The sequence below is a fragment of the Rousettus aegyptiacus genome, unplaced genomic scaffold (assembly GCF_014176215.1).
Source record: "Rousettus aegyptiacus isolate mRouAeg1 unplaced genomic scaffold, mRouAeg1.p scaffold_m13_p_13, whole genome shotgun sequence".
NCBI classification, from domain to species: Eukaryota; Metazoa; Chordata; class Mammalia; order Chiroptera; family Pteropodidae; genus Rousettus; species Rousettus aegyptiacus.
In genome coordinates, this window is record NW_023416288.1 from 20,104,888 (window position 1) to 20,176,976 (window position 72,089).

Sequence of the window (72,089 nt, forward strand, 5' to 3'; positions counted from 1 at the left end):
AGCACATAAGGGCCATCGGAGCTGTCCTGCATTGGGCCGAAATGGCAAGTCTTCTTACCCCTGCCTGGATCAGTCACTGGATGTGGACAAATCTGAGAAGGGTGTCGCCTCCATCAAGATGGCTCTCAGAATCTGCAGTGGATCTTCAGGAGCTAAGAACTGAAGACTCTGCTGATGGCCATCTCGATGTTGGGCAACAGCACATCCTGGAAAGAGGCTCTTGGTAGTGTAGCTTCATGTCTGCCATAATTCATTGGTAAGGCTCTTTAAGAATTTCTAATTAAGGCATCTATTAATGAAGGTGGAAATTTGGCAGAGAGATCTAGCAATAGACTTCTGTAAAGCTAACTATGTAAAGCTAAAGTATTCCATGTATACATATAGTTTAGTATAGAGGTAGCTCAAAAAACAAGGTGTTTTCATTCAAACTAGGGGTTAGAAAACTAAGATAATTTTTTAAAGTACAACAAAATATTCAGATAAAAAATATTCTCCCAAATATGAAAAAGTTACAAAACTATCAAGAAAAGATCTCCTAGTCAATGGACGCTGCTTGGTTGTACAAGAAAAAAAAATCACACAAAAAAAATATCGTATTGACTGACTCTGAAGATGGTTAACTTGGTGCCATAGAAATGCCCTTATCTTTTTCAGCTGCACCCAGCTCATCAATAAGCTGCCACTCCCAACCCTGCATGAAGGCATGACCACACAGCACCCATGTATGTGTATGTAAGGCAGCAACAAAGATTCTGTGTCATATAATCCATTGTGTCATTTGGCCCCAGTGTTCATATTTAAAGAAGAATCAGATTTGACCAAAATTGTATCAAGCACTAGTCCCAGGACTCCTCACACACTGCCTCCTTTCATGACACCAGCACTCTGTGTAGTAAATAGTATTTTTATATTCAGTTTTCAGATGAGACAATCAAAGATGAAAGAAGTCTAGAAATTACAATGAAAAATTATAATTTCTGGTGAATAGAAGATTCAATTTGAACACAGGTATTACTCCAAATTCATCTTTCTTCCCATTATGCATCTGATCCATCGTCCTAACACTGTCCATCAGTACAACTGTGTGTTTTCTTTAGCCCTCCAGTTTCATGAAATATTAATGTTTCCCAAAAAAGTTTCTGTGGTCAAACAAATTTTGAAATCACTAAGCTAAACAAAATTAAACAGAGCTTTTTTAAACACAGGAAATCTCAGAACATGTTCATGGTAATGTGCATTGTGAATCTATAAACAGCTCAAAGGCAGAGGTTTCTAAAACTAACTTGACCACAAAAATCTTTTTTTCCTATAGGCAACTTGCAAAACTGAGACTCCACAGAACAAATGATGGGAAACTCTGCAACATAAGACTTGATACAATCCTCCTTCAGCCAGTTGTCAGAAAGTCCTCTTTGGCCTGGCATGCTACACTATCAGCAGGTTGATAAGACAGGTTTTCATCAGTGATGGGGAACAGGTTCCAGCTCTCCAGGGAGAGAGAGAGACACCTCACCAATGGGTTCTTCATTTGATTCAGCTGTATCAAGCCAATGCTAGGAGACACAGCCATTTGGGGAGACTGAGTTTGTTTTTGTTTTTTTTTTTTTTCTGGCAGCTTTGACATAAAAGAATAGATTTAAAGTTATGAAGAAAAACAAGTTATAAATAACAACATTGTAGGGGTGTTCTATCTCTGAAAAGTATTGCTGAGAATTCCATGGAGAACTACTAACTTCAAAATGAAAAAAGCAAATGGAAGAACTTACACACACACACACACACACACACACACACACACACACACACACACACGGACTCAGAGCTACAGACAAGACTCAATATTCTCACCATGTAAAATCTGGCCTGACAGCTACAGCCATTTTGAAATATGTAAATTTTTCTTTTTTTATTCTTTAGGCAGTGACCTTGGGGTGTGACGGGGGTGGCTACAAGGTTAGCTTCATCTATGCAATTTGATAGCAACTGCTTCCCAGAGTTGGTCTGGCAGTAAATTTGCCTGCGGTGTGTTCAAGTGTGAGGATCTGGGATTCATGTTTCCATTTGACTGTTGCCTTTGGACTTCTGTGCCTCTGTGTTACTAGGACTGAAAGAAAAGCAGTTACTCATGGAGAAAAATAAAAGGTGGGTGGGTTGAATAACAACAAAGTCAGGAATCTAAGATGCCACAGTCGCCAAGTCCTCCAGAAGAACAGCTTCAAACAGCACATGGGTGGCAAGTGAGTTTTATTAGTATTGCCATAAATTTCCTAAACCTCATAGGAAATGTCACCTCTGTGGCCAGAGTGGTAATAAATTAAGAATCAAGAGAACTTAAAATTCCACTTTGGAAAAGGTGTTAGGCTCTTCCTTTAAGATTTCTATTTAAAACAATTATATATATATATCTACGATTTTCCATATTTCATTAAAATGGCAGACATTTTTCAAAAACAACCCATAATTACTTAAAATAAGTACAAGACAATAATTACAAGACAATAATTGAGGAGGTCTTTCTGGACCATCAAATGTAATTCGTATTAGGCGGACTTGAAAGCAAAAACATGGACACGTTCAAGAACCAGGTTATAATGGAAGTCAGGGTTTATGCTCATGGGTAACAACATTTGTGATCATCAAGACTGAAAAAGAAGCTTTCACCTACAGGGCTGATGAAGAACAGGATGACAAAAGAGTTTTAAGATGCAAAAAATATGCATCAAAAGTTTGTTACCAAACTTGAATTTGAGGAAGAAGCTGAAATTTTTTTTATCCAGGGACTTAGAAGCACAGCAGTTGGGCCTCATGTTTGAATATTGAATGTATTTCCACTTTTTATTTTATTTCATATTTTTTTCCATCTCTTTTTATTCCATTTTTTTTCATGGGTTTTAGACAGCATGTAAAATGGAGATAATAAAGTTGTCCAATAAGACAGAATGTCTCTTAATCTGTAGGTCTGGTTTAAATGCAATTGAATCATGAAGAATTTTGAGGGAAAATGCACACTCAAGTCAAGTAAACTTTTTACATTAAAATAATATTTGTTGCTTCATTGTTTACTGGCCATTTACATTTTTTAGGGAGTGCATTGCTTGCTCATTGCTCATTTGTTATATGAAAGTGTTTCTATTTTTCTTATTGACTTTTATGAGCTAATTCTATATTAAGGATAAAAATTCTTTGCATTCTACATAAATTGCACGTATTTTGGTAAACTAGTTTGGGCATGTTTGGGATATAATGTGATATCTTCTCTTTTTACTAAAAATAAAGAGAAATCACAGAAAAATAATCACCAACCCAAAAAGAAGAAGAAATATTTTATATTTTACTGACCATTTGAAGATATATGCTGCATAAATAATCCAATCCATTATCTGGGTTATTTTAATCTTTGTGATGACCATATATTAATTTTTTAAACTTTGAAAGCATAATAGATTTTGTGTATGAAACTATTAAAAATACCAAGTCAAATTTAAGCTACTTTAGAAAAACTTTCTTTTCCATCTTCAGTTGTGTTTCCTAAAAGAAGAAAGTATATTTTTCCCCTTTATACTCAAATTGTAGAGATGTGAAATGAACAGCTACTTTTATGAATTAAACTTAAACTGAAAACATATGCTCAAGCATGCATTGAAAAGAGAGTCTGTGAACAAAATAAAAACGCTTCCTGTTTTCTTCTTTTATTTCCACTCTTTGTAGTTCTGACAGGACCATTTGTGTTGACACACAAGCATGATCTGGGTGGATTTTCTAGCAGTTACACAACCATGGTTTTGGAGACTCCTTAATTCTAATAACAGCAATGATAGAAAAGTCTAAGATGCCAACTATGGGGCTGCATGCTTTCTGTGCATTACCTGATTTAATGAAACAACCCTATGAAGATGAGTACTGTGATTAGCTCCATTTTACATTTGAACAAATGGAGCCACCAAAGGTTTAAATAGTCTTTTGATCAAAGTCACATAACTAGTAAATGGCAAAGCCTGATTCATACCCAGCCTCATTGGCTCCAGACTTAGGGGCTGACCACTACAGTACACTACCTCTCAAAATGCAGAACAAAACAATGAAAGGAGTTATTATCATGTTTGGCTATTTAACACTGGAGGCAGATTCCTAATGGAAAAAAGGGAGGAAATCTGATTGCTCCTAAATTTGATTTATTTAAAAAATTCTGCACCTAAGTATCAGGGAATACAGAGATGATTATCTAGCCCCTGAGTTCAGGTTGTTATAGAGGAGACAGATATACAAATGAATAAATGCAATTGATTTTGCCAAGCAGGACAGCTTCACATAGGAGGTAACATTTTGGCTAAAGGTGGAAAGAGATGTAAGGAAATTTGTCACATAGGGATTTCCAACCTCCCCATTCTTCTGTTCCCCATTTGATTCTCCATACTGCCATAGGTTCAAAGTACACATCTCAGAGATAGGCTCTGACTCTGGGCAGGACCACATAACGGCTCCCTTCAACCAAATTGAGTGCTGGGCTCAAAGTCAAATTTGATGTTTGCTGTTGGTGCTAGCATCTGCTACGTGTATAAGATGTTGCTAAATCTCTCTAGTCTCAGTTCCTGGCCTTTGGTTTCCCAAACTACCTACCTTTCAATCTCTTAACTAGAGTCCACCATTCCTACTGCCTGAGTATTCCTCCCTCCCAGCTTGGCTCATCCCAAGCTTGACTCCTTTGCCTGATCATAGCTGCTTCAACTGAATTCTCTTTTGCGGCTTCTGATAGACTGAATCCAACAACCTCCCACCCATCTTCGCCTCCCTGGCCCACCTGGTCTGTCATCGACCATCCAAATCCCAGTATGACATTTCATCCTCATGTCCGTTCTCCCCTTGCCTAATTAATCTACATTTAAGCAGCTTCCACAAGTTATACTTTTTTCTTTAGTCCTCAAGAGTCAGTTTAGGCAAAGTAAAATAAAAATAGGATTTTTTCATCTAAATGAGGATCAGTGTTTAGAAATATTATCTTTGTACATGAAAAAAAAATCTATATTTATTTAATTACTGATGTAAGAGAAAGTGGCAAAAATAACCTCTGCATCCTACAAAATATGTAAGTGAGACGGGAATGAGCAAGAATGCCACATTCCAGTGCTTTCGACATTGTGCCCTTCAACTACTGGGGCTGACATAGCCCAGGTGAAGAATGCACATGTTAAAAACATAAAAGCAAATTTTAAAAATATAAAAGATATAAGTTGGGGTTATTTATAAATTGGGCCAATTTATAAATTGGGCTGTAGCTGCGACTATAAAAATATACTGTCTACTGTACAGAATTATGATTATATACCCTAAAGAAATACTGTCATTAAGCCCTGAAAAATATGAAACATCTGTTATTCATCTCCACAGAGACAAGAAATATAAATGGCAGCAAGAAAATTTAAGTTGGATGCATGGAAGAATAGTGAGAGTGGTTAAACCAAAGAGCAGGTTCGGGCAGCCTTTCTATCTCACCAATGGCAGGGACATTTTTTCTTACATGACTTTAGAAATGCCACTTATAGACTTACGGAGATAATTCTAAATTGAGGGTAGCTTAATACTTTTAGGGGTGTACTTCTGATGGAAATGTCCAAGGCATACAGAGACCCATGCTTAAGAATAGGTACTACAGAGATGAATGAATGTCGCAAAACTAAATCTCAAACATCTTTCATTTTGTGAGCCTCTGCAACATTTTTCTCATGACTTGATGCCACCCTTTCAGATTTTGGTTCAGGTTATTTCCCCCCTAAGCAAAAGAAGGATTAAAATCTAGGGTAAGGAGAACCACTTCTTACAACTCCAAATGTATTCTGAGCAGGGTAGCTGCTCCCAGCTTCACCTCTCATTGGCGAAATCAAACTGAAGGAATTGCAAATCCTTTAGGGCCACCTCTAGTGGGTTTTTTCAGTTGGCTGAAAAACCTCAAAGGTAAAAAAAAATTAATTAGGAATTTAACATTGGCTTCTAAAAAGAAGTCACAATATCTAGGTTTCAAACAGGGGAGAAGTTGAGCTACTCACAAAAGAGTTTCCTGCTGAAAATTCTTTAGTGGCAAGAAGTGTGTCTCACTAATTGGGGTGATGGCCAAGAGGAAGTCAATGGACAGCCCTTTGCCCAGGGTGGCTGCCTCTACTAGGAACGGCAATATGCCCTTTTTGTGTACTCTGAAAGGTACCCAGTGGGGAGGCCTGAGGAGCAACTGGCTGCCTTTGTGGAGAGGGCAGGTCTGCACAAACCACGGGCCAGCAGGGCTAAGCAGACACCTGCTGACAGGGCCTTTCTTCCTTATAAACTAGTCCAGGGGATTCCATTAGAGAAAGTGCTGCTTCAAGCAACCCGTGGCCACCTTTAATGATTTCCAGGGAAGGAAATGAGTCTCCCAAATCAATTATGACACTCAATTAGGTTATTTAGGCTGATGAATTCCAAGTGAAATCAGAGGATGCTACGTGTGATTCGATGGCCTGCAACTCAGCTTCAGGGCCCAGGGACTGCCATGTTAGTATTTTGCTAATATTCCCTTTATACCTTTGGAGTACAAGGCTTTCTCCTAGCCCAGTCCTGGGCACAGAGTGAGCAACTAGTGAAAAATGGCTGAGTATAAATCTCAATGCCTCTCTGGATTTGTTCAGTATCTAAGCACTCACTTCGGTGATTAGGAATGCTTGATGTATGCATTTGACATAATGAAAAAATGCTAAACATCTCTAATGCACAGACTTTTCAATTCTTTACTGATTCAAATGGTTAATCACACAGATGTTTTTCAGTAGTAAAAATTTCAAAATAATTTGTTTTTATATGAATACCTGCCCTCTGAGAAAGAGTGTAGGTAAAAAGAAACAAAGATTAAATCCATAATAGGAACTATGCAAATCCTAGCAGACAGGCCCCAGAACTTGTCTCCGTATTAGAAGGTGATCCACAAATAAGAGCAGAGTCTGTGTGTGCAAGTGTTGTTAAAGAGACCAGCTTGTCATCAAGCTCTCTTTCCATGACACACAACATGAAGAGTTCCCTGTAGTCCTGTAGCTCCCCGACCCCCTCCCTGGTCCTGATACCATGTCCACCACCACAGGCCTTACAACTTCAGGGGTGCTACGATTGGTGAAAAACACCCAGAAAAGGGCATGGCAAGTGACTAAATCCACCCTGAGTCTTGCTCCCCACACCACGCTCTCTGCTCACTAAATCAAGCATCCCATATCTACCTGGAGGGAGGAGTCTTTTCTAGTTTGCACAAAGGCACCATACCATCTAGCAGAGGCCCCGTAGTTGTGCCTCGTTGCATTACTGTAGCTGTCTCTGACCTACTTCTAACAACATAGCAACTTCATTGAAAGTGCTTGATAGATGTCCATACCTGCAGAGCTTTACCACAGCAAACCCCAGAAAGAGATAAAAAGAAAATGTGAAAAAAGTCAACATCCAAAATAAAGGCTCAGAATTTTCCAGAATTGTGGAAACATGAGTTCTCAGACAAAGGAAGCACTACATATGCCAAGAAAAATAAGTAAAAAGAAATCCACACCTGATACATTTTAGTGAAACTGCAGAAAACCAACAACAAAGGGAAAATCTTAAAAGCAACAAGAAAAAATGATCCACGAATTACAGTTAGACTCTCCATTGCAATAAGGGAAGCCAGAAAAGAGTGAAATAGTATTTTCAAAGTGCTGCCAGAAAATAACTGCCAACTTACATTCTCAGCACAACTGTGTTTCAATCACAAAGGCAAAACAAAGACATTTGGGAAAACAAATGTTGAAATCATTATGAAAAGATCTTTACGAAAGAAACTACCAAAGGTGGTTATCAAGAAGAGGGAAAATGAGCCTAAGAAGGAAAATTCGAGAGACACAAGGAGAAATGTTTAAACTTGGAAGTGAATCTAGTAACATTGTTTGTATAAAATAGTGATAGTTTTTAATTTAATGGCTTAAAAAAAGAAACACTCAAGATGGGAGAGAGAATTTGATTAGAATTAAAATATATTAATGATCTGTGTATTCTTCCAAAGAGAGACTAAGGCATTGATTACTGACTTTGTTAAATTTACTTCCAAATTTCAAGGGTAATCACTAAAACAAGACAAGTAAAACTAACAACTCTCAAACCAAAAGAGGGAAGAAAATAGAATTCAAAAAATACAAACAAAATATGATCCATCAAACCCCCAAAGGCAAAAAGATAAATGGAAGAAGCATAGAAAATATAAACCAAATAGAAAGGAAGATGTAAGATGGTTAAAAAAAAAAAAAAAAAAAAGCCCAAATTTATCAGTAAGTATAATTGTATTAAACTTACCAGTTAAAAATAAGAGTATCAGACTAGATGAAAAATAAAACCCAACTGTATGTTGTTTATAAGCGCTATACCAGAAACATACCTAAGAACACAGAACAGTAGAAAATAGAAGGATAGGAAAAGGAAAACTACCTATCTTTCACCATGCAAATACTAACCAAAATAGGGTTGGAACAACTATAATAATAGCACATGAGATAGACTTTGAGACCAAAAAACACGTTTTTATGGATAGAGTGTCCCAACACAATGATAAAAGTTTCAACTCCCCAGGAAGATATAACAATTCTAAAATTGCATATAACTAATAAAATAGCATCAAATGATATAAATCAAAAGTTGATAGAAAATGGACAAATCCTTTCTCATAGTGGGAGATTTTGACACACCTTTCTCAATTCTTAATAGGTCAAAGAGATTTAAAAAAAAAAACTAGTAGAAATATAGTGGCATTTTGTTGTGCAATCATTTTATTTTTTTAAATGAGAAATATAAATAACTGCCACTCTGCACATAAAGACTTGATCTAATCCTAGTAAAAAGCAAAGGAACCTTATGCTTTATTTAAGCTTTGTAGTGGTGGTATGTATAATTTCCAGTAGGCATTTTGAAAATTGTAAATTGTTTAGAGACCTTTTACATTACTAACTCAATTTCATACACTGTTCTAGTGAAACCCACACACTTTAAATATATTAACATTGAAGATTTGAACAACACAATTCATAAATTTGATTTAATGAACATATAAAGAAATCTGTATCCAATAACTTAAGAATACATATTCTTCTGAAGAACTCATGAAATATTTATGACAACTGACCAAATGTAGGCCATAGAGCAATTCTCAAGAAGTTTCTAACAAATGATATCTGACCACAACAGAATTAAATTTAATATCAATATATAAAAGTCAATTACATGTCTATACAGAAATAGAAAAATGTAATTACCAAAAAAAATTATTCTATTTCATTTGAAATAGAAGAAGAAGAACCTAGGAAAAAATAATACTAGCATCAAATATTCACATGTTTCTTATTATTTCCCAGAACTATTTCTATTTGCTTTACATAATAATTCATTTGCTATTTACAATAGCCTCTTGAAGTGAGCAGAATTATTACCCCCATTTTAAAGATGAAGAAACAGAGGCACAGAGAGGTTGCATAAGTTTACACAGCTGATAAATGGCAGAATTCAAACCAGCCAGTTGGGTACCAGATTCCACACTCTTGGCCCCTATTCTTCACTACTTCTCTAAAGGCACGAAAGATCTTTCTGGGGAAACCCATAAAGCTTTATTGAGAGATCCAGATGTAATAAATCAGTGGATATACCATATTTTTGATTAGAAAGAACATAGATCATTAAGATATAAATTCTCCCCCAAAATTGTTGCCTAAATTCAATGTAATTTCAGTAAAATCTCAACGAGTTGCTTTTAGGAATTCAACAAACTGTTTCTAACCTTTACATGACAAGAACAAATAGTCAATAGACTTATATTCTGTAGTAATTAGAATGATGTGGTACTAGCACAGAAATAGATAAATTTAACCCAAGGAACCGAACTTAATTTCTGTTACCACCTTTATGCTACTGCCTATTCTGGCTAGACAGAGCTTTCAACCTGTGGACCAAATTCTTCCTCAAAGTATCAAATGATTTTGGTGAATAATTTTTACCTTTATCCTCAAACGTGGTCAGACAAAAAATTTCTGCAATTCTAATAAAGTCTATTGATATAATTAGTGTCACCAGTTGTAATTTAGAAGAATATGGAACTCCAAGACTTGTATACAGAGGGGGCCATATAATTGTTTGGCCAAATCAGGAGAACTCTATTTATAATTAAATTATACCTGTCAAACTAGAATGGATAGTCAGTCTATTTTTACTTCATTCTGTGCTCTTTTAATAACCAGTTTGAACAAATTGGTTCAAACTTATCACTTATGCCAAGTATTTCTAGGCCAACTGATATCTTTAAAAATTATTGGTCAGAGTAATTTAAGGATCATAATATATGTCTTTCTATAATAAGTCCACCTTGACTATTAAACTAAGTAGTCAACACCCACAGTTGAGCAGTGGGTACAGAATAGTATTAGAGATAATCATTCTGCCTATAAAGCCTGGGCAGTGGGATTGGAGTCTTGAGTTCATATTCTTTCTCTGTCCCATGAATCCTTGTGACTTTTGGAAAGCCAATTAACCCCTCTGAATTTAAATTTCCGCATTTGTAGAATATAAAAAATAAAACCTATATTTCTGGGCTGTAGTAAAGAATGGACAAGATAACAAATATAAAAAGCTAGTATAACTCCCAGCCCATAGTAGGTGCTCAATAAAGAGTAAATGTAGTGTAGTTATTATTGATAGTAATGTAATGATTGTTATTACCTGGTACCACTGGTTCCAAAGGAATGAGTGTTGCTTTACTCTTTTAAAAATAACTTGAGTGTTTCCATTAAAACCCATTCTTTGAGTGTTAATCCCAAAGGTGTACAGCCCAACCCCAGTGATGCCTGAGGCTCGCCTTCTAGAACTTCAGCATGATACCCACAGTCAAAACCTACTTCTGCTATGCTCTGCCTCCTGGATACACTGAGTGTTTGCTCAATGCAAAGCCCTTACCCATCCATCCAGATCCCTGCAGATCACTCACTTCAGGGTTGTTCCAGATCAATGTGTAGCCCCAAGAAGTATGCTCTCTCAGTCTCCAGATCTCCATTCTTCTCCTCTCTGGCCCATCTTATATCCATGGAATATATCTATGGCAACCAACATTATGACTTCTGTCACATAAAAAGTATAACATTTGTTCATTCATTTGTTCATCATAAACTTAATACAATTGGTTTAAAAATTTGGGCTCCAGGGTGAGGCAAACCTTCCCAGTTTCCTAAGGGGACCCCAGCCTAACCTCAAGCCACAAACATGGTAGAGCCAGAACTCTCATTTATTCCAATTGTTGCATAATCGACATAGATAAAGAGGCATAATTCCCTTGAAAGATTCTCAAGGTCCTCCTTAAAGTGTGTTTCCCTCACTATTGTGGTTCTAAACTATGGCCACAGCCTCAAGACCAAATTACAGCCTTTGGCGGCCGTTTTCAGTTTGGTGGTTACGGCAATGATTTTGGAGTCACGAATCCTGGAGATTCAGCCAACTATTCCCTGGGTAACCACAAGCAAGTAAGCTGCCCTCGTCTCAGTTTTTCTATCAGTCAAATGGGGGAATTTTTCCTTTCTTCCAGTTACCTCAAAGGCATATATTATGACAATTAATTACCCCAAAGTCACAGTAAACATGGAACTTTCCACACGGTAACAAAGCTATTGTCAGTTTTTCCCTTCAAAGTATAATTTAAAGGATACTTTAGTTTTTGGATGTCTGCATGTTATAGCTGGAGGTTCATTGAGGGGTATTTTTCTCTAGAGTTACTGAGCCACATACTCAATTGCTTTAGTGTGTTGACAGAGGCTGTAGCATCTTTCGAAACATTAAACCAAAAAGCCTGCATTCAGCTCAAGAGAACAGCAATGCTAAATCATGCTAGTGGCTTTCTTTAATCTCAAACACCCAGGCTTCTCCCTAATATAAGTATCTGACACCATTTGAAAAATATCCTAAAGCATATCCTTTGATATTCACAGGTAAATAAGGTCTGGTGAAAATTCCCACCTCTGCTTCCTGTCCTTGTGCAACATGAGTATACTTCTTTATTTGCCATGTTTCTATTACTTTTAGTTCTAAAGGAATCCTTTTTCCACACTCCATATTTTAATATTTTAACACTGATAAATTTTATTAGCCCTTTGCATACAACCATTAATAGACCTATGAAGGTGAGAATCCACCTACAAATATTACTTTCAGAGTAGCTTTGAGAAATAACTTTAAGCTTGAGTTCCCATAGTTGATAAAAAGCTGGAGGTGGGAAAAAATACCGTAGATGATAGAGGCTCTGTTCATCCCTCTGGCAGCAAAATCAAAGCTGTGATGGAAACAAGGAGTGGCACAAGGAAAAAATCACCTGGTGTTTTGATGAACAAGCCACACAACTATGAAGAAATCCAAGAAATCACACTGCAGTGGCAGAAGGTAGGATGGGGCAAGGACGTGGGGCTGCCTGGGCGCGAGCGGCTCAGTGAGATGGAGGCTGCATCAGCAGCAGACGTTTCTTAAAGGAGTCTCATTGGCGAGCAAATTTTTGCAGTGACAGATCTGCTCACTCTGAGCATGTGTCGATTTGGCTGCATGCAGGGGACACTGGAGACTTACAGGAAGACACTGTCGGAGTGAGGGCTGAGGCAGGACTCACTCTGTACAGAAGTGCCGGGGTTATCCATTGTTTCTTGTTGAGCCCACCCCTCTCCTAGTGCGTGGACACAGTGCCACCATAGCTATGACATCATCAAACTGGAAAACAGAGGTCACTCTGCCCAGAGGACTCTCTGAAACCCCCACTCCTCCCCCAATTCGTGGCTCCACCCAAGCCACATCCAGGTGTATCCTCAGTGAGTCACGTGCTCCTTGCTGAGCAGCGCCTAGACTCATACTGGAGCCAGCTGGCCTCGGTTTCTGGTCTGGCCTTTTGAGGCAACTGTAAGCACAGCATCTATGGATTACTTGAATCTTAACAGGTGGCCCCAGCGGGGTAGAGGCTTGGGCTAAATTTGGCCTGCAGCTGAATCCCTCTCAGGACTGTGCCACGGGACATCTACTTCACAAATTCACACTAATAAGACTAGGAGACTTAGGAGCTTTTCTTAGTACATAAAAACAGACAGAAAGGCAGCCAAAATGTGAAGACAAAGAAGCAGAAATCACATGAGAGAAGAGAACAGAGATCCAGATAGAATGGAGTCAAGTAACCTAACTGATGCAGAGTTCAAAACACTGGTTATAAAGATGTTCGATGAACTTTTGGGAAGTGTAGATAAATTCAGTGAGATCTTCAACAAAGAGATGAAAAACATAAAAATGAAAATGGAAATTGTGAAAGGGAACCAGTCTGAAATGAAGAACACATTATCTGAGAAGTATATTAAATGAAATAAACAAAGGAATAAACAAAGTGAATAAAGAAAAGGATCACATGCCCTGTCTAGAGGATGGGAAAGCCAAGGACACTCAATCAGAATGGCAAGAGATAAGATGTCAAGACTATAAAAATAATTTAAGGAGCATATGAGACACTATTAAGGGTCTAAATATCCATCTGATCGACATACCTGAAGAAAATCAAGATGTTGAACAGCTGTTTGAAGAAAGAATGATGGAAAACTTCCTGATGAAGGAAATGGACATAAAACCCCAGGAAGCTCAGATAATCCCAAAAAACATGAATCCAAAGAGGCCCACACCAAGACATATCATAATTAAAATGTCAAAGGTTAAATACAAAGAAAGAATATTAGAAGCAGCAAGAGAAAAACAGATAGTTACCTATAAGGAAGCACCCATAAGACTGGCAGCTGATTTCTCAAAAGAAACTATGCAGGACAGAAGGGTTTCGCACAAAATATTCGACATGATGAAGACCCAAGATCTACAACCAAGAATATTTTATCCAGCAAAGTTATCATTTAGAATTGAAGGACAGATAAAGAGCTTCCTAGACAAAAAGCTAAAGGAATTTATCACCACCAAGCCAGTATTACAGGAAACATTGGAGGGATTTCTTTAAGAAGAAACAACATGTATCAAAAACAGGAATAAAGAATGGTAATAACTACATTCCTGTCAATAAGTACCTAAATGGAAAAAAATTAAGTGATCCAACTAAAAGATAGAATGGCTAAAAGTATAAGAAAACAATACCCCTACATATGCTGCCTACAAGAGACTTCAGATTAAAAGACACACACAGATTAAAAGAAAGGGATGGAAAAAGAGATTGCTTTGATGAACCTGGAAAGTCAGACAGAGAAAGATAAACACTAAATAATTTCAATTATATGTGGAATATAAGGAATAAAAAGAACAAACTAATCAAAAACAGAGTCACAAATATAGTGGACAATCTGATGACAGACAGAAGGGAGGAGGGTTTGGGGAGCTGGGAGAATGGGGTGAAGGGTTAAAGAAGTACAAATTAGTAACTGAGAGATGGTTTTGGGGATGGGGAGCATGACATAGGGAATGCAGTTAGCATTAATACATTGACTAGGTGGAGGGTCAGGGAAGGAGGGGGAGCAATTAGGGGGATTGTTTTAAAAACTATATAAATGTCTAAGACAATATACTGTATACTTGAAGCTAATTAAAATAAATATTTTTAACAAGTGTAGCCCTTGAGAAAATAAATTATACAGTTAGCAAATCGGTTATTTTTAAAAGAACTTAAACTATATTACTATTTTTTCCTCTTTAGTATTTTTCATGCATATCACTTCTAAATAAGAATGTAAATTTTGATAATTTCATGGAATATTAAAATGTAACATAATGGAGATTATGAATACATTCTATTTTGTTTTCTAGAATGGTTAGTTGACCCCTGAAATAGAAAACTCATCACACTCATTCTCTCCTGGTGTAAATAAATAAAAAATTATAGTACTGGGGATTTTAGCTAATTATAGTCCACAACTTTAGTGTGTTTCATTATTAAGGCTTAACTATATATATATATATATATATATATATATATATATATATATAGTTAAGTATATATACACATATATGTGTGTCTTAAAAGGATTCAAAAAAGTTCTGTATTACATAAGCATTAGATATGGGAGATTAATTCACTCTAAACTGGGATGGTGTAGTGGAAAGATAATTCATCAATTTGAAATTCAGCTTTCCGGGTTCTGATTCAAGTGTCATATTGATTCTGCCACTGACTCTCTTCAGGACTTTGGGTAAATCCATTCATATTTTGGAGATCTAGTTTCCTGGTAGTTGTGAGTTGAATTTTGTCTCCCCCCCACCATGCAAAACTAAAAAAGATATATTGAAACCATAACCCTCAGTACCCCAGAATGTCACCTTACTTGGAAACAGGGCCCTAGAAAATGTGATAAGTTAAGATGAGGTCATACTGGAGTAGGTTGGGAACCTGATCCAGAATGACTGGTGTCATTTTAATAAGTCATTCGAGACAGAGTCACATAGGAAGGACACCCTGTGACAATGAAGACAGAGACTGGACTTCTGTAATTTCAGCCAAGAAATGCTAAAGATTACCTGCAAATGCCTAAAAGCTGGGAAGAGGCAAGGAAGGATTCCCCTAGCAGTGGTTCCCAAACTTTTTGGCACCAGGGACCAGTGCTCCTATAAGAATCTAACACCTGATGGTTTGAGGCGGTGATGCTAGCACTGGGGAGCAACTGCAAATACAGATGAAGCTTCACTCACTTGCCTGCCCCTCACCTCCTGCTGTGTGGCCTGTGCTGTGTGGCCTGGTTCCTAACAGGCCTCAGCCGGCTCGTGGCCTGGGGTTTTGTGCACCCCTGCCCTACAGGTTTGAGAAGGAGCAGAGCCCTGCCACACTTTGGAAACTTCCAGCCTGCAGAACTGTTAGACAATAAATTCCTGTTATTGTGAGCCACCCAATTTGTAATACGTTTGTTAAGGCAGCCCTAGGAAACTAAAACACAATCTTTAAATTGAGAGGACTGGACTCTGAAAGCTTCATTCATAAATACATTTTTATTATTCAAAGTCAGGTGTCAACACACTTTCTATAAAAGGCTAGTTAATAAATAATTTAGACCTTGCAGGTAATGCAACCCATCACTAATATTCAACTCTGCTAATAAAAAGCTGTCACAGACAATATGGAAATAAATGAGTATGGCTGTGTTCCAATAAAACTTTATTTGTGGACACTGAAGTTTGAATTTTAAATAATTTTCCTATGTCACAAAATATTATTCTTTAAAAAAATAAATCCCCACCATTAAAAAATATGCAAACCATTCTTAGCTCCCGGGCCACACCAAAACAGACGGGGCTGGATCTGGTCTGCAGGCTGCAGTCTGCTGAACCCTGTTCCCAGTTGTTGATATAAGTTTGACTGATGAGATAGACAACAGGAAAGAAAAGCAACATGCAGCCTTTTACCCAAGACACATGAGCTAAGCAGTCTGACTTTCTGCAGATGATAATTGTATTCATGGAGCTATGTCTCTCTATAATAAAAAACATTTTTATAAAACCACTGGAGAATCACATTTGAAAATGCTTAATAGAGCAAGTAGTTTTTGTTGTTGTTTTGTTGTTGTTGTTGTTGTTGTTTGTTTGTTTTTAATGCCATTGTATTACTTTATCTCTTTACTGGTCAAAGTTAGTTTAACAGTAGACCAAATATTAATAATAAAAACTATCATCCTTTATTGAACACTTACAGAGTGCCAAGCACTCTACTAAATGCTTTATACAATTATTTCATTAATCCTAAAATAACCCCATAGATTACATAGTCATATATTGTGTTTACAGATGAGGCTTAGAAACATTAAGTAATGTGCCTCAGGCCACACAGCTAGTACCTGAGCCAGGAATAAATCAGGTGATTCTGACTCCACGGTTCATAATTAAGCCACTTTATATACCGTTGTTAATTTCTTGCTATGCTTAATTTCAAATGTTTCATTTCTAAATATATATTATAGTTTATCATAAATTATAATTTTTATTAATTAGTGTCAAGATCTGCAATTTTATTAATAATAACCAATTTAAATCAAATATATAATTCACAATAATAAAGAATAGAAGGAAAATGTACTTCATTCTACTCATTAAATTAGATCATATATAATATTTGATTTCTTTACCACAAATACTGGCATTACATGAGCAAATGACCCAGCCTTAATCTGAAACTACTTAGCTCTGCAGAAAACACAGAGTACAATGTATAACCAGATACTATTTTATAATATACTCTTTTCTTACCACCCAAATGAAAGAGGTGGGAGAGAACTAACAAACTACCCTGTTGATAGTGTACGTGATTGAATTCCTCATTCAAGTGTATTGACAGATGGCAGAAAAGAGAAGAAAGGATAGAGATGCCAGGGAGATGGAGGATGGTGTAATCAAATACAAAACCATCTGGATCCTGTCCCTTTGTGGCCTAGTGTTTGGGTTTAAGTTAAACCTTTTGTATCATCACCTGACAGATCACAGGATGAATTTCTAACCCGAAGCATTCTGTCGGCAAGCACAGAGCAGCAAAGTATTCTTTGAGAAAATTATGCACTTCATCTAGAGAAAGGTTAAGTCAACGAAATTATTAAAATGGTAGAACAGGATATGAAGGCTTAACCTCCAAGGATGCCATCATACCTGGCACACAGAGAGCATATAATATGCCCATTATAAAATATCCACAGAGTACAAATCCAGCAATCTGCTTTGTGTTACTTTCTAATAAACGTCAGTGAAGAATATGTTTATAACTTGAAATTTGGGCAGGGAGGGGGGAATCCAGTAGCTTGCTACATGGAAATACATTCTCCTTGTCGATTCCAAGAAAATGTCAAATCAGTACAACTGCTCCAAGACTCTCGGTCTTCACTTCTGCATTGATTAAGCTGCATGCGCTATGTTTTTGGCATAACGAGCTGCATTCATGGTGGGTTGACATCCAATGGCTCAATAAAATAGCAGGCCCCACAGATTTCAGTGAATGCAATATTCACAGCTACTCTGCAGTTGAACAAATTAAGACAGAATAAGCAACTTTATTCAAAACAAGTTAGAAATAGAAGTCAGCAATGAGATTCAAGACCAGCTTCAGTTCTACTTACCTTCTCCGGGGATGGCGGGACTACAGAGCTTAATTTTGATTCCATTGTGTCAATGGTGGCTATCTAGAATCAGTTCTCACTTCCAAAGCTACAACAGAATTATGGAACTCTCACTACATCTTATTGGAAACCAGCTTTTGCCATTTAATTTGCCTCAAATGACACTTATTACAGACTTTACTAGATCTAGAGGTAAAAAGGTTGACTAAAGATAGACCTCGCCCATGAAAACCTGAGATCTAATGACCGGGTCAGGGGATCCTCAAAGCAGACAGTTTCAATTAAATAAAGCTAAAGGATAAGAGAAAGGTACTGAGTGAATGGGAAGCTGGAGGAGGGGCACTAAGTCCTAACTGGGAGTCCTGAAAGGCTTCTAGGAGGGAATAATGCCTAAAATGCATCCCGAAGGGTAATGAGGATTTAGCCAATTGAAGAAAGGAGGAAAGGGCATCTCAATCTGTGGAAACTTTATTGGCAAAACCAAGAGGAAGGAAAGATCATGGAATAGTCCAGAGAACATGCTCCCAGGAGAGAGAAACTACTAACCTGAAATATCCAGTTCATGGCCTTCCTAAACAGAAAAAAAAATTGCCTGGACAATATTATTAAAAGCTTTAAATTCACAATATAAATTGTAACTTGGAAACCTATTGTTACTATATGATGCCTATATCTGGATGGAGAATTTAGTCTTAGAACTATCTTTTATATAAATTTATTTTTGGAAAACCAAAATACTTTCTCTCATGGTTGGTGATATAGATCATGCCTGGTCTCTAGTCAGTGCCCTATTTGATTGAAAGCTTGTTGTGACTCCAGGTAAGAACAAATGGAAACTCAATGGCCTCTCAAGTATAATTCCTGAAAATTATTTACTGAATAACCACACACACGGCATTTCTTCTCAGGGCTTCTAGACAGTACTTTGCACTTCTATCTCCCAAGCACTTTGTAAAAGAAAAGAATAACAATGGTCAGGAAACCAAGAGCAGTGTCTTCTCTGCCCCAAGGTCACCACTGGGTGCCAAGTTGTGGAATTTGGCAGGCAGCCACCCCCAAATTTGAAGGGAACAACTTTCATTATTAAAATATATTCATACCCACCTAGGTTTAGGCCTTAAGAGAAGACACTCTAGATGGGGAAAGGTAGTTGTCCAAGAACCTCCAACTTTATCCCCATTGAGTTTTTGTTCCCCTAGTTTCCATGCATTGATGATGGTACCACTACCCCCTGATGCTACCTCTAGGACTTAGGCACTAGAACAGTACACGGTACTTTACATTCTCCAACTGCATCAGGATGAAGTTTCCAAAAACTTATAGAAAAGAGTAACAATAATACTGGAAGGACAATCTCTAGGTAAGCTAACAGGGTACTGGCTTCTCACCATCCAAAATTCAATTTGTAGGATAAACACTTAACTCCAAAAGGCCATACAACTTCATTAGCGCCCTATACTCATTTCTTTCTCCTGTTCTCCGTCCTGCCCTGTGAGATGTAGTAATTTTCTCTTCTACCGGGTCAGGCACCTGGTCACCAACACCCTTCCTGGCCAAGACCAAGAAAATATTTTCTAACTGCATTAGAGTGTAGTGGTTAAAGAGGCCCTGAGTCAGACTGCCTGGGTTTGAACATCAACGCCATTACTTACCAGCTGTGTGACATTAAGTAAATTACGTAGCCTCTTTCTGTCTGTTCCCTCATCTGTAGAATGGGAATAATAATATAGTAGTTAAAATTAAATAAGAAAATGCATATGCTATATTTGGCACACTTAGTATATGATTAATAATTATTTGTGGTTATGTTTCCTATCTAGGACTCTAAATTTTGGAAGCCATATTTTTGTATAAAGGGCATGAATTTTCACCAAACCCTGGTCATTGGACTAATACATGATGTCACTCTTCAAGTGTGCGCCTTCTACATAGCTAGCTATAGGAGGTGGCACGATCTCTGCTCCTCAGAGAATCGTTTCATAAGTTGGTCCCACTCTTGCTGTTCTATTATCGAGCTGTTTTTTCCCTAAAATTATTTCCCTCACAACTTGTAACTACACATTTACACATCTGTCCACTTGTTTTTTTTTTTTTGTCTCAACCACTAGACTGTAAGATACACAAAGACTGTATAAGATCATCTAGGTTTTACTTACCAATAAAATAAACAAACTAGGGCTTAGAATATCACTAGGTTTTAGAACTGTGTTACTATTTTTTTAATTAATGTACATTAATTCATCAAAAGTATATATAAAGTGACAGGAATTTTGTTTCATAATATGGACAATGGCATTAGGAGAAAGACAAATTCCTCTGGACTACATGTTGGGCTAGAAATTTGTACGGAGGCTTGATAACAAAAAAGTTTTGTACATAGAAGAAACGCAAGGATAAGAAAAAATTCCCATCTAAGAGGAAAATCAACATAGAGTCTTGAGCAAGAACCAAAAATCAAAATCGTCGTTACATTTTCTCTCATTCTGATATTCCGGTCCTTCATGGAAGGAAGAAATGGGAACAGGGTCATGTGGAAGTCTCTGAAACTTAGAGGAGCATGGGATTGCAGTGCTTTACCCTACCCCCGGCAATTACATTGTTAATTATAAGGGACATTTCTTTGCTATTTAGTAGTATGGCTATTCTACAATAAGGGAAGGAAGGGAAGAAGGAAAGGGAAAGAAAGGGAAGGGAAGAGAGAGGGAGGGAGGGAGGGAGGGGAAGGAAGGAAGGAAGGAAGGAAGGAAGGAAGGAAGGAAGGAAGGAAGGAAGGAAGGAGAAAACAAACATATTTCTAGCTATAAGAGGATAAAATAAAAATTGGGGATCCTTTACTCTTTTTCTGGAGAAAATTGTCTTCTCCACTCAGTATGGGGCAGAATACAAAGAACCTAAGAGGAGTAATGAATTCTCGACATTACTGTTTTAGCGTTTCACTATGCACTTGCGCCTGAGTCTTCCTTTCCTGGGCCACATACTTCTTTGCAGAGAAAAGGACATGCTCCAGAACACTGGATATGGAAAACTAGGCACCTAAGTGCCATTAATTATAACACTTTTTACTTTGCTGTCTTCACAGCAGTTTTGTCCAGGATGGACTAAATAATATCTTATCTAGGTAAAAATAGCAGATATTAATACCTAAGTCCTATACTAGACATTTATCATTTTGTAGTTATTCAGCACTTGACTCTCTCCACACATACACACTTTCCCAAAAGCACGTCAGTCCTCTCTTGGGGATAATTCAAGTATGTAGTGTTAGTAGGAGGGTACAAAGTGCCACCTCTTACTGCCATTTCCCACTAGCTCCCTGGTACACCTGAAAGCCAGGCAATCAAACATCACTCCTGGGCCTGAGTGATGCAGAGGAAGAAGACACACAAGTAGAGGTCAAATCCATTGCTGTGGCACACAGGGTCCCAAAGACCTGGCAGCTTCGGAGGTGAAATTTTGATTAACTAAGATCCTGATGCCAGAGATGTCCTAGCTCTTGTTGCTTTCCTACAGCCCCCAATATCCTGCCAATTTCTCCTTTGGATTAGATTTTTAGGGTTGGTCCCCACTGCAGGCAACCAAGATCTCAGACCATGGCAGCTACGTCCAGCTATGTTGGTTATACTTTGTACAAGAGAACCAGCAGGAGAAAATTATGGGGGTTGAAATCCATCCTGTCCTCTACTTGCCAAGATGATGGGGCTATATTCCCCTGGAGGAAGGGGTAGCATTCTCCAATTTTTTTGGTGGGCAGTGGCCCTGCCCCTGACTGATGTATCCCATTTTTCGGTTGTAAAATAGAGGCCTAGAGGTTAAGTCATTGACATGTAAATGACGATGAGTTATGTAGTGATATTGCATTGGGCTATTCTGCTGCCTTTCTACCTATACACTGAACCATCTATTTATTCCTGCAAGGAAAATGTGAAAGGAGAAAGCACATTCTTGCAACAATTCATCCTTCTATGATATGGCCTATGACAATCTTGGGTAGCTGTAATTTGCCTAAAAGTATTAAAAGGTTTGGAATTTTAAAAGATATTTACAAATATCTAACATTCTGTGCTATACTACAGTTTTTAAGTTAACCCTTTATAGCCATCATCAGTGGCAGAAACATTCAAAAAGCTCAAGAACTTTCCAAATATCTTAACTTGCTACAAGCTAGATTTTCCCTATTTTATAGAGAGAGATCTCAAATTATGCTGGCCAAAGGTCTATTCTAATCTCTTTAATTTTCCCATGACTTTTACATTTCCCACACACCTTTCTTTCCCAATTTAGACCACAAATTTATTTGGCAGGTCTGTAGGCTAGCAGATATTCCATACCTAGCATGTGAATGCCATTTGCTAAAAATGAAATCAGAGCATCACCATTTCTTTCATTAAGAATCTAACAGTTATACTTCCTTTGCCTTACAAAGTTTCCTTTTACTATATTAAGTCCTCTCATGCTCCTTCTATGTAACTTTAAGACACTGATCAAAATCTTTTGTTCCTACCTCCCCTTCCCATAAAAGAAAATTAGATTTGTTTTCAGGCTTTAATCCTACTAAAATAAAGTGAATCAGCTCTGTTTTCATTACTGTTCAGTCATTCCATCAATCACTGAAGGGAATCACTAAAAGCAATCAGTGAACAAGGTCAACAGCGCTCAGCGGAGGGCCAACATAATGGAACTTCAGCAGATCAAAATGAAGACTGGAAAAAGGATGACAGTGCTTCATACCCCTAAGAGGCCCAGTAGGACTCCCAACTCGCCTCTGAATGGGAAGGGTGAAGAAAAGCGAGAGAAGGAAATCATCTTTATTGCATATTAAGTCTCCTGATACTGAGCTTGTTAATGTACCAAAAAGCGAAAAGTTTCACCATTTCTCCATACAGTGACTTAGGTTTTCGACTTTGAGACAAAGAGCCTAAATTTTCATAGGTCTGTTCTTCTCTAGCAGCGTGTTGTCACGTCCAATAAAGAACTGCAGAATCTTTCACAGACATAGAGATCAGTTGGGGTTAACTGGTTGTAACCTACAAAAAACAACTTTGATTTACTTAAGCAAAAAAGAATTTTGGTGGGAAGAAGTGAGAGTCATGAGACTCAAAGACAAGGCCAGAGAGCCAGGCCTGAAAAAGACAGAATCCAAGATGCTGAGGTAGGAAGAGGGTCTCAGAAGCAGGAACTATTCAGTGGTCAGGACTGAATGAATTCTGAGTTTTCTCATCTTTGTTTCTCTCTGCCTGAGGTATAAAGTCCCAGGAAAAATGTTTATTTGGCCTAGAATTGGCCATATGGCTATTCCCTTCTGGTTAGGGCTGGACAGAGAACCTTGATTTTTTGTCTTATGACTGCAGAAAAACGAAGGTGTGGTGGAGGTGAGGCAGGGGAGCAGGAGTGAGGAGGCGGTGGCGCCAATCACCGACAAGGAAATCTGGGTGTTGCTATGGACATAAGCAGCAATGTGTCCTGGATAGCTGAGATGAAGCCAATGGCCACTACAGTGTTAAAACAAATTGTTTTGGCCCTAATGGCCAAGAGTTATCTATTCAACTTGCATTAACACCACACAGAGCACATGTAGATTTTTCATATGCTAACAGCCTAGTTTCAGTAAATAACTTATGCAAGTTTTTTTCCTCTCTAATCCCACCCCCCACCCCCTGCACTTCCACCCCTGACTTATGGATGTTGCCATCTCCCTTTGTTTAAAGAACTAGATCTCTGAAGGCGAGGCATCTCCCCCAACCCCCCACCCATGTGCTCACGGCCCACACCCAGGGCCTGGCACACCTGGGGTATGGTCCGTGGCTCCACCTGAGGCGAGAACTAAGGACCTTCTGCGTGTAAAGCAGATGTGCTAACCATTATACTATGGAGTCACCCCTAAATAAATATTTTTTGAATGAATTTTTTTCTATGTTATTCTCATCCTTTCCTTATGCCATTTATATTTCCTAATATTTAACAAATATGCCTTATTCAAGACTGATGAAATAGAACCCTTAAAAGTGAAGGTCCAATGCAGTGAAAAGAGAACTGAAATAGAATCTTTTCTAAAATACTTTGCCCCATGTGACCTTGGGGACAGGTCACAACCACTTTGGGTGTATTTCTTCATCTATAAAATGAAGTGGCAGAGAGAGGTGCTCTTTAAGAAACTGTCCAGTTCTTTAAGTCTAACATCATGGCCACAAATATATAGATGACAGAGATTCAGCTAACTTAGAAAAGAAATGTTTATAATTTTCACAGTATGAAGCAGCTCTACCCTGAATCTGGACAGAAAGCAAACGCTAACTTACTTGGTAGTATTTAGGAAAAATTGCCAATATTGTAGAAAATCTAGATCACTGTTATCAAACTATAAAGAAAGGCAGTGGAATCAGTTTTTCATATGAAATCTTACATTGACTCCCAATGTCTAAAACAAATAAAGGTCAAAAAATTTGAAGTGAAACAAAGAGCAATCTGTGGGCTCCCATCCCTGTACCGTCTCCCACAGGCTGCCTGGAACACCACTTGATACCACTCATCTAATTCCTGACTATCCCAGACTTTTCTGTACCTTGTGGTAGTTTTAAAATGAGATTACCAATTTCATTCAGACAAGAGAAATTAAGAAAAAAAAAAACTTTCCAGAAAAAAAGTATATATGCGCTTTCAATAGCATTTAAGACTTAAGACAATTTGTTAGTCTATCAATGATTACCTTTAACTTGAAAAACAAATTAAAATCTAACAGTAACTAATTTCCCATACTACCAACAACTAGTAATGTATAGTCTAAGACTATTATATCAGTGAAAATTCAGCTTCCAAAACATTTTTCTAGACTTATTTAACAGTTAAATTGTAAAATATGAAGAAACCTCTCATATATAAATCAGTAGCATTTAAAATTTTGCTTATAATTCTGACAAATTTAAGAAGACATCCTGTTTCAGAGAAAAGACACATATCTCCACAGCCAAAGTAATTTAGCAAATGCTTTTTTTAAAAAAATCATCAAAGGGGAAATTACTGAAAACATTAAATGACATAAAACAAATTATCATCTTTGTGCTTAATAATAGTAACTTTCTAAGCCTTAGCAAAGAGAAGCAATTTCTCTTCTTATAAAATCAGTGTTCTGTCCACTCCTCTACTTGGAAATACCATTATAAAAGTCATTAAAAGACATCCTATTATTTGGATCATAGGTTTCCAACCATAAAATGCCAACCATAAAGCTTGGAGTATGAGGTTTGCAAGATTCAAACATCCTTATTAAAGTCATCTTTACTTATTTACTAACAATAACAGATAAAGGCACATCATTTCACCTTAAATAAGGGATTAGTCTTGAAAATATAAACAAGATTCATGATCAGTTTATTGAATAGTTACTGAAGTTCAGTGATGCCGTATTTTGATGAAAGCAAAAAGTTAACGAATATTTTTCTGTAATACATTTTCAAAGCAGGCAACAATTTTTTAAACAGTACATTTTATAGTCATTGGTGATCCTACTGACCTCTTGGTAAGATATAAAGTTTGAATTGTCTAGGTACAATCAATTACATGACATGGCTCATTACATGGATTTGTGCCTTATAACCAATAAGGAAGGCAAAAGTCATCTCTCATTGTTAAAAAAAAAAAAATCTCTCTACTTCTTAGTCTATGCCGATTCTGCCAACCCTTCTGATCTCCTCATCAATGGTTTCAAGGTTCACTTTATTGTAAATACTTAAGACATACTAAATATAGCCTAGGGACATGCAGATGCCCGTCCCCTCATTACTTACCATTTACAGGCAGGACAGCCCCACTTCCAACTGCCGATAGCTCGAAGGCTTTCTCTGGCAGCTATCATCTACTCTGCACGCACATGGACCAGACCAGAAGTTACTGGGGAGTTACAATTTCCCTCAGACTAATCCTTGACCAATGACTGACTGGACACCTGGCCTGCAGCCCCTTGGTTTAGATAATTGATGTATGTTGTATATGGCCTTGCAGAGGTCCCAGGTAGAATTAAAGTCTAATTGCTAACAGTGGTAATTTGCTTGATATGTACTCTTTATTAGCTTCGCTGTATTTTTTTGCCTCATTTCTCTCATTGCCCTATCACAGCTGTAATAAACTACTCATACTCAAATACTTATCTCTAGGTCTGCTTCTGAGGAAACCCAAACTAAGAGGAGGAATAAAGATACAATAGGGGGTTTAGCGTCAAAGAATTCATAATCTAAAATAAGACCAATAATCAACAAAACAAAAATAACCAAGAAGAAAAACATACAATATTACACTGTAAATCAGTGTGCTGGCCCAGGTGAAGATAGCAACTGGAGGCTTAAACATCCCATGCACCATTGGAATGTTAGCTAATGGTCTTCCCTGTAACTCTATTACCTCCACTGGGAAAAAGCTGCAAGACTATCTCTAATAGTTACCTTACTCTAAAATGTCTTCCTACCTCGTTGTGATCAGTTTTAATACTTCCTGAATAACAGACCATAGCCAAAGGGTAGAAAAGAAGATAGGGTTATAAACTTAATTCCATGACAGCTATGGAACAAAAGAGGAAGTCAGAATGACAACATAGTGATTCCACTTGAGTTCAAACTATAGCTACTATTAAGTGAATTTTATCCTTACATTAACTTTTTGACAGCCCATCATTCCCCAAGGCAATGTATAGAGGGCAAAACCAAATCAATACTTTGGCTATCATTCACAATTAGTTTCTGATACGCGGTGAAGTGATTATCTGCAATGCAACATTAGTGGAAAAAAAACAAATATTGCAGAGCATTTTTTTAGAAGGTAGCATGTTGCGGAGTGACTCAGTGGATGCCTGAGACTGAGTGATCAGGGAAGGATGCCTGACTTGTGAAGATGAGCAGGGTAAGTATTCCAGGCAACTATTCCAAAAAGCCGCTGGCATGTTCAAGCAATAAGTGTAGTTTAATCATTTTCTGTTTAGGTGACTTATCTTTGATTTACTCTTCAGAAATGATAAAATATGACATTATTGAAGATCTAGTAAGTTTTGATAGAAGCCAGATAATGCTGGGCTTCATAAAGCTTAGATCCTATGCGGCTTTAAGAAGCCCCTGAGGGCATTTAAGGGGTACCATGACCTAAATTTTAACAAGATATCTGTTTTTTCCAGAAAAGATTGTAGGGCAGAAAAAGTAGATGTAGGGAGACTAGTTAGGTGATTTACATTATAGTAAATTCTAGTGAACAATGATGGTGGCTTAGACTCAGATACTAGTAAGTGGGAATAGACCCTGAATATATCAAAGTGTTTCTGGGTGGAAGTAACCAAATACACACCTAAAATGTCTTGAATAAGGAAATCTGTATATTACAGATTACTGTATAGTATAGAATCTGTATATTATAGGCTTATATTACAGAAAGCCAGCTGGAGCAGACCCAACAATGTCATCAAAGAATCATGTTCTCCCAGACTTTCTAACCACCTAAACCCTCAAACTGAAATGGTTGTTAGATGACTACCACCAGCAATTGAGACTAGACACTCTCTTATTCATATCGAAGGCTCGCTTTATGTGGCTATTTCAAGAGTCAGAATTCCTCTTTGCCAGATAGATGTCCCTCGTCCATTATTTCAATGACTTTTTTTTTTTTTTAAAGGCTGTTCGTTCCCCATCCATTCATTTGTATGAAAGATAGAGTTATGATTGGTTAAAGACCAAACAGAGCCCACCCTAAAGTGGGAATGGGATTAGCTTGTCTTGAGTCACATCATCTATGTGAAAGGATGGATAGCTGAGGGGAAAAATGAGTACTTGTTGGAAAGGAGGAAGGCGGGAATGGATGCTGAGTAGTCAAGCAGCGATATCAACTACATGCTTTGGAGGTGGAATTGACAGGGCTTGCCAATGGAATGCATACTGGCAGAGGGGAGGGTTCCAGAACAGTTCTTACAGTGTTGGCTTCAGCAGTTTGAAGGTAATAGTGTTTGCTGAGATGGGGAAGACTAGAGGAAAGATCAGGTTTAGGAAAGATAATCAAGGCTTCTGTTTTCATCAAGTTGACTTTAATATACTGATTAAACACGGGAGAGGTGATGGAGTTGTTAAATATAGAAGTATGAGGTTTTAGGGAGAAGCTAAGACTAAGAATGAAGAATAAAATACTACATACGGAGAATTTTTTCTTTTTTTTTTTTTTTTAGCAACTAAGACTGAATGAGAATAGAGAATGCATGGATAGAGCAAAAATTAGACCCATGCCAAGATTTTAGAGTACAAAAGGAGCCATTAAGGTGGTTAGAAAACTTGAGGGCAACTCCCCAGCATCATGTGTGGGCATAATGAGAGTAGTACAGATTATTAGCTCTCTGCCAAAAGGGTGGAAGATGTTCCCTCTTAACTTGGTAAGTGTGGGACAGAAGGTTATGGATATCTTTAAAAAATACAGCGTAGATCATGACATGCCATAAAAAGGTATTATTAATACACTACACAATCTTTCAAAAGAGAGTTGGCTCATCAGTCCTCTAAACATTTAGTGAGAATAGGATAAAAGAATATGGCATCCAATGGCAACAATTCCAATCCAAGGTCTCACGAAAAATGCTGATCATTATTCAAAACTATTTCAAATGAAATTGATTACTGAAAATAACATGGGAAAAAAGACCTGGATTCAAGTCTATATCTGACACATTAGCTATGCAAATGAGATAGCCATCCCTCTGGATACTGATCTGACACTGTCAAGACCTAAAGATGACCTTATAACCACTGACCAGAATATTAAGAAAACAGCCATCAAAAAATTCTTCACATGCTATATTAGCATGTCTGCCTATGTTTCACATATGATTACTTAAATATAAGGTCCTTTTACACTTTCCAAAGTTTTCTCTTATTATTTCATCTGATCACCTAGCAGTTCTGTCAGGTAGACAGGACAGATTTATGCTTGTCTTAGACAAAAACTTTTTATGTTCAAAATCATTTTGAGGCATAACTTAAATTATATTTCAGGTACCCAACTCCTATTTTGGTGTCAGTACTACACAATGTTACATAAATTTTACATTCTTAATTACTCAACAGTACCAATGATTCTATTTCTAAATGAGTAAGACATTCGAGTTTGAAAATATTCCTAATAAAAATTGTACATTTAGCTCCATTCTAAGTCTTATCAAAAAAATTCTTTACCAACCAAATTAAATATCCCACTCACAAAAGTAGATGTGGTAACAGTACTAAATGAATGTTATCTAGTGCCTGAGAATATGCATGTTAACAAAGAATCTTGAGCCAACTTCTCTAATTTTCACAAAAGACACCATTCTTAGAACTACAATCAAACCACTGTGGATTCTAAGTACTAATAATACTCTATCAACCATTAATATTGTTATTAATGGTTTAGGAATTAGCAATTTTAAATATTTTTAAAACACAGGCATTAAAGGATCACCTTAGAAATATCAATAAATATTGCCTAAGCTTTCAAAATACAGATGAGATTAAGGTTAAATATAACTTACAAGAAGTACCTCATAAATAAGGCCAACATTTAATTGATGTGGTTTAAGAAAAATATTGAATTGGAGATCCAATGAATTCTAGACTCAAGTCATTTAACCTCTCTAAGCCTCAGTTAACATTAAAAAAATTCATAACAAGAAATTTTACTGTAACTATATAATAAAGTCCCGGAAAATCATGAATGAGAAAATTAATAATTAGAGGCAAAGATCAATACTTCTGAACCAAACCAAAATTAGACCAAAACATTTATTTTTTTGTGTTACAAAAGCAAAAATAAAGCCAAGCAGGTAATGAAATAAACATATTTTTTAAAGTGTCCCATCCTGGGTTCTCCTACAATTTATTAAACAGTTCAAGTTTAGGTTGCTTCAACACTTCTTCTGGATGCTATGAGGTCTCCATCTTATAACCATGTTTCTCTAGTTCAGCTCTATAATAAAACACAAAAAAACAACATCACTAGATATTATGATAAATTAAAGAAACAGTTTTTAGAAATAGCACAATAAATAAGTCAACGAGCTAAGTCTAAGCACCAATTTAAAATACTACCAATAGCTTTACTTTAGTCCCTAAAAAAAAAAAACCTATGTAAGAAAGAAACTGGATGTGAATCAACAAAATGCTAATAAAATTTTACTTTCCTATTAGTAAACTTATATTTCATTTTCTTTAATTTTCTGATAAATCAATTTATGGAAGAAATGTGAAAAATTTACTACTATCTTCCAAATACCATGTAAATGTTCTGTTTTTAAGAATCATGAACTATATGGTGAAGAACACAAGACATTGGTATCAAACTTTTAGGAATTTCATAATTATCACAATAGGTACACATAAAGAATAAACATTGCTTTCTATAGTGACATGTATCTATTGCTCTAACCAAGACAAAAATTATAAATTAAATTTATGGATTGTGCAAATTATTCTGCATTAACTATTTATAAGCAAAATAATTTTAAATATGGAGGGAAAAAATCTCAAAATTTATACTAGAATAAATACACACTTTGAGAATGTCAACTGCAACTGTTTATCTGCCTTGTATAAAACATTTGCACAAAAAAATTTAGCTCTGTAATCAATTTCAGCCATTTAAACTACCACTCCAAATATCACTAGCAACTTATCTGCCATGTTTTATAAGAGTTCACAACAAAATTATCTGAGTCCAATCTATGATGAAATATTATACAAATGTAAAGCATAATTAATGTATCCTACATTATTACATCCAGTAAGATAAAGACATTGTTCTCAAGTATAACAGCTTAAACACTATCACACTATCCAGTGTAAGCACAAGGTAGGAATGATGTATAATACTGATTATTCATTTCCCCAAACTCCTTCAATTCCCTAAAATTTTTAGTTATTTATAATACAAATGCTGACCTAAAACCATGAATAATATTAAAGCTAGAGATTATTCATATGAATCATTTTTGTCTTCTGCTCAAGTGTAGAGGGCAGTATGGGCTGATGGTAAAATCTGAATCTGGCAGGAGTCAAGAGATCAGCACAAGTTTCTGACTCTACCCTTTCCTTTGCTGAATTTAATTAAAATGGAAATAATTTTAAAACTTTTTTAGTTTTCCGCTGCCTTTAACAAAATCAATGTAGATTATTCATGTTCTCTTATTTAACAACTATGACAATAAACACCCCCAAAATTCAACTTTTGATTTACGAAAACAAGTACACCAACTCAGTCTGAGTTTGTGCCTGTTTGACTTCCTGGCATGAGGTAGTGACCAATTACATTTATATATGTTTACAAACACAAAAGAAAAAATGATATGCTTCTCTATTAGCTAAATTCTTAGAGAAGATAAAAATTTCTTTGCTGGAATTTAGGATATTAAGAAATAAAAAAAGAAAATAAATCTAGGCCACCAAATACAAAACACAGAACAATATAAAAACACTAAAACATGAACCTGTTGAATAGAAAAATCTAGCAAAGAAATCCAGCACAACTCCAATGATATCAACAGGACACACACAGTGAATGTACACTATTTGACAAAAATAGCACAAAAGTAAGACTAATATAGCCACTGGTAGATTTAGGAAGTCCTCTTCCTTTAATCAGGGACTATAGTGGCTTCTTGAAGTTCTTAGGTAAAATGTGATGCAAGGTTAGGAAAATATCATAATCCTATCTATTTCTACTGATATGTAAAGAAGCAAATATAGCAGAAACAGCAAAAACAGAAACAGAAGCATTTTTAGTTACCTGGAGACACAAGTAGCCTTTTTTTCCCTACCTTCCCTTGTTAAAGGTAATTACATTGAAAGAGAAACACAGAAAGTGGAAGGCTAGGTCCTTGCTCAATACATGGAGCGACATAAGAGGTAGATCCAGAGTTGAAATCCATGTAATATAACTGACTCTAGAGTATGAACAGCCTCTCCGAAGTTAGATTAGGACCCAGCAATGGCAGAAAACAGTAAAACATGTTTTTGTTTTTTTACCACAGTTTATACCACCACATTAAAGTCCTCAACACAGTTTAAAAAGATTAGGATAGGAAAAACATCTTTGCAGGAAACTTGTTAATCAAGACAATTTTTTTAAAAAGCAGGATTATCTGAGGGTGTGCTGTCCAATATTGTAGTCACATGTAGCTATTTATTAAAATTAGTTCATTAAATGGAGTTCATTAGCCATGCCAGCCACATTTCATGAGCTTAACAGCCACATGAAACAAGTGGGTTCTGTACTGGATAAGGCAGCTTACAGAACACTTCCGTCACTACAGTAAATTCTATTTAATAGCACTGGAGATATATAAACAATCTTGTGAGAAAAGATACTCATGACCCAATAAAAAGAAATAATCTTATTCACTAATAGAGATAACTAAATTTTTACATTTAGAGAAATTCACAAACCTAAAGGCAAAAGCAGAACAGAGAACATAAGAGCACTGTGGAGGTGTACTATAAAAACAAGACACAAAGAATATATGCATAATTCTCTATTTCCAAACCAGTAAAAAGACAAGATGTAGTAGTGAAAAGAAATCCAATTATCAATGTATATATATACTAAAAGTCCCTGAAAAAATCATAGCATTCAATAATATCTTGATTTAATTTTTAATAGAAAAGTGCTATTTTCTGACTAATGAAAGACAAAAAAGACATTTGAAGAAACTGAACTCATTTGAAATAGCAAAAGAAAAAAACCTCATTTAGTCTCAACTTAAAAAAAATTCAAAAAGATAACAGAAAACACCAATATATGATTAAGAACACAGAACAGTGATCAACAGAGTTGAAAAGGCTGAAAATAAATATTCAAATAATATAATATGATCTTAATGAGGAAGAAAGGGGGAATGCACACACAAAAAAAGTAGTAGGGTGTTCTCTGATGTAGCTCAGTTTTAAGAGAATTAAGCCAAAAATAAATTCAAAAAGAAAGTGGCAAGAACTTATATACAAAGAATTGATTTAATCCTAGAATGGACTGAGTTCTGTAAAAATAACAATTTTGAGAGCTACATACTGATAAAGAAGAATAAGAATAGATAGATCCAATGCTTGGAATAGATGGTGTTATATTAACAGATTTTAGAGAAAAAGCAAGATTACTGTTCAATAGCTATTGTTCCTAGCTTGTCCATGAAACTGCAAATAAAAAAACATCATTAAGATAAAATTGAAAACTAAGGTAAAATAACTTCATACTGCATTAAAGTAGTTTAAAGTCTCAAGGCTCTGAATAATTACATCTCAGAGTACTAAAAGAACAAAAAGATATAGTCAAAAATCAAAGAGTCAGCAATTTTGAGAAATCACAGAGAATTGTAAAAGTGTTATTCACAAAGAATAACAGTGAAAGGTAAATTGTACTATTCCAAAAGGGGAAAAAGGGGATGGGTAAAGTTGTTATTAGTATCCAGCAAAATACTAAAGTCCTTAGAATGTACAATTTCTGAGTCCATAAAGAATATGCAATGTAGAAAAAAAGCTTCTGTATCATAATTAAGAATGAATTTAAAAATTTTGTTATAAATTATCTCCCTTCCGTTTTGAACAAATGTCCTAGACTAGAAAATTAGACAATTGCAATAGAACTTCAATGTCTTGATTTGAGCAAAGTATGTGACAGTCTATCTAGATAACTGTGGTGAGGAACAGATATGCATGGGTGGAATCGAAATAAAATTAGGGAGGAAAGAATTGCCTCTGCAACATATGGTGCTGGTATAACTGGATATGCACATGCAAAAGAATAATGCTAGATCTTATTTCATAACATATACAAAAATTAATTCAAAATGGACTAACGACCTAAATGTAAGAGCTGAAATTATAAAACTGTTACAAGAAAACAGAGAGATGAATTTTTATAACCTTAAATTTGGCAATGGATTCTTTAAAAATAGATACAAAATTGGACTTCATGAAAATTAAAATCTTTTGTGCAAGGAATGCTATGAAGAAAGTGAAAACAGAATGGGAGAAAATATTTATAAATAATATGTCTGATAAGGGCCCAGTGCCTAGAATATGTAAACAACTTTTACAACTCAACAACAAAGACAAACAACCAAACTTAAAAATGGGCAAAGGACTTGAATAACTATTTTTCCAAAAAAGATACAGAAATGATCAACAAATGCATGAAGAGGTTATCAGTTAGAAAACAAAAAGAACCAGTCGGAAATAAAGAATAACTGAAATGAAGCATACATTAAAGGGAATCTACAGATTAGATGAAATAGAGGATCGAATCGGCAATTTAGAATGTAGCAGAAAACATACTATCAGAACAGCAAAAAGAAAAAAGAATCCAAAAAAACAAGGACAGTTTAATGGCCCTCTGGTACAACATCAAATGTAACAACATTCACATTATAGGAGTATCAGACAGAGAAGACAGAGAGCAAGAAATTGAAAACTTATTTGAAGAAATTATGACAGAAAACTTCCTTAACTTGGTGAAGGAAATAGACATGCAATAACAGGAAGTTTACAGTACCAAACAAGATGAACCCAAAGAGGCCCACACCAAGACATATCCTAATTAAAGGTTAAAAACAAAGAGAGAATATTAAAAGCAGTAAGAGAAAAGCAATTAGTTACCTAAAAAGGAGCTCCCATAAGACTATCAGCTGATTTCTCAACAGAAATTTTGGAGGCCAGAAGTGCTTGGCACAAAAAAATCAGAGCCAAGACCTATAGCCAAAATTACTCTACTCAGCAAAGCTATCATTTAGAATCGAAGGAGAAATAAAGAGCTTCCCAGACAAAAATAAAAGCAAAGGAGTTCATCAACACCATAATGGAATTACAAAAAATGGTAGAGGGATTTAAGAAGAAAAAAAAGATAAAAAATATGAATAACACAATAGCAATAACTACATATCTATGAACAATTACTTTAAATGTAAACGGATTAAATGCTCCAATCAAAAGATGGGGTGGCTAAATGGATAAGAAAACAAGACCCTTACATATATTGCCTACAAGAAACACTTCAGATTAAAAGACACACAGACTGAAAGTTAAAGGAACAGAAAAAGATATTTCATGAAAGTGGAAACAAGTAAAAAACTGGGGGAGCAATTCTTATATAAGACAAAACAGACTTTAAAACAAAGGCTGTAACAAGAGACAAAGAAAGACCTAGTAATCCCACTTCTGGGTATTCATCTAAAGAAATTCAAAACACTATTTCGAAGGGACATGTGTATCCAGATGTTCACTGCAGCATTATTAACAACAGCCAAGATATGGAGGCAACCTGGGTGTCCATGAATGGATAAAGAAGATGTGGTACATGTATACGATCGAATATCATTCAGCCACAAAAAAAGAATGAAATCTTGCCATCTGCAACAACATGAATGGACCTATTATGCTGAGCGGAGTAAGTCAGACGGAGAAAGACAAATGCCATATGATTTCACTGACATGTGGAATCTATGGAATAAAATAAACAAAGAAAACATAAACAAACTAATAGATACACAGAACACTGTGATGGTTGCCAGATAGAAGGGGTGGGGAGGATAAGTGAAAAAAGAGAAGAAATGAAGTACAAATTGGTAGTTACAAAATAGTCAGGGGATATAAAGTATAGCATAAAGAATATAGTTGATAATATTGTAATAACTATGTATGGTGTCAGATGGGTACTAGATTTATTGAGGTAATTACTTTGTAAATTGTATAAATGTCTAATTGCTATGTTGTACACCTAGAACTAATATGATATTATATGCAAACTATAATTGAAAATTTTTTAATTATTTAAAGAAAAAAGTTAATCTGGTTTGTAAGTCAAAGAGCAATGGAATTACAAATGCTCTTTATTATCTTCAAATTGATTATCTTTTCTACATTGTTAATGATGAACATTTATTATTTATGTAATAAATGATCAAAACAATCTGAAAAAAAGAGATCATTTGTCATTAGGGAAATAAGAATCAAAACCACAATGAAATACTAGTTCACACCCACCAGGATGGTTATGATTTTTAAAAATGATATTAACAAGTTTTAGTAAGAATGTTAAGAGATGAGAGAGAACCTTCACATATTGCTTGCTGGTAATGTAAAATTGTTCAGCTGCTGTGAAAAAGTTTGGCAGTGCCTCAAAACAGTTAAACAGAATTACGGTATGACCCAGAAATTCCACTCTTTGGATTATATGCCCAAAATCTGAAAGTAGGTTTTCAAACAAAAACTGTACATGAATGTTCATAGCAGCACTGTTCACAACAGCCATCATCTGAAAACAACCTGAATGCCCCCCAACTAATTAAGAAGATAAACTGTGGCATATCCATACAAGGAAATATCATTCAGCCATAAAAAGGAATGAAGTACTGAAACATGTGACAACATGGATGAAACCTGAAAACATTATGCTAAGTGAAAGAAGCTTAGACACACAAGATCGCTTATTGTATGAAATATCTAGAACAAGCATATCCAAAAAGACAGAAAGCAGGTTAGTGGTTGCCAGGGGCTGGGGAAAAAGAGAAATGTACAGTGAATGCTTAAGGGGTATGGTGTTCCTTTTGGGGTGCTAAAAATGTTTTTGAATTAAATAAAAATGATGGTTAAATGACACGATATACAAAGTGTCACTAAAGTGTACACTAAATGGTTAATTTTATATTATATAAATTTTACTTTGCTCAATCATTGTATTAGATTTGTACATGAACATGAAAAAGGATACTCCCCATCACTCCAATCTCCATTCCAGGTTGAGAATCACCAATTTATTAGATCCTAGCACTCCGATTTTAATTTCTACTGTGATTCAATATCAGCAGAACAGTAACACTGACAGAATTAAATCCACAAGGATAAAAAATAGCAAATATCTTTCTACTTAACTCCTTTACAAAAGGAGATAAGTAGAACAAAAGTTCTACGCAATTACATCAAGTTCGTGTTTAGTAACACAGGAGAGGAAGGCAGAATGTCTTACTTTTTATAATCCAAAAACATATTTCAAAGATTAATCATTTTTTAAGAGCTCAATTATCATATGTAAATTACATATTCCATGCTTACAATTCATGGTAAGTTATATAAAAACCTGGCCTAAAGCTTACCGTAACTGATTGGAGAAGTCATCCTCTACATTGTCATCATCCCAATTATCCTCCCAGACATGTGCATCTTCGTCTTCATCTAAACCAGCCCAGTCTACAAACAAAACAGATGTTGTCTAAATAGTTCTCATATATTATTTCCATAAACACAAAAACTTCAGAAAGTTTGCCACTGAAGGCTCTCACAATTCAAAATACTGTATCTATGAGAAATGGTAATCTTCCTCTTTAAATCTCGATTTATGCTGTCTTAGTTTTCTCAATTCTTGAATTTCCAGATAATCTAAAACAGAAGTTAATATAAAAAATTCTATTTGCCATGAAAATTTTATAATTTCAGGATATTTATTTTCCTAGTTATAATATCTATTTCACAATCTTTCAAAACAAAACAGCACTAACAACACTAAGGCAAGTAGAGAAGCAGTAAGACACCAGCCTAAAATTCAAAACTGTAATACATAAAAAAAAAATAAGTCATATACAGATAATAAAAAGTAGGCCAAATATTTTCTTAAATATGATTGCAAAATTGTTTTATTGTATATGTCTTTATTCTCTAAGATATGCATGCTGAAATATTTAAGTCATGTAACTTTGTTGACCATTTACTTACAAATGATTTTCATATATATTTATTAGATACATAATGTGTTTGTATCATATGTACAATATAAATAAATGTGACAAAATATCTGATGAACTTAGGTATTTGTATTTGCTGCCCTCTTTAACTGAAGTATACAACTGACATTTAACATTATATTAGTTTCAGGTATAAAACACAATGATTTGATATTTGTATATATTGCAAAATGATCATCACAATAAATCCAGTTAACATCGCCACCATAATAGTTACAAAAAAAAGTTTTACTCCACTTCTCCCATTCCACACTTGCTCTCTTTTTAATACTTTTCCACAGTGCTTAAAGTTTTAATATTAAAATGTGCAAAAAAATAGTTTTTAAAAAATCTATTGGGAAATTACCTCTGGAAACCTTCCCTATTCCCTTCTCTTCCTCCTTACTGTCAGAGAATATGTCCCCTTTTTTGTGGACAGCACTTATATACTGCACAATCACAATTAAGTTTATATGTCTATGTCCATTACTAGTGTCTGAGCTCCTTAAGAAAAACTCTTTTATTTACCTTCGTATTCTTAAACTCAAACAGTACCTAGCATATGTACAACAAATGGTTGTGAAACATGCAACAGAACTTTAAATCAGATGTATTTTGTTTAATCCCCTCCCCTCCAAAAACAGTAATTACGAGCTACACACTCTTAAGTGTCCTAGCCGTTAGCTTCATCTTAGTAGTTATCCAAGGGCTACACACTCTTATGTCCTAGCCATTAGCTTTACCTTAGTAGTTATCCATTAGAAACGTGGCTAAGAATATTTCAACCTAAAAAGAAAAATAACTAACAAAAGGTACAATTTAGGCTTCTCTTCTTATAATGCACGTATAGATTTAAAGCTTTTCAGCAATGGCTTATAATAGGGGTATTTTATTTGTTACATTATGTATCGACAAAATTTTTTAATGTCATGTATATCTTCGTCATGATCTAAAAAGAAAGTACTCCCATTTACCTGGTCCCCCAAACCAAAAATTTAGAAGGTATCTTAGCTACTATTTTCAAATTTTAAAAATCATTATGTCCTTTCTATTTCAACTCAATTATCTCCAGAGTTAGTCTCCCCTTCCCTATTCTTGCTGCCACTATGCTAATCTTTATCAGTGATTATTCCCTTCACAGACTATTACTATGGTCCTCTTTGTCCCCTTCTCCCCAACCTTACGGAGTATATATGCCCATCCTCCACTGCTGGCTAAAATGACCACTGCCATTCCTGTCAGTTACTATTCAAAACTTTCAGGTAGGATCCAAATTTTATTAAATTTGCAACTCTAATGCCTACAGCTGAAGGCCGGGCACACAGCAGAAACTCGGTAAAATGTTGGGTAAATGGAACTACATTTCTTAAGTTCCCTCCAAGTGGTCAATTGCTAGTGATGGTTTCACTTGGTTTCAGTAAAAATTGAAGAGATTAACAATATCATGTATTATGAATGAGTTATATAAAATTCATAACTGTATTTAAGAATGTTTTTGAGAACAGTGATCACCTCATTCAATGCTCCCCTAAGAAACATCATATGGGAAATTTCTTTTAAACCTCAGTCCCTGAAAATATGAAAAAGTTTTTTCATTTATTTAAGGTTGTTATTTATTTAGGATATTTATTTCAGGTTGCTAAGAAGCTCAGTCAAATGTATACCTAATTTTAATCACTATATAGGGCAGTGAATGTATATTCATTAATAAAAATTCTCAATAAAAAAATACTGATTGTTAACTGCATAAATTTTCTAGTAATATTATTACACTGCCTAGTAATATTATTCTCAAAGAAGGAACACTGCAATTACCTGAATTCAAATCCTGTACTATTCTCTGAGGTTCTTAACAACAGTAATAATAAAATTGACTACTGTAACTCAAAACTAAATTGACTGGGCTAGATCTATCCTTACATTTTCTCCTTTCTTGTAGAAGTACCTTTAAGCTCAAGCAGAAAATTTAGTTTGTGAAACTATTTTTTATAATGAGAATAGATTAAGAAGTTAAAGAAAAGGAAATTACATTCAAGATTTCCCTCAGTCTACGGAAGGGTGATCAGACAGCTACTGCAACCTAATTTTTAAAATAGATACATGTATTCCTAAAGCTAAAGATAAAATGAAAGAATAATATTTTTGTACTTCTATAGACTTAAAAAGTGATTAGAGTTCATCATTAAGTATAGGGATAAAATAATGCTGCTACTCATATTGCCATTGTAATCAATAATAAACTGTTTACTACATACATTAGATATAAACTTCTTTGTTGTTCTAAAAACAAAAAAAACTCAGTCAGAAAAAAGTGAGTTATCACAATACAAAAAATAAAGCAGGCAGAGAGTGCAGTTTTCAGTATACAAGAGAGGAGCATTAAGTATAGGTGGTATGGGGTGCAGCCTAAGATCAAATTTTAAATTAATATCACCCAAAATCAACTAAATAACTTAAATTTTAAAAACTGAATAAAGCATTTCAAATCTCAAACTTATATTTTATAGAAATTTAGATTCTTGGATATTGAATTTATAACGGAACTAAATCCATTATCCCTTTTATATCAAGTAAACAATAACTTTATTAGTTCTCCACATTCCTTCCAGTTACTATAACCTAGAGCTCCATAGCTACCTAATAATATTAATACACAACTTAGAATTTTGTTTCTTATTTTATTTTAATGACATTAAGACCTTCCAGTATAAAAAATTCACATAACACTATTTCATTAAACTACAACACAGCAAGGTTTGGCTTTGGCTTTATAATTCAAGTTCTTATAAAATGGCTAATAGTGAGGATTGTTTAAAATTACAGAATTTTGGAGACGAAAACCTTAGAGATCACTTATATTGTAACTTTCTTTGAAAACTTTCACCATTATCACTATTAAAAAAAAAAGTAAAGACTGTCTTACAAGAAAATATTAACTTGTTTTACCATTATTTCAAAGCCTTAACTCCTAAACTTTAAAATATGTTTGGATTGAGCCTAGAAATAGGAACTGCCAAATTAAATACTGTTTTACTGATATTTTAAGGAGTTTTTATAAATATATCTAATAAAGTTTAATGTTCTAAAAAAAAAAATCTGAATGTATAATATGTTCCTGAATAAAGGGCATGACACAACTCAAGTTACAACTGAATTGTTTTAAGGTTCTAAGACACCAAGCCTCACATCAGCCTGAAACACTTCTAACTAACCAGCTTCCTAAACTGACTAGGTGGTTTCCATCTGCACTGGCTCCTTAAAAAAAAAAAAAAAAAAAAAAAAAAAAAAAGATAACATGTCAAAAAATCCAAGTTAGAAATATAAAATAACAGAAATATATATTTCATATGTCTCTACTAACCTTATAAATCTACCCTTTACAGAAGAGCAAAAATATAGGGCCCCCCACCAGGAACTTTTAATGTAATTAGATTCAAAATGCTGATTTCAACACTAATTACTTGATGCCATTCTGATGTCTTCAAGTTAGTTTTAATTTTTTTAATTTTAAGAGAGTCGAAAAAAAAAAAACATATTTGTTAATTTGTTTTCTAGGAGCACCAACCCTTAATACTAAAAAGGCTAGAAAAATTCAAAATAATATAATAAGGAAGATACTAAAACAGTCTTTTTTTTTAATAGTACAATTTTTAGTTTATCGAGATGAATTCTGAAAATCATTTAGCATAAGGACAAAACATCAATCCCCCCATTTATAATCATCTCATACTCTTTTAATGAAAGGAAGGGAAAAGAAAGAGGGTAGAAATAAAGTATCAAGAAAAAGAAATGGCTCACAAAGGGGAAAAAAACAGTACTGTAATCAAAATTTTAGGAAGAACGACACAAAAAGATTCATGACACTAACTCTATATTTCTTTGGCATCATTATACAGTACATCATAATTAAGACACATAATTAAGAGTTTGTATTTTGTAAAAATACAAAGATAAAAAGCTGGTTAAATTCTTCATTAATCATCACATAAATTTGAATGCACTCTTTAACCTTAATGTTTTATCCTAGGAGTGAGATGCACTGAAGTCTATATGCCATACTATTCTTCCAATCACCACAGATGAAGAATCCAAGACAATGATTAACCTTCTGAATTACAACTTGAGTATTTTAAGTTATTTAAGAAGCACACCATTAAGAAATTTTAGTGTTCACACCAACAAACCAGAATCTATATTTTAGATAGAAACTTTAAAGATTTTATTACTTAGGAATATACTATATTATATAAAAAGTTTAAATGATAGGGTATGATAGGCCCAACCATTATTTCCAACACGTAAATCCATCACACTGTACATGTTACAATACATGTAAATTACAATACAGGTAAACTCTTAAGTGAACATGTAGCAAGCTATGATTGTTATAATCTCTGGGATTTGGCTGGCATCTCTTGCAACACATCTCTGAATTGTGGTTTAATTTTCAATTACAACATACACTGATAACCATACAATTTTATTTAATCATTTGTTTTTAAAGCCTTAAACCCAAAAATGGCTTTTTTTAAAAGGACAAAATAACAAATTCAAACGAGGATACCTGATTAATGTCTAATGCCTTTCTTTAATATGTGGATGTCTTTATAATGTCTACACTTCATCTTTAAGACTAAATGTATTGTCAGGATTGTGATTAATCATTTAAATAACCACAGCTGTGTTTACTTCAGTGTGCAAGCCTCCAGATGTGTACTGGTAAAAAAAAAAAAAAAAATTACCATATTTTAGGAAGTCAGAATTGGAAATAACCAATAACAGATGCCTGATACATAAGTTTCTAGCAATTCTCAATTGCTTAGGGTTTGCCCTCAAATTTGGCTTTGTTCACATTTGCCAGTGAGAATTACACCTGTGACTAGCTTTATATTTCAAAAATCTGACCTATCAAAGATCCCATGTATTTCATCTAAGTATTACCTTGACATTTAAGTGTGAAAAAGGGTTTTTTCTCAAACAAGGACCAAAAACGTGAGTGAGGAACTTCAGAGCAAGCAACCAAAAGCAAGTTATAAATGATGTTGCTACCAGATTATTGGTGACCTTGTAGTTATTTGTGACCAGGAGTCTGAAACAAGAGGCTCCAAATAACTTACAAAACCAGTTAAAATTTTTCTTACAAGAAAACAAAGGAATTTCAAACACAATTATTTTCATCAATTTAAAAATACACACACACACACACACACACACATACACTCATACATACATATATAGAGAATGGTTTCACTACAATTTCATGCTGACTTTGGTTCTCTTTTGTTGATTAGTGCTTTCTCCATAATTCTAAGAAATTCCCAAAGCCATTACTACACTCATCTTTCCAAGCCCTTCAGGCACTACACTCATCTTAATTCCCTCATTCTGCTCCTCCATACTACCGAGTCAAGTGTATCCGATGTGAACTCTACCATCCATCATCCATTAGACATGTAGGTGCAAAATCACAACCCCTGATTTCTTCTTTCACTACTCCGTATCAAACTAGTTGCCAAAGCTCCTCTGTTGTTCTTGCATCGGCCTCCACTTCTTTCCTAATGACAACCTATTTCAGGCCCTTAGTCCTCCTCACCTAAGCTATTTCAACAATGTCCTAGCTTCCTTGACTCGGTCTCTTTCTATTCCTTTCAAATTAATTCTGCTGGGTTAATTTTCCTAAACCACTTCCTACCTATAGGAAATTCACACATATCAAACCGACAACCAACAAAAAAATCCATGTCTCGTCTACTTAAAGATAAAGTCCAAACTGGTCATTTGGCTTAAAGCATTCCATGATTAGGCCCCGAACTACATGTATTTATAACCATATTTCACAGTCGAATTATACACACTGATTTTCCACCTCCAAGCATCTATTCCTTTTCCTTTCCTTTGACAACCGCTTTCCTACATTTCTATCTTTTGAAAGTTCTATTCAAATGTTGCCGTCTCACATTGTACACAACTGAAAACAATTTCCCCTTTTCAACGGCTGTTGCACTTTACTATCAATTGATTAATCCTTGCTGCCCCCAACCACCACCAGCAGCAATTGGAAGGAAACTAAATGAAATCTTACCCAGAAGCCCAACAGAGAAAGACAATCAAAAGCAAAGTTGCTTTGGTTTAATTGGGGATGCAAGGGAAGGACTTGGAGCCCCACATCCCAAGATAAGCATCTGCAAAATACTATAAAGCTTAAGCTTGGTATGAAAAACCACTAATCTATATCTCCCTTAACATTTGTATCACTAAGTTCTCATACACGTGCGCGCGCACACACACACACACACACACACACTCATACACCTACCCCATCATTCCCACCCCACAAGGAGTCAAATCTGGCTCAGAGCAGCCTGTAGTTAACTGTGACTTTGAGAAGTTACTTAATTTTACTAAGTACAAACCATTTACTAAGTACAATGCCAATGAGACTATGTATCTAAAGCACTTAGTACTGATAAATGGCAGTCAATATCATTCTCTCTCTGCACCACTGAGTGCCAGATTTATAGGAAGCACTCAGGAAATATATATTCATCGAGTAAATCATTTATGATGTGCTAATCACTGCAAGAGAACTTGAGGAGTGAGGGAATTAAGAAGAGTAACATGTTCCAGAATAAAAACAATTCATGTCCCCTTCTACCAAGCATTAAATACACAAAAGAATATAAAACTGGAAGGAAAAAAAAAAAAGATATTTGGTGAATTTTTAGGACCTCAGAAGAAGAGTATAACTATAGTTTTTAAAACTTATTTTCCCCTCGACGTTTTCACAGTTCATCACATCTTTCAATGAATGTTTAACAACCGAGTAATAATACTATTTAAGTCATAACTGCTTATTGCTTGTTGATTCCATAGAATCAGTGAAACAGCTAACCAAATAATTTTTACTATGTAATATCCTGAGTCATACTTCTCATTTCCCCCTGCCAAGCACCAATATCTTGATTTGTGGGTTTTTTACTCTACTGTATTTCTTATGCCTCTTGTACACCTGTATACATACTTAAACAATGTATGCTATTGTTTTATGTATTTTCATATTTTATATAAATAATCACACTATCTTTAAAAATACTTCTGGAAAAGAATTCAGCATATTTTTTAATTTAAAAGTTTTTAACACTAGAAAATATATTATCAAATAACCTACAATCTCAACAAGCTTAATTAGGATAGACCTAGAATTACAAATAAAATTTGTCAAAAATAGTTAGAATTCTATATAAACTAAACATCATCCAGAATCCGAATCCCTAAACATATTAGGGGGTAGAAAAGGAAATTAATGATCACTGAATACCAACTTTACACCAAACTCTATGCTATGTACTTTACATGTATCATTGTTATGGACTGATTACCTGTGTCCCCCAGGCCCCAAAATTCGTATTTTGAAGCCCTAACTCCCAATGTGATGGTATTTGAAGATGGAGATTTTAAAAGGTAATTAAGATTATATGAGGTCATGAGGGTGGAGTCCTAGTGATGAAATTATAAGGCCATTATAGGAAAAGACATCAGAGAGCTTGCTCCCTCTCCTCCACCCTGTAAGGATAAAGTGAGAAGACAATAGTCTACAAGCCAGGAAGAGGGCCCTCACCAAGAAATAAATCAGCTAACACCTTGATCTTGGACCTCCCAGGCTCCAGAATTGTGAGAAAATAAATTTTTGTTGTATAAGACACTAAGTATACGGTATTTTGTTATGGCATCGGACTAACATAACCATGTAATCCCTACATGACTCTTAATTATTATGTATAAATTACATATGAAGAAACTGAGAATTAAGAAGGTAACAGTTCAAGGACAAAACATAATGGTCAATCTCACTTAAATCAATCCAAATCAAATGATATGCTTATATTTTTCATCCATCGGGTTTACAATGACTTAAATGTTTCATATGGACTATAATCAAACTTATGAGGAAAACGTGAACTATAGATGGGACTGTTAATTAACTCTTCACAGAAGACATTTGAAAATATATGTCAAATTTCAAAATGCACCTGGTCCTAGTGAGGTGCCAGAGCCGAAGCAGAGCCACAAGGGCATTCATCCAGATGAGTAGCACTGTGTGGCTGATGTGTCAGAGCGTGGAGTAAGAAGAGAAGAGTTTGGCATGATACAGAATGTTGAAGCCCAAGAGAGATAAGCAGGATATCTACGGGTGGAGGGAGCAAAAAAGATTGGATGACCAAAATAGACAATATATTTATAATAACGGAAGCCAGGTTTCTCACTGTTGAGGAATTATAAACACAGAAAGAGAAAAAAAACTAGAAATATACCCCATGGTGGTGAACTGTAATTGGAGATATCTGAGTGAATTCATGATTTTATAGCAGCATACACATATATAAGTATAAAAGTATATATATGTGTATACACATTAGTATATTTCCTAGTTTCGTCTACTGAGATGGTCCCAAAAGCAATTTGCAAAGTTGGAGCTAAGATCTTGCCTTCTAAATATTATTCCACACTAAAAGGAATGTGCCTCGGAGAAATGGATAATTCCAGAACTAGAGCAGGAAAGCATAAGATTAGCCTTGAATACCTTCTTGTGTCAGAATGTTAGAAAATGCACAAAGAATGATGGTAACATGTCAAAAGGTTACAGCAGACAGCTTGAAGGGGTTCCCATTCTTCAAATAGGGGACAATTTGGAGATGAAAGTAAATAACAGCAATATATTATAACCCACTGAATGAGAATTCATGAGTCTGTGCTAACATAAATAGCTTGAAAGTTTGATGAATGCAATACTGTATTTACAGCGTTTCAAAGTCCCTCCTCACAAAACACTTATTAATTATGAATGAGTAATCTAAAATTGGAAAAGTCTCTCATACACTACTTTAATAAAGTGATCAAAGTGAACATCATCAGTAACAAAACAAACGAGAATCATGTTCCACCTAATAGGATGGAATGAGAACAAAAAATCATGACTATGATTTTCCTGCCAAGGTGCAGAACATGAACCTAAGCACAGGGAAACACCAAGGTAACTGGCCTATAATCTTCACAAGTGTCAAAATCACGAAAGTCAAAGACAAATTGATAACTGCTCTAGACTGAAGAAACCTAAGAGACACGACAACTGAATGTAGTAATCCATGCCTCTAAATTAAGACATTATTGAGACAATCTGAGAAACCTGAAAGAAATTTGTGGATTAGAGATGATAGTAATGTATCAATGTGTTAATTTCCAATTTTGATGTTTGTACTGTGGTTGTCTTTGCAGGATATACACATTAAAATATTCTGGAGTGAAGGGCATCAGATTGGCAACTTACCCACTTATGGTGGTGGGGGGGAGGTTATACTTTCAATTACTCTGTAAATTTGCAATTATTTCAAAGTAAAAAAATTATATTAAAAATTTTTTTAAATCACCTTTCAATTTGACCTGGAAAATTCTTCTTTAAGAGTTTACTTATATAAAAGCAAAAAGCATACATACAAAGATATAAGACTATTCACTGCAGCATATGATTGGCATGAAGACATTCGATAGGCACTTTGCCATTCGTTTTATTTTTTTTCTTAAAAATATTTAGTAACATGAATTCTCCATTTCTTGCTATGACCATGAATTAATTTAAATGTATGACAGTATTATTTATGTGTCTATTACATTTAATAACTGAAAGTAGTAAAGCCCCTTTTGGTACTAGGTAAAATAATTAGTGTGATATCTGATATAATCAATATTAGCTGTATCTACCTCTACATTTAAGATTGTAAGGAATCCTTCTTTTAATGGGTTAGCCCAGTTAGTATCCAATGTTCAAGTAAATATTTCTCAGTGGCATTTTTCAGGACTGGCCTATGAATAGCAGGCATTTAAAATCCTTGATCTCTACTCATAAAATGCTGATACTTATTTCACATTTCTACTTGTCGAGTAAATGTGACATCCCAAAATACTCTCCTGGTTAAGAATTACAAGATGACCTACTCTGTTAAACACAGGCGAGAGTGCCTTGGTTATTCTAGAATGCTGGCAGCATTGGGAGACCACCAGCTTATTATCTGCCTCAACAGACATATTCTCATCCAGTGTCTTACCCAGGAATTTCTCAAGGAGGGTGAGGAGGTAGGTGGTATACTGCTCTTGATTTCTTCAAATACAGCAGTTTCACTGGTTAAAGAAAAATTATAGAATACTTAGCATAATAATATTCTCTTCTAAATACCACTGCTTCTGAAGGCAAACTCAGTTTCATTTTAAATATTTTTTTAAAAGCTTTTCCCTCAAAAAAAGAAAAAACTCTCGATTCTGGCACAGGAAAAAGAAACTAAAAGAATCTAAAAGCTCACTTGTTCTTCCCACTTTTACTCTCACCAACTTACCCTTGTCAGAGAAAGGAGATTAATGAAAATATTTTAATGCACTTTCAATAGCTGTTGAATATGAAAAGTTGTTTGAAGTTTCAAATAAATTAAGAGTATTTTAGTTTTACACCCCACTCTACTACCGCCAACCTAAACTTTGAAAAAATCTACCTTTTGTAGACTTCAAGTTGCTTTCCAGTTCTAGAATTCTAACCATGCCAAAGCCTCCAAAATTATAATCAATCATGACCAGAATATTGAATGCTTTCCTAATAAAGCCTATTCTCAATCAGTTTAAATAGCCAAGAAGTTGCAGAATGAGTTTCACAAGGATCCTAAACATAATTTTTAACAGTTCCTACTTAATGATGAGTAGATTACACACCTACCAACTAGAATTGTGAAGAACCACTAACGTTAACACAGATCCAGAATAAATAATGGGGATGGGGGAAGCATTTGTTCCCTTGTACTTTCAGAGAATCACCTCACCTCACAAAACGCACATTTTCTGAAGAGATATTCAGAAAAAAAAACAATGAGGCCTCCGTGAAAACACATTATCTTAGTTTCTTTTTTAAAACAGAAATTTCCCTTCCTTAAAATGACTGAACTGGCATCCTACCAAACAAGTTCTTCCCTGGAATGAGATGTAGCAACAACACTCCCAAAAGATGGACAATTCTTTAGTTAAACCAAGGACACATTAATTTCAGTAAAGCCTTTCACATAGCAGGCTCTTAGCTGCAAGCTACCCTTGACAGTGGACATCATCCACTTTCTGGAGCAGAGACACCCAACAAGACCTTTGAAAGACCTTGCATAAATTGAAAAGAAGATTGCAGGCAATTTAAAAGTTGTTATCTATTTGTGATTCTGTCAGTGGCATATTTACCATGAAGACAATCACAAGAACTTCCAAAGAAGGCAAAGAACTTTGAAAGTAATTCAGGGAGTTAATAACCAGAAAAATCAAATACTGAAAGATTCAAAATAGGCCACATTTTTAAAGCAGTACTTCTCCAACTTTACTGTGCATACACATCCTTTAGGAACCTTGGTAAAGTCCAAACTGAGTCAGTAGGTCTAGGTTGAGATGCTGCATTTCTAACAAGCTCCCAGGCTTGTTAAATGCCAAAACTGCTGGTCCAGAGATCATACTTTGAATGGCAATGAAAATTAACCACGACTAGGCTAAAAATGTCAGAAATGTACCGTTTCAAAAGATAAATGATTCGTTGAAGATATTTTTCCAAGTTTTTTTTCTTTTATTTTGCTATTTATCAGAGCAATTTTTATTAGTAAATATTGATTGGCTTCACCTCATGGGCTGATTTTGCATCCAGCAAAATCTCAATAATTGAAATTAACAACAAAGGAAAACTGTCTGAATTAAAAACTAAAGAAGAAAAATACAGAAACCTAAACAAAATCAATTCAAATGTTATTTCTCATTTTAAATGGAGTTTCCTGAATGAAGCAGATTCAACAAATTCCAACCTCCTGAAGACAAATATTCTGTAAGGTGAGCAATAAAAGGTGAGTTATTTAACGTAAATAAACCAATCTGTTGTGAGAGGCCCTGTCTTCACAAAAAATATTCTCTGCTTTACTTTTTAGCTTTAATGAGATTTTTCTATGTTACTATCAACATTTTCAACCAATTTCTGCTCACAATATAAACTTAAAACAAGAACTACATATTCTGCAAAAGCTGTTAAAAGTTGCTGAGAAAAATCATGTGCATCATCAGGTACACAGTTATCTCTAGATCCTTTTAAACAGTCAATTTTCAACTACTTATTTTACATACAGATTCATTCCTTTAACAAGCCTTTATTAACCACCTACTATGTGCCAGGCACTTTGCTACATGTTACGGATAAAGCTTGGATTGAGGATTCACTAAAGACTGACCTTTCAAATCTTGGTTTATTCACCTAATGGCAAGCTTTTTAAATCTCTGAGCCTGTTTCCTCAGGGTTATGGTAAATAAAGTGCCTAACATTATACCTTGTATATGATAAATGATGAAAACATACATGCTAACCTTTTAAAACATGAAATTTCAGTAAGAAGTGGATCCTGCCCTCGATAAGCCAGTTTCTATTACACAGATCAATGTCGGAGCATTGTGAATCAAACTTCAAAGTGAGGTGAAGAAAACACATCTGAACAGATATATCTACCACCAAAATAAAAAAACAATCCCCACAATATATAATGGATCCTAGAATAGGAGGGGGGAAAAAGTGTTTTGGGTTGTTAGTTTATGAGTTTGTGTAGTATGCACAATAATGTCTTCTTCCACCAAAAAAAAAAAAAATAGACTATAACTACAAAGAACAAATGTTCCAGCTGTGTGGTTTGATGCACAATAGAATTATGATAGGTACAACTTAGGACAATTTTAGTGAAGCAGTAATTGCTTAATATAACAAATCTGTACACCATTAACCACAATTCCCTTTCTACCATCTAGAAAAACTACTCAATCACAACCTCCTTTTCTTATGAGATTATTTACCCTATGTGTAACATTAAGCCAATAAAGTAATTTGGAAACTGTAACTAGCCATACGATCTAACAAACAGAACCAGTACAGCTTAAAAAGTTTAAGAACTGTGGCGTCAAAAGGGTCAAGTGTCCATCATTTCTAGCCAGTTATGTGACACTGGTCAAATTTCAGTTTCTTTATCTGAAAAATGGTAATACCGGTACCGACATGCTACATTTGTGAAAATGAATTAGTTCCTCTTGGTAACCATGAAGATAACAAACTATAGACGTTTTAGGGTCTTATAAATACTTAAATTTGTTAGTTCGAAGTGATCAAAAATGAATGAGCAACAAAATAATGTGTATTAAGCACCAACACCTGATCTATCCACCACCCTACTTAACAAGTTTCATCTGTAAAGTCTTAAAAGTAAGTGGCACTAGCCCAACCGGAAGCAACAATTTAATTCTGGCAACTTTAAAAGCAAAGGAAGGCTCCTAAACCAAAAGAAAATAAAAGGAATAGAGGTTATATTGGCTTGAACGAGGTGGCGGGTGACCCAGCTGAAGAGTAAAAGGACCAACCGTCCAAGACACCCGAACTAGGGGCCCAGAGTCGCCGTGGCTCCTCCCAATGAGGAAGCAGAAGGCATTCAACCTCACCGGCGAGTCCCACCGTGACACTCCGACCCCAGGCAGGTCGCACGGAAGGTCGCGCGGGCAGAGCCCCCAGAGCCGGCCGCGGGGGTCCAGACTTCCCGCAGGCGCCTCCCCGCCCGGCCCTTGCTCCCGCGCCTCCTCCCCTCGCAGGCCTGAGTCACGGTCCGCGTGGCCCAGACGCCGGGACCCAGCACAGCCCAGCCGGTTACCTTCCGCAGGGAATTCCTCGAACTCGTCGTCCTCCTCCAGGAGACCCAAGTCTACCGGCTGCTTTTTCTCTGACATCGCGACCCTCTGCACGCCAAACCAAGAGAAAAGTTGGAGCCTCTACTCTTTCGCAGCCGCCACCGCCGCCGCCTCCGAGACCGGCTCTACCATAGAAACCTGAGCGCAGAGCAACGGGAGCACCGCGAGGAATGCTGGGATACTGGAGGTCCGCCCAGCGCTTCCTGCGGGTTTAGCAATCCAGAGTTAGAAAGGCGGCTTCTTTTGTGCCTCTCTCGTCTTACCTAGAGTTTCTGAATTGACACACTTAATAAAAGGATATGCTCTGTGACTGGAAAAAACTCGTAATGTGTAGAAAAGTTAAAACCTTTATCTAATTTACTGCTGAGGGATGAGGTGTCCACGAAGATTCATTACAGGCCTGCTGAATACCAGGCCCTTAACGTACATTTGCTCCATCCTTAAAATAATTCCCTGAGCGTGGTATTAAATATCTCCATATCACAGAAACTTCAGATTCAGAAATAGCTAAAGTCACTCAGGTAGTGCTAGATAATCCAAATGCAAATTTGTTTGCCTGACTTTAATAGCCAAACTTTTTCATTTTTCAGTGTTCTTCCATCTTGTAATTATGCCGTGGTGAATACTCTATTGTGTATGTGTGTGTAATAACTAATTTACAGGTTATTATAAAATACTATGTAAAACGATATATGCAATATTTTATGGTGTTCAAAATATGTCATTTGAATTTTTAAAATATTAAATATTTTGAATATAGTTGTGAATTATAAAACATGTATGTAATATAGATGAGCACTATGTAATGCAATTATAAATTAATAATTGTACATTTTGATAACATGTTTTTGTTTATAATTTAAATCCCATTTCTTCAGCATTAGTTTATACCATGTATGAGGCAAGCATTATGCTAAATATCAAACATATGTATAGACAAGAGCCTTCCCCTCAAGGAGCTCATAGTCCACTCGGAAACATGTAATTAGGTAAATGGCAATGGCACAGTAATACATTTGAATCTGTTTTAAAATAAAAGTATGTGAGAAATGAACAGAGTGTGAATATACAAAGAATGGACCAGTTAAATAGAGCACAAGTTTGGACCAGAATTTGGGAACCTATAGTTAGATGTAAATTTTTAAAAAACAATATGGCCCTTATAACACTATTTTGATTTGATTACTGAAAACATTAGCAGTCTTCAAATTAAGTTCAAAGTATATATAATTTGGCATGTTACATAAATACCAAATTAATGAAAGAAGAGAAAAAATGAGGAAAATCTAAAATAGGAAGTATGTAGGGAGTAGAAATGTAGAAAGTATGTAGTACATTTCTTCATATTAAAGTCCATTTGTATGGCAAACATTTTTTAACTTGATGAGATCTCTTAGAGTGGCGGTCCCCAACCTTTTTGGCACCAGGGACCAGTGCTCCTATGAGAATCTAATGCCTGATGATCTGAGGTGGAGCTGAGGTGGTGATCCGGGCACTGGGGAGGAGTTGCAGAGCTTGCCCACTGCTCGCCTCCTGCTATGCAGCCCAGTTTCTAACAGATCACAGATCAGTACCAGTACTCAGTTTAGTAAGACTTGAGCATGGATTTATCTCCTACGGAATTATAGTGAAGATTAAATGAGATTAGATAATATGCATAGTTTATACCTGGCATGTAGTAAGTGATAAATACATGTTACCTACTATTAGCTATGATCTTGAATTTTAAAATATCTTAGATCTTCCAAACCAACCCTAAAAGTCTCTAAATATGCTTTTGTTTCTGAGATGGTATTTTGGTGATACTTCGTGAGAAAGTTAGTTCCTCCACAAGTTAATAATAATAATAATATAAATAATAGTAGTGAACCTATATTTAATATTTACTTCGTATTGGGCACTGTACCAAACAAGTCCTTTTTGCGTACTTACTTATTGAATACTCCTTATAACAGCCCTACTAAGTGAGTACTTACAATTCAAATCCATTTTGTACTTGATGGCACCAAGGCACAAAGAGGTTGTAATGTACCCAAAGTCACAGTGCTAAGAAGTGGTGAAACTATTATATAAGGGCTTTCTTAAAGGACAAGAAACAAATCATCTCAATGTGTGGAAAGGCAGACAGTTCACACCCAAATCCCCAGAAACATTTCTTTCTAACACTAGAAACGTATACACATATACACTTGTGAAAAAATGGCAAAAACAACAACAACAACAAAAACCTATAAATATAGACAGAAGTACAGAGGATGAGGAGATATAATGAAGAAAATCAAATCTTGGGGTTGACTTAGCTCTCTGTGGCTAGGAAACACTCCACAACTCCAGTAAGAAGCACTGTAGTCAAAACTATGTCTTTACCTGTTTATTATATGACCATAATGGGTTAATTATAGTTAACTTCACAGAAAATCAAGTTAGTAGCAGACTTTATAATAGATGATTCAACTCGTCTCAAACAATTTTTTTTTTCCTAAAAGTTCCATTTCAGATCTACATGGTATTAGTTATACCACAAACACCTAAATCCTTAAACTTGCTATGGAATAACCTAACCATTCAGTAACTAGGCCAGAACCGATCATATAAGATTGACTTTTCTGTTTTTATCTCTCTCCAGGAAGAAATGGTGAAGGGCTGTTAAATGTGTGATATCTAGAGGAAGAACTAATTTCAAAAGCATCTTCATTTTGACTTCAGAAGGACACAGATAATTAGCCAGCCATGAAAAACTGAGGCAGCAGACCTATGATGTCCTTCCAAGGTATGTAAAAAGTTTCAGCTCCAAAGTCACTGAGTTCAAACTCAAGCTCTGCTACTTATCAGCTGAGGGGTTCTATAAAATTACTCTCCCTCTTAGGCCTCGGTTTATCTATCTTTGAAATGGTAGTAATGTTACATTCCTTATGAGGATGTTGTAAAGATTAAATGAGTTATTTCATGTAAAACACTCAGAAAGATGCCAGCATATGGTAAATACGCAATAAATAGTAATAGTTTGAAGTGAAAAGAGAATGATAATGCTGATTCCCACCCTCCAGCAATTCATAAAACTCCTCAAGGCTAGAAGAAAAGTTTATTTCCAACAGCATCCATGCTTGTCATCAAGAAGCACTGAACTTTTGCTGTGCTATGGCTATATTTTTATCTGCCTTTTCTAATCTGCAGAACACAACAACCATTAGCAGCAGCTTCTCCGTGAGTCTCCAAAGGGCAGGTCCTGGATGAGGTAAAATCCATAAAGTATACCTTCAGGACCCTCTTCTCCCTGCCAGGCAGCTACCAACATCATCAAAATTCGACATACCTTTGGAATAAATGCAAGTGTAATTCCATTATGAACAAATGGAAATTTAAAAGGGTGATGCAAACCAAACTATATGTCATTTGTAGCAATTGAAATATAGTATAGAAAGGACGAGATATCAGAAAGTAGAGATTGAGATATCTTTTATAGAACATCTCTTATTTCCTATAAAACCATAGCTCCTTGTTCAAATTTTGATGCTTTCTGGGCCTTTAAAATTTATTCACTTTCCCCAGAAACAGATCTCGAAGGCTTTCAAGAAAAGTGAGCTATAACTATGAAGTTGCTCTGAAGCAAGCTAGCTCTAAACCCTGTGATCTATTTTGTTTTGTTTTGTTTTTTATTGTAGTAACAACACAACACATTTTTAAACGTACATTATGGTATTGTTAGTGATAGGCATGGCGTTGTACAGCAGATCTCCAGAACTTACTCATGTTGTGTAACTGAAACTTTATACCTGTATTAAACAGCAACTCCTCAATTCCCTCCCCCTCCCCCTAGCCTCTGGCAATCACCATTCTATTCTCTGTTTTCATGAGGTTAACTATTTTAGATACCTCATGTAAGTGGAATCATGCCATATTTGTCCTATTGTGATTCATTTATTTCACTTAACATGATGCCCTCCGGATTCATCAGTATTTTCGACTATCACAGAATTTCTTTCTTTTTTTGAGGCTGAATAATATTCCATTGTATGCATATACCACATGTTCTTTGTCCATTCATCTGTCATTGGTCATTTAGGTTGTTTTTATATCTTGGTCATTGCGAGTGATGCTGAGATAAACATGGAGTGCAGATAAACTTTTCAAGATTCTTATTTCAGTTCCTTTAGGTAAATGCCCAGAAGTGGGATTACTAGATAATATAGTTGTTCCAGTTGTAATGTTTGAGTACCCTTCATACTGTTTTCCATACTGGCTACTCTTTTTTATATTCCCACCAACAATGTATAAGGATTATAATTTCTCTACATCCTTGCCAATACATGTTACCTTTTGGGTTTTTTGTTTTTGTTTTTGTTTTGTTTTGTTTTTATCATAGTTGTTTCTTTATGGTTCTGACTTGCATTTCCCTGATGATTCATGATGTTATCTTTTCACATACCTGTTGGTCATTCGTATGCCTTCTCTGGAGAAATGTCTATTCAAGTCCTTTGCCCATTTGTCAATTGGGTTATTTGTTTGTTTGTTTGTTTTGCTATTGAGTTGTAGAAGTTTCTTATATATTTAGGAGATTAAACCCTTATTAGCAATATTTTGCATATATCTTCTTCCATTCTATATGTTGCATTTTCATTCTGTTGATTGCTTATTTTGCTGTGCAGATTTTTTAAATTTGATATAGTTCCACTTGCCTATTTTTGCTTTTGTTCCTTATGCTTTGGGTTTTATATCTAAGAAATCATTGCCTAGACCAATGTTATGAAACTCTTCCCTATATTTTCTTCTAGAGCTTTATGCCTTCAGGTCTTACATTTAAAATTTTAATCCATTTTGGGTTGATTTTTATGTATGATATGTGTTTAATGGTTTGGCTTATGGGGGAGTAAAATAAAATATAAGAACATTTTTCTTTAAAATGTAAAACTTAAAAAATATCACTTTTGAAATAAAGTGATATTTTTCACTCTCTTCTCAAAATGATTTAACATTGTTTATGGATTCTGCTCTGAGGTACATGCTGTGCAGATGCCACATGCAGACAAGGTCCTTCCCCTCTGAGTTTATATCCTAGTAGGTTTTTTCCATCAGCCTACATAGAAAAAGCTAAAAATTTTCTGGAGCAAATATTTGGGACTTTATTTCTAAACTTTAATGTGCATTTAGATCTCTGGCCATCTTGTTAAAATGTAGATTCTGATTTGGTTGACCTAGGGTTTGAAGTTCTACATTTTTAACAAGCTCCCAGGTGATATCGATGTTGCTGGTCTGGAATCCACATTTAAAGAAGCAAAGGTTTAGATGTAATGGAAGAGAAAATATCTGAAAATTGATCCAGCTAATAATACTGTGTGACTAATCTATAACTTATTGTGGCTCCTTTATATTGTAGGGGAAGAAAGCCATTCCTTCTACTCTTCTAGATTCAATAAAATAAATTGACAACAGGCAGATTAACAGAAGAAAATGTAAACAAATTTATTGAATTTTTTAATATGAACTGGAGCATCATAGAAAAAAAAGTGGATACCCAAAAAAGCAGTGAGATTTGAGACATTATACACTGTCAATAACAGAAGGGGGGAGAGAATATAGACAATTTAGGGGAGAGTAAATGATTTTTAGGAAAGATGAATAGCCTGTTAGGAGAGATGAGACATATGTTGGTTTGTGACAAAGTTTGTCTGGGTATAGAGTTGACTTCTGGTCTCTTCCATGGTGATGACGAGTCAGGCGTGGTGGTGGTGGTGGCGGTGGTGGAGACATTTATGACAACTGTTTCTTTTGGAGGATCTGTCTTTAGGCAGACAAGGGGAGGTCAGAGAAAACCATACCACGTATCTGTCATTTTCAAGTGCCTTCAGCTCAAAATAATCAATATACTAAAGCAACATATTTTGGGGTAGCATGTCCAGAATTCCTTCAACACCCCACTAAATTCAAATGTTTGCTTCTCACCATTGGAACTTTTCTTCTGAAATGTTCTTGCTCTTAAACATTAGGGGGCTTAGCTCTTATCTTTGTGAGTAACTCACATGTTTGTTAGTATTATGAGTACTCTATATTCAATGATTGATTCTGGACTTTGAGAAGAATTACAATAAAATATTTCTGGGCTCTTTATCATGACAAAATTCTTGGGCAAATAGAAATTTTAAAGATCATAGTAAAACAACTCGCAAAAATATCTAGAATTCATTGTAGAGCAATTAATAACAAATAAACAGTTATATAAAATCCAAATGCTAGTGATGATACTTAATTTACCACAGAGTAAAAGCTCAACCAAAAAATACCACCTTACACCAAAATACATGTTCAAAAATCTATATTTGCATGCCCAAGACTTGTTTGAAAAGACGATATGGTCTCGCAAGTAAATCATAAGAATTTTAAAAATTTTGTAAATGCTGTATTTATATGACAGACAAGAACCACTCTGGAGGAATCATTATGGTTTGGGAAATGATATGCAATTTCAAAATCATCTAAATCATTTCAATTGCCTGTATTTACATTTATATAATGGGTATTTATAATGGTGATTATTTTAGAACTTACCTTGTTTTCCAGAATCTCACATTGGTTTCTATGGGAACCGGAATGGCTCTGAAGAAGAGCATTTTAAGAACTCTTTTCACATTCAGTGACTGCTAACTGAACTGCAAATTCTGTTCATCTGTTAACGGTTTTTAACTCTTAAATTTTAACACAGAAATAAAAGTTGGGCATTCTAGCTTCATAAATCATTTTAAATAGTAAAAACTACTTTTATGAAACATCTGGCACATTGAAACATTTGAAAACAAAATAACTAGCTTTAGGGGCTAATAATTTGTTCACTTTATTAAATTCATTATTAATTAATCCATGTTGGCCATGTGCTTGCTCTCGGAAAATTGTGTAAAGAAAACTTCATCTGATATATTATTTCAATACATTTTCTCTGCCACATGCACACATACACTTATATGTTTTCTTTCTTTTGTAAAAATCCCTTTAGAAAGCAATGTAAAATGTTCTGCATTTAATGTAACTTTCTGCCAATATCTCGCCCATCCAGTGCTATTATTTACCCTGGTACTGTATTATACCTTTACAGTGTTCTTGCACCAGCTGGAACTTATTTTTACCATTTTTGAAACAAGTTCATAAGTCTTCGTATTTCAATTTTTCTTTTTCTTGGAATAGATTTTTAGATCATAAAAAGCCCAACATGTAGCTTATGTATTACATTTGTTCAGTTTACTATATTTAATATTTCCCCACATTTCATGTTGTCTCGTAAACTTTCTTTTTTAAATTCCCTGAAGAAATGATATTTCAGTATATATTTTATTTAATTCCTTCTCAAAGTAATTAAAACCCACTAAAAATAAGAGAAGCCTATTTCAGAAAAGAGTGCTAAAACTAAATTTTTGTTACACCCGAAATGTAAAAGCTGCTGGTTGAAAGCACACGGCATCCCATAACCAGCTTATGTAATAGCTACTCAAGTTATTGCTGATATATAATCTGTGTTTTAAATCTGAAAAAGGACAGGTTGATGGCAGAGTTCCAGGTAGGATGGAATAAGCAAGTATTTTTTACCTTTTTTGTGGCCCCGGTCTTGGTCAGGATGGCTAGAGACTAGTGACAGTTTGAGAAGTGAAACTACTGGCATTGTGTGACCAAGAGACCATCTTATAACTTACTGACATGGGACATTATTTTCTTCTTTCTTAAAAGTATTTTTCATTCAGATTTGGTTTTATGAAATAAATTAGGGATTACAACACTTTGAAAAATGGAAAGATAAATACATGTGGGAAACACATAACTATATTTTGGGGGGAAATGACCAATTGATTGCTGTCTTTTGAAAGCTGATTTTTGAAGTGAAGCAGAAAACAGACTAAAAAGTAAAAGCAAGTACTATGTTAATCTTCAGAAGAGAAGATTAATCTTGAAAAGTATCTGAATCTGAAGGTGAGGAAAATGATTGTCTATCAGGGTTACTCAAGGTGGGGTCCATAGACCAGTGCCTATCTGAGACAAGATAAATACCAAAAGTGAACATAAGCATTTAGTAGTTTGACATTGCCATTTCATCCAACCCTGTGATTTTTCAGTTTACAAAAAATCAGCCCATGGCATTTGGGAATTTAAAAAATTTTCTCTTTACTACAATTAGTTTGAGATGCACTGATTTAGCATAAATTACTGTACAGCAGGAAAAAAGAGTGCCATTTGAACTTCATAGTATTGAAAATAATTTATCCTGTGTGATTCTGTCTGAAAGCTTGGAAGTAAAGGGTTTTGTTTTGTTTTTTGTTTTTTGTTTTATCTCTGAAAGATCTCTTTCTAGCCCTAGAATAGCATGCTTATTTTCATAAAATTATAGCAAAAGAGAGGCTAAGCGGATATTCTTTCCTTTGCAGATATAAAAACAACAGTGCTTAAGTGAGATATTTGATATTACACAATTACTATCCAAAATTTAAAGTCAAGTTAAGTAAAGATCATTTCACAGAATTTGTTTAATATTCTGATGAATAAAATAAAAATACCCTGGGTTGATTATTGCAACAAATTGGGTATATTTGCTATTTCACATGGCAGGTAGCAGTGCTTTGTCTTAAGGTTACAGAAAGAAAAGCATTATGTTACAGTTATTTGATGGATGACTAGTGAAACTATATACAGTGAAAAAATCAAGGTGAAGAATTGGAATGGATTCAATAAACCAAAATCACAATTAAAGAGAATGAAGAAAGATTAAGGTAGGAGCAAATGTATAGTTTGGCTAAAGAACCAGTAAGAGCAGAAAAGGTATAAAATCCCCAAAGAGAAAGAACTACCTTGGACTACAAATAGGAGAAATAAACTGAAAATATAAAAGGGAAAGTTTAGACAAACATTGGAAATTTTTGTTAATTGTCAAGAGTATTAGGTTAGCTGAGTGGGTGCCCAATGAAGACATTTAAAACCTCATTGAACACACCCGTGGACATTGTATTGAGGAAGGTAAGACTTCAATGGCAAGGGGGATGGACTGTCTCAACTGTGAGGTCTTTTCCAGCTCCAATTTCTGCTCTTCCATAGCTCTGAAGAATAGTTGCTAAATTGCCTGATCGACCCAGACAAATAAAACTCAACACAAGGATAAAAACCCCAGACAAAACAATAATATCAGACAGATTGAAACACGCCCCTCCGAAGGGCAAAAAAAAAAAAAAAAAAGAAAAGAAAAGAAAAAAGAAAACCCTAAATCTTGCATCATATACCCAAAGACAACAAATGAGGCTCTGGAAACCTGTGCAAAGGAATAAATTCCAGAGAGAGACCCCTTCAGTGAGAAAGCAACCGACGGGTTGGGAGATCTCGACTTCTCAGATAGGCCTATAAAACCTCCCAGCTGATCTTAATACTAGGGTAGGCTTAAGAGTGAAAGGGAAAAGAAATGTATTAAAGAGCCTGATCTATGTGTGAACTAATTCGTATATTCATTCTACAACGATTTATGGAGCACCTGCTATGGGCCAGCCTGTACTTTAGGGTGGGGTACGTGGGTGAACAAGACAAATAAGGTATCTGCTCATGCAGCACTTACATTTTAGTGCACAGAACAATAAACGACACAGAATAATATAACATAAGTTAAAAAGCAGTGGTAAGGAAGGTGAAGAGGTGAGGGTGGGGTGGATCTGGGCAGCTAATTGTATTTAATAGTGCAATCAGGTAGAACGCATGGAGGAGAGACATCTGAGCAAGAGTTGAAGGAAGTGAAAGAAGATAGCCAAGTGGATATTGGGGGAAGAGCATTCCAGGCCAAGAGAACCATAGTGTGCTGCAGGCAGAAAGGTTGGAACATACCTAGAGTGTCTGAGGAACGGGCTGGAAGGCAGTGTGGCTGGAGGGAAGTGAGAATGGGAAAGACTATTAAGAGTATGGTTTACAAGTATGCTCAGAGAGGCCTTGTAGGCCATTTGGACTTCATCTTTTAGCCTGAGTAAACTACCCACAGCATCTTGAATCAAGAATCCTAAGAACTCGATAAAGAAACTAATTCATACTCAAGGGGGTGTCAACCTCCTTGAGAAACAGCCCCACCCACGCATCAGCAGTGTACTCCTCCAGATTGCTCAGGTGGACCGTCAGCATCATCCAGCAGGAGCAGTATGTTCCTTCAAGTGTTAATGTATCCTATAGTTACTGCTACTGAGAAATATTGGAAATAGGAATATTTACTTTCAATTATTCTTATTTCAGCAATGAAAAATCTGAACAAAATTACACTGTGATCTTTGTGTAATGTTTGTACATATATGAAATATGTGTTCTGTAACAGAAAATAAATCCCTTAAAAATCAGCAATTCTATTATGGGCTCATGCTCTTATAAAACCTAGTTTTTACTCAGGGCTTGATAACTATTTAAAGGTAAGGAGGAAATAAGAATCATATGATTATATTAATAGATGCAGAAAAAGGTTTCGACAAGATACAGCACCCATTTATGAAAAAAAAAAAAAACTTAACAAAATTGGTATAGAAGGAAAGTACCTTAACATAATAAAGGCCCTATATGACAAATCCTCAGCCAATATTATACTCAATGGTGAAAAACTAAAAACCTTCCCTCTAAGATCAGGAATAAGGTGAGGCTGTCCACTATTGCCACTGTTATTCAATATAATATTAGAGGTCCTAGCGAGTGCGATCAGGCAAGAGAAAGATATAAAAGGCATCCAAATAGGAAACGAAGAAGTCAAGCTGTCACTATTTGCGGATGACATGATTCTCTATACAGAAAACCCTAAAGACTCCACAATAACACTACTAGAAACAATAAGCAAATACAGTAAAGTCTCTGGATACAAAACCAACGTTCAAAAATCCATAGCTTTCCTATTCTTTAATAATGAAGCATCAGAAAAAGAAGTGGAAAAAATAATTCCTTTTGCAATTGCAGCAAAAAAAATAAAATACGTAAGAATAAATTTAACGAAACATGTGAAAGACCTATATAATGAAAACTATAAGACCCTATTAAAAGAAATCAAAGAAGATACAAAGAAATGGAAAGATAGTCTGTGTTCTTGGATTGGAAGAATCAACGTAGTTATTACCTAAAGCATTATATGGATTTAATGCAATCCTGATCAAAATCCCATACGTATTTTTTAAAGAAATAGAACAAAAGATCGTCAGTTTTGTGTGGAAGCACAAAAGACCCCAAATTGCCAAAGCCATCCCGAGAAAAAATAATGAGGCTGGAGGCATCACTCTGCCTGACTTTAAATTATACTACAAAGTGACAGTAATCAAAACGGCATGGTATTGGTAGCGAAACAGAAACACGGACCAGTGGAATTGAAACGAGAGTCCAGGAGTAAACCCATATTTATATAGGAAAATAATTTTTGACAAAAAAATCCAAAAACATACGGTGGAGAAAGGAAAGCCTCCTAAATAAATGGTCCTGGGAAAATTGGAAGGCCATTTGCAAAAGAATGAAACTAGACTGTTGTCTATCACCACACACCAAAATTAATTCGAAATGGATTAAGGACCTGAATATAAGACCAGAATCAATAAAATGATTGGAACTAAACACAAGGACATTGGACTAAAAAAGGATTCTATGAATTTGACCTCAAAGGCAGGGGAAGTTAAAGCAAAAATAAATGAATAGGACTACATCAAACTAAAAAGCTTCTACTCAGCAAAAGAAATCATTGACAAGGTAAAGAGACAACCATCAGAATGGGAAAATATATTCGCAAGCAATGCCTCTGATAAGGGCCTAATATCCAAAATATACAAAGAACTCATATGACTCAATAACAACAAAAAAACAAATGATCCAATCAAAAAATAGGCAGAGGACCTGAACAGACACTTCTTCCTAGAGGACATACAAATGGCCAACAAATATATGAAAAGATGCTCAACATTGCTAGCTATTAGGGAAATGTAAATCAAAACCACAATGAGGTACATTCACACCTGTTAAAATAGCTATAATCAACAGGACAAGTAATAACAAATGCTGGAGAAGATGTGGAGAAATAGGAACCCTCATACACTGCTGGTGGGACTGCAAATTGGTACAGCCACTATGGAAAACAGTATGGAATTTCCTCGTAAAAACTAAGAATTGATCTACTATATGATCCAGCAATCCCTCTACTGGGTATTTACCCCCAAAGACTTGAAAACCCACATCCAAAAAGATATTTGCACACCAATGTTCATAGCAGCACTATTCACAGTGGCCAGGACATGGACACAACCGAAGTGTCCTGCAATAGATGATTGGCTAAAGAAGCTGTAGCACATACATAGAATAGAATATTACTCAGCCATAAGAAGAGATGAAATACTACCATTTGCGACAACATGAATGGACCTTGAGATAATCATGCTACGCAAAATAAGCCAGACTGAAAAAGTAGAACATCACGCGATATCATTTATATGTGGGATATAGACCTAAAAGCAACAAATGAACAGGACAAACAGAGACTCAGGGACATGAACAATGGACTAGTGGTTACCAGAGGGTAGGGGGTGGGGGAGGAGGGAAGAGGTAAACAGTGTAAAGGGAGCCAAATATAGGGAGTTTAGGGGAGGGTGAAGTGGGTAAAGGGGATCAAATATGTGGTAGCTGAAGGAAACCGGACTTTGTGTGATAATCACACAAAGAATATATAGATGTCAAATTATAATGTACACCTAAAAATTATATAATTGTATTAACCAATGTTACCCCAATAAACTTAAAAAAGTAATAAAATAAAGGTAAGGAGCAGCTTAAATATCAATTTTGAAAACAAAAATGGATCTTCTTATGAGAAGTAAAGGCAATATTAAAGGAATTACTAGATATTTTCAAATAATTTGAAAAATTCTAAAATTAAAGGTTAAGTTAGAAAAGCACTGTTACTGTTTATTAATTGGAAAAAATACATTGAGTACCTACTGTGTGCAAGTTTTCTAGACCTTATGGATAGAACAGAGAACACCATATGAGAGCCTGCAATCTGATATGTTACTCCAATAAGAGTCTTCTCAGGCAGCTTACCAGATCATCCTTGTGTAACAATATATATTTGAGGACATGGGTTCGAGGCTCATCTGCAACCTAGCATCACTTGTTAAGACAAGACATGGTGCTTCATGACCTGTCCTCATCTGGTCATCCACTCTTTGAAAATCCTCGGCACAGACTGCAAGCGGAATGCTCAGGAACTTCCAAGAGGGAAAAGAGCACAGCATCTCAGTTAGAGGTGTGTTCTCCAGGCAAGGGCGACTACGGAGCAATTGAAATGCAGCTGGTCCTAACTGAGATACTCTCTAAGTGGAAAATATATTGGATTTAGATGATTCAGTATGAAAAAGAGAATGTAAGCTATTTAAAATTTTTTTATATTGATTGCATATTGAAATTCTAATATTAATATATTTTCTTTCTTTTTACTTTTTTTATGTGTCTGCTAGAAAATTTAACGTAGATGTGGCTCAAATTCCCCTTAGTTAGGGGATGCGCACTTGATCCCAGACCAGCTCAATACTATTGTATAATATAGCTGACTCTAATTGAGTATTCATCTCATTAACAGACAGCTCTCTTCCAAGCATAGTACTTGTGTTTAAACATTTAATCCTTATAATAACCCTGTAAAGAACCATTTGTCCAAATGAATGATTTGAGGCACAGAAAGATCAAGAAACTTGCCAAAGGCTACGAATCTATTAAATGGAAGAGCGATGAGGTTTTAAAACCAACCAACCCAGTGACTCTCAAACCTGAGGGTTCATCAGTATCACCTGCAGAAACCATTGCTAAACCCAAGGTCATGAAGGTTTAGGTCTGTGATCCATTTTGAGTTAATTTTTGTGTATGATGTGGAATAAGAGTCCAACTTCACTGTTTTCATGTGGATATCCAGTTATCCCAGCACCATTTGTTGATCACAATATCTTTTTTAAATTTAATTAAAAATACTTCAGAAGCTGTATTAATTGCAATGTTTCTTAATATTAATTAAGATACTATTTTTCCTCTCTGCTTCTCTGCTATTCTTTCAAAGCTTTGTAAGCACTATATTTAGAACAGAACAAGTGACTTCTGAATTAAAATCTCAAGTCAGTCTTGACCGACCACAATAAGGTAGGCTTGTTCAATTGCACTCCCTTATTTACTGTTGTAAAGTACCGAAATCCCCACCATTATGTCATCCTATATTATTTCTCCCATTCGCACATACAGAATGAGGAACAGAGGAATGTTTATACTATACGATGCTTCTTTGTGTTTTTTTTTTTAAATAAAATTATCGGGGTGTCGTTGATTAATAAAATCAAATAGTTTCAAGTGAACAACAACAATATACCATATGTATATTGCATTGCATGTTCGCTTTGTTATCTTATAGTACTATTTTGCCCTTGTTTGTGCTTATGATACCCATTCAACTGATGGTATAAATACAAATTTGAAATGTGGTGAGTTATTCCCACATGCTATTATAATCATTGAATATACAAAACAAAGCAAAATAAGATAAATGCTAGAAAATAAACAAAAGTTTTAAAAAGGCAAGTTCTACTGTGGGACTGACATCAGTTAATCTATATAGATATTTCCTTTCCATAGAAGTCAGGTAAATGGAATATAAAACACATTATCCAAATGCTGTGAGAGGGTTGCAATAGGGGTGAAAATGTAGAATTGAAAATCTGTGCGCGCATATGGCATCTAGGAAAATGAGAATTGTAAAGTAAAAATTTTTGGTATGCCCCTAAACTGCGGGCTCTGAGACTAATGATGAATATTTAGGCTCCTGAGTAGATATAACTCTGGTGCCATATTCGTAAGAGAAAGTTCCAGCAAGCTGTCTTAGCTTGAAAACATTCTCTTTGTTTTATTTCCTGTCTCCACAGTCATTAAGCTTTTGGCTGTCTTTAGTTCAATCTGAGGTTGATCATCTATAGAAATTAACTTGCTTAATGTAAATACTTTGTATTATAAATTAAGAAATTTTTCTGATGACTTTATGGAACAAAAGCCTAAACTCTGTTAGATGAAGTTATGCATGTAAGGACCAAGTGAGGAATAAAATCCTAGACTAGCTTTCAGTCCAGGCCACATTGCTGAGTAGAGAGATGATAATGAAATTAGAACCCAAGCCACAGAGCCTGTGCATTTGCTTCAGAATCACATTTATATTAAATTAAATTCTAGTTAGTCTCATGAGTCAAAAGATAGAAATAAAATTTGAAGCCAAATGGACCGACTTGCTCCTTAGCACTCAGAAAATTCTGGATAGAGATGTAAATATCCTAATAATATGTTCCTGGGGGATTATTCCTGTATGTGAAATGCCCACTGAATTTAGTTATGCATATCTGAAAGTTCCTGAAAAAATAAATGTTACCTACAAATAGGAACCTAATCAACATTTCTTATTATTTCTTCTGAACTTCAGTCTCAAAAATAAGAACTGAAAGCTAAAGGGTGTCATCTCACAACTTTAAACTAGGGACTATGACTGGAAGAATTTAAAATAACTTATTAGCTCTAACAACTTCCCCCATGTTTACTATACTCTTTTCAGCATTCTTACAGTTTTTAGTCTAAACTTCTAAAGCAGAAATGGTGTGCATGTCTATACAGTTAATAAGAGAGAGCTAGGGAGTATATGATTCACTCACAGCAGTCTTGAAAATGAGAATAGAGGGGAATCTCTAGAGATAGATGCAATAGGAGCAGTATTAAAGAGAAAAGGAATGGAGGTTATGGAATTCAGCCTTACAGCTTTCAAGTCATGTAGTATTAAAAGTCAAACCACAGAGCCTGGTGAATTTATGCTCCATAAAATTCTTGTCAGTAGCTACCATGAGTCATAAGTCTTTATTACCATGAATTCCGTGGGCCTGCATGAGAAAAGAAAAGTAGCACTTGGAAATTACCTTGAGCCAGAGACTGCACCCAGCAGGTTCCACAGAAGAGTGGCCTGCCTGTCTCCTGTTGGTCTCACCAGGTGAAATTCTCTTGGATTAGGCACTGATAGCAGAAACCACAGAACAGATACCACGGAAGTGATGATCATACACCACCCTGACCGCCTCGTTTCTGGCATAGATCTAATCAGGTCTTCTTTCAGAACCTGCAGTCACCCTTGCTGTCTTGTAACTTCTGATTACACATGGGGTTGTTGCTACACTCACACCTGTGACTGAATTGAACAGCTGATTGCCTCACTCTACCTCATATTTCCTGATGAGATCAAGCAATGGTGTGTTAACCCCAAGGGCTCAGGGATAGCGCGCAGAGGCAAAGCCAGCACAAATATGAAAGCCAGCACTTAGAGTCTTATGAAAAACATGCATTTTTAGTATATTAGAAAAAGCAAGCTAGCTTAATTCTGAATTCTGGGGCTGATTCCAAGCATAGCAAAATTCCCCGCATGCTGGGCAGAGCAAGTCTGTACGTGTGGTAGCCTTGATGTCTTCTCCCTAGGCAATCACTTCTCTTACCTTAGAACAGTACCTCCAGGTTGCCAAGGACTTTTCCCCTCTCACGGAGGGACTGATTCATAAAACAGTGACTTGCTGGGTTACACTGTTTGCTGGATTTAAAATACTGAGCAGGATCCAGGGTGTGGACCATCTATGCAGTTCTGCCCCCAGCTTGTGTCAGCATGTCCTGGTATTTTTGCAGAGTTCATGTGCGTGCTCATTTGTATGAAAAAAATCCAACAAAGGAAGAAAATTATTATAGACCTCTTCATTGACAGAAAAGTCTAATTTCCTGGTCAGTGGTTGAAATGGATTAAAATTGATTATCTTAAAAAAGCTTTGATATTACAAAGTTAGCCCTAAAGTAATTCTTTTTAAGTACTATCAATTAATCTATTTCATTTCATTAAACTTTATAAGCTTCCCACAAGGTAGCTTTTTTTCTGTTTTACAAATGGAAAATGGCTTTTTAAAGATCATAATCAATAATAAAGCTAAAGAAAAATAACCCTGAGTTTCTTAATCTCTATTTATGATGATAGGATGGGAAAAGTATAATTTATTACACTTCTATGATAAACACATTTCCTGTGAATTAATCAAAAAAAATACTGTTCTTTCTGTGTCCTTGGTATTTTTCAAGAAATGTGAGGACAGGAGAAGGAAAAATATACATTTTAAGGAATTTATTCACAGCAAAATTCTATTTACACACTCTTGTTTTATTTTTAAATAAATTTATTTTTTAGAACAGTTTTAGTTTATAGAAGATTTATAAAGATGGTATGGAGATTCCCATATATCCCACACCCGTTTCCCCTATCATTGTATCATATGGCATATTTACCACAATTAATGAACCAATATCAATACATTGTTGTTAATTAAAGTTTATACTTTATTCAGATTTCCTTAGTTTTTGCCTAACATCCTTTTTGACAGCGACAATTTTGTAGACTTTCTTAGTTTTTGATGACCTTGACAGTTTTGAAAAGTACTTAGGTATTTTGATTTTAGCTCTATTAGGTATTTTGTGGAATATCCCTCTATTGAGATTTTTCTAATATTTTTCTCATGATTAGACTGGGGTTATAATTTTGGAGAGCAAGACCACAAAAATAAAGTGCCACATTTATCCCCTGATATTGAGGGTGCTATCAACATAACTTACCACTGTTGGTGTTGACGTGATCACCTGACTGAGGTAGTGTTTATCAAGTTACATGCTCTTTTGTAATTTTATTTAATTATACAGAATGAGCTCTTTCTCGAAAATGTTAACTTTGATTTTAAACATAATTTATCCAAGCGGCAGTAGAAGTAGCACTGGCCATCACTGCGCAGTTTACCATTCACAAGAGATGACATTGCGTACTAAGAAGAGTGTTAAGAAGAGGAATTACACAACAGAAAAACTGGTTTAATGAGCCTTAAAATTCATCACGAGTACAATACCTACGGAGGAGGTTGATGCTATCAGTTCTTCACTAGCATATTTTACTTTGCACAACATGTTGCAATCACTCTTTGGTTATTTTTTCCCCCAACATCCCTATGAAGAAACAAAGTAGAGCTTCCTTGGTTCTTTTTCAGCTAATAAAGAGAGGGCTTTGGAATCAGAAAGAAATTGTGGTTTAATATTGAACTTAGCTCTTTTCTACTGTGCCATCTTTGGAAGACTTTTTGGAGCACTTCATCTGTAAGAGGGGGCAGTGGCCATATGTACAAGAACATAAAAGGAGTAATGTGAAGTAGATTGGGCAAGAAGGCATGGATTAGTACAAGGTGGAGATTATTCATTTCATGGCTCCTATACATTCATAAACATGTTTGCTCTTAATGCCCTTATGCTTTATGGCACAACAGAAGATATGAAACAGATATTTTGCTGAGGCCTCGTAGTTTAGTGGAGAGGCTCAAGCCCACCATTAATCATTTTAACATCTCTCAATCAAGTGAATGAAATTTCAAGAGCTCAAGATTTGGAGTCAAAAGCCCTGGATCTATATCCTGAGTCTGTCACTTTCTAATGCGTAGCTTTGGGCATTTACTTACCATCTCTTAGCCTTGGCGTAGTTGCCTATAAAATGATTATCATATGGAGATTTTAAAAAAGCATCTAGCACATCAATGAATATTAATTACAACTGAATTTCAATCAACTTTGGAGAAGCTAGGAGTTAACATGCCTCTGGAATAACTAGCAGAAAGCTACAGAGCATTCTTACCTGCACTTTCAGTAAAGGAATGGGGCTCATAATATCCTAGAATGCCATTATTTTGACATTTTGTTTAAGGCTAGTTCTTAATTTGACTCAGTTATTTTAGGCAAGAATGTTTTCAAAAGACCTAAGTGATGTTATTAACAAATGGGTTACATCTTCTCTTCACAGAGTTAAGCCTCTAATTATACCTTGAGCTGATTTATTAGTACTACAGGCTTAAACATTTCCTAACTATTAAGACTGACTAGAGGCTCAGGATAACTGTCCACATGCAAGAGATCTGAATGGAGAAAACACCACAGAGGAAGAGGTGATACTTGGTGGATGAGTCACAAGGAAAGGCTCAGAGAAAGGTATTAATTAGGGTAATAGGAAATTATAACAAGTAAAATATGGGTTAAGTATCAGTGATTTTCCCTTAAGGACATACTTCCTATGATAGGAGGGAAGAGTTTTCTAAAGGAGGTGATTAAAACCTCCAAGCTTAAGACCTTTAAAACGAGACTGAACAGAGTCCTTATGAACATACCAGAGAGAATAATCCTGCCTGGCTGCAGGGTGGCGGGGTGGCGAGTGATCTGACAGCCTTTTGGACTGCTAAGGACCTCGAGTTGCAGAGCTACCCAGTATTTGAACACATTGCAAATTATCAGTACACAATTCCCCACCTATAGCTGTCATTTCTATGGGCACTATTTTCTTTTGAGGCAACTTCCAATATGATATTAACATAAAAACTCTATAAATCTGCCTTTGTTTTTAAGATCCAATATATTCATTTTGATCATTCTTCCATTAAAGGAAATTTTATTTTGAGTCTCAAGATATAAAGGAACACATTTTAGTTTTTTAAAAAGGAATATAAATTTTTGAAAATGCAAAACCATATCACCCCAATAATTTTTAGTAAAAAAAAAATTTAAAGAAAGAAAGAAAAAAAAAGTGCAAAACTAACTTTAACTTTTTCGGACTTAATTCTTTTCCTTCTTATTTAGTAGAGCACTATCAGTTTGTTAACATCAAATAATTTCTCAGGAACCCCACCAGTAGATTTTATTTATGAAATGTGGAATTGTTAAAATTATCACTATTCGGAGTCTAATAAAAAGAGAACACACAGAGACCCATACTCTTACCTTCAGCAACTTTGTGCCCTGTCTGTAGTAACCACACGTGGGCTGATCTGGATCTCAGGCAACATTGGGCCATAGCACTCTTCCTGAACCCATTGCAGCTTGAACTTACCCTTGCTCATGAGCAGGCAAGGTGGCCACCTATGTGGAGTGATTGCAGAAGTGCTAGGAAGTTTCTCCTTACCTGGCTGCTTAGCGTTATCTACAACAACCATCATTGTTTAATTAGCATCAAGGTTTGACCCCCACACACACACACAATACCACCAACCCTCATGATCTATCTCTTCATCCTGCTCCTACCCTACTCCCCACTTCTCCACAAACTGGTGGCACCACCATAGGCTTTATAACCTTATTTCATTCAACAGCTAAGTCCTGTTAAATTCACTTCCAAATATCTCTGAAATCAAATACTTTTTCTCACTACTCTAGTTTAATCCACACTCATCCCTTTCCCAGAACACTATGTCAGCCTCCTGGACTGGTCTCCTTGCTTCTCTTATCTCCCTTCAATCCATGGTCCATAGAGCAGCCAAAGTGATCTTTTAAAACACTTATCTGTTTTCGGTTTTAAAATTTTTAACACGAGAGACGGTGTGCAGAAAAGAGAACCC

General features: G+C 35.5%; 1 protein-coding gene across 1 annotated transcript; it reads right to left on the reverse strand.

Moving 5' to 3' along the window:
* Nucleotides 1-29,843: 29,843 nt before the first annotated feature.
* SEM1 (SEM1 26S proteasome complex subunit) lies at nt 29,844-51,768 on the reverse strand. The gene is made up of 3 exons (XM_016133696.2): nt 51,588-51,768; nt 37,228-37,321; nt 29,844-30,059 (listed from the first exon to the last, which is right to left on the reverse strand). The coding sequence occupies exons 1-3, from the start codon at nt 51,661-51,663 to the stop codon at nt 30,017-30,019; spliced, it is 213 nt and encodes a 70-aa protein (XP_015989182.1). The 5' UTR covers nt 51,664-51,768; the 3' UTR covers nt 29,844-30,016.
* Nucleotides 51,769-72,089: the final 20,321 nt, after the last annotated feature.

Excerpts from the sequence above, each read along its gene's own strand:
- SEM1 (XM_016133696.2), bottom strand. The coding sequence starts at position 51,663 with ATGTCAGAGAAAAAGCAGCCGGTAGACTTGGGTCTCCTGGAGGAGGAC. Across the intron at positions 37,322-51,587 it reads CGAGGAATTCCCTGCGGAAG|ACTGGGCTGGTTTAGATGAA; the intron begins GTAACCGGCTGG and ends TTTTGTTTGTAG. Across the intron at positions 30,060-37,227 it reads GACTTCTCCAATCAGTTACG|AGCTGAACTAGAGAAACATG; the intron begins GTAAGCTTTAGG and ends GTTTTATTATAG.